The sequence below is a fragment of the Amia ocellicauda genome, chromosome 12, assembly GCF_036373705.1.
Source record: "Amia ocellicauda isolate fAmiCal2 chromosome 12, fAmiCal2.hap1, whole genome shotgun sequence".
NCBI lineage: Eukaryota > Metazoa > Chordata > Actinopteri > Amiiformes > Amiidae > Amia > Amia ocellicauda.
In genome coordinates this window covers 31950997-32018726 of record NC_089861.1, presented here as the reverse complement: position 1 = coordinate 32018726, position 67730 = coordinate 31950997, and the positions used below count along the sequence as shown (strand labels likewise).

The following is a 67730-nucleotide window of genomic DNA, read 5'->3' as shown; positions in this document are numbered from 1 at the left end:
AACAAAACAAACGTGATTAAAGCAAAACTGCTCACCAACATAAAAGTCAAATACATTGAAAATAACTGAAAATGCATTGGACAAAATAAAAAAACAATTAAAAAGGTAAAAATAAAAAACAAACGAAAAAGGTCCAATGCATTTAAAATTAAATCCAAAACGGACAATGTATTTGACAAAAAAATATAACAAAACTAAACCAAAAAAACCCTAAACAATTAGTGATTTAAAAACAACTAAATCTTTAAAAACAGTTAAGATTAATTTTAAAAATCATTTTAAAAACAATCATCCATAAAATGGTTAAAAGATCTTGGACTCGGGCTCCAGCAGGGGGAACTGACTGTCCCCGGAGGTGGGTCCCATCATGGTATCCTGAGCTCCCCCAGATCTTGTATGTGCCAGTTCTTATAGGCTTCCTCCTTGCCCCTCTGATGGACCTCCAGATTGACGTAGTCCCTCACAAGCACCATGCCCCTCCGCGCAATGACAATCGGGTCCAGCTCCTGCTTATTGAATAGACAGATGTTCCGTCCCTCCCACAGGGCCTGCTTCACTGCGCAGACGACACGCCACCAGCACCTCAGGGTAGAAGATGTTAGTCCCCTGGCAGGACCGTACAAGATCTGCTGGGCGGTCGCCCGCGCAGGAACGGCAAACCTGTGGAGGAATGGAGAAAACAGGAGCCAGACCCTGTAGGCGGAGGGGCACTCACTAAAGATGTGAGCCTCCGTCTCCTTCCCCAGGCAACCCTTATAGGGGCAGGTGTCATAAGGAGCTATGCCCCTTCTGTGCATGAACACTCGGGTGGGGAGACACCGACTCACAGCCATCCAGGAGACATCTTTCTGCGTATTCGTGAGGCAAACGTGCGTAGCGTTAGCCCAGATAAACCGGCAGGTTTCGGGAGGGAAATCTTTTATCCGGCTGGTCTCCTGGGTAGATCTCATCTGGCTACAGATGGTCTTATAATCCCAGGAGGCCAGCACGACTTTATGGAGGCCTACTTCGAGCGCAAAGGCTCGGAGCACCCTGTAGAACGGCGGGGGATCCCACGAGTGCGGCCTGGTGTTATCCATGGCGCAGAGGCCGAATGGTCTCAGGCTGCTGGCAAAATAAAAGCGGTTCATAAAACTCACCTTCTTGCCAGCAGCCTGGATGTTCTTGACCACATAGGCCAGCCCCTGCGCCTTTATCAGCCGCACAACGTCCAGGACCCCCCTGCCTCCATCCAGGGTACCCTTCACCATCTGCACTCTTTTCAGCCTCTCCATTTTGCTCCCCCAGACAAACCGAAATATAATTCGGGTCACTAGTTTTGCGATGACCTTGTCTGGGGGGAAGATCATTCCTACGTAGAGGAGTATCGGGAAGAGGATGGCCTTTACGACCAGCACCTTACCAGCCATCGTCAAGGTCCTTGTGCTCCAGCCGTGGATCTTCTTTTGGACCTTCGATATGGCCTCCTCCCAGCTCCGGGTGCCCGTGTTGGTCCCGTCGATCGTGATCCCCAGAACCTTGATAAACGGCTTCACAGGGAACACGGTCGGCGGGCCCCGGCCGACAGGCCATGCCCTGGAGAGGTAGACCTCGCTCTTGGCCTTGTTGACAGCGGCCCCCGTCGCCCTGCAGAAGCCGTCCAGCAGTTTCTCGACCCTGGCCACAGACGGAGCGTCCGTGCAAACCACGGCCACGTCGTCCATATATGCCAGGGCCTTCAGTTGCTCTCCGCCGGAACCCGGGAGATGGAAACCTGTCACCCGGACGTCCCGGCGGATCGCCTGCATGAACGGCTCCAAGCAGAGGACGTACAGCAGGGCCGACAGGGGACAACCCTGCCGGACCCCCGACCTGACCGGAAATGGTTCGGTCAGGTGGCGGTTCACAAGGACCCTGCTGCTTAGACCGCTGTAGATGATCTTGACCCACTTCCTCAGGCCAAGAGCGAGACCCATCCTCTCCATGACGAGCTGCAGGTATTCGTGGCCCACTCTGTCGAAGGCTTTCTCCTGGTCCAAGCTGATTAGGACCAGGGGAAGCCCTCTCTCGTTCAAGTAGGCCACGACATCCCTGAGCAGCATGGCGTTGTCGGCCGCCGATCTCCCCCGGGCACCACAGACCTGGTCGGGACCCACGACTTGAGGGAGTGGCCGCTGCAGCCGGAGCGTCAGTGCTTTGGCCAGTATCTTGTAGTAGGTGCACAGGAGGCTGACCGGCCGCCAGTTCCTCAGATCTTTTTGGTCTCCCTTCTTGTGAAGAAGGGAGAGGATACTCTTCTTCATAAAAGGAGTCAATCTGCCCTCTCTGTACATCGACCCCAAGACCTGGGCCAGATCTTCTTTAAGCACCTCCCAAAAGATCTTATAGAACTCAGCAGGGATCCCGTCGGGACCCGGTGTCCTTCCAGAGTTAAGACTCTTTATCACCTGGGAGAGTTCAGTGGTGGTGATCTCTGGATCCTCCTCCTCCTCCTCGTCCCCCTCATTGCGGGACTCCAACAGGGACAGAAAGTGATGGATCAGATTTTGATCCACCACCTTCTGATCGTACAACTCCCTGTAGAAATCCCGCACCACTGTCTCAACAGCCTCTCTGCCCTCCACCTCTTGCCCCGAGGAGTCGATCATGGAGGACATTGCAGGCCGCCTCTCCTTCGTTTTCTTGAAGAAGAAGCGGCTGCATTTCTCATCGTCCTCCATGATGCGGACCCTGGAAAGGACCTTGATCTTCTCTTGCTCCTCCCGATAGAGGGCGGAGAGACTCAGTTTGACCCGAGCCACCTCCTCAGCTAGGTCGAAGCCTCTGAGCTGTAAAAGACTCAGGCGCTGGAGGCGGGCGTTTAGATGGGAATATCTCGCCCGCCTCTCACGAGCTTTCCGTTTCCCCAGCTGAATGAAGTAGCCCTTGGTCCTTTTCTTCACCATCTCCCACCACTCTATGGGAGAATCAAAAAGGTACTTCAGGGTCCTCCACTCCTCGAGGCGTCTGCTAAAGGTCTTAATAACACGAGGGTCATCGAGCAGGGAGGTGTTGAGCTTCCAGACCCCAGGCCCCGACTCCCGTGTGCTCGGGATGAGCACCTCTGTCGTCAGGAGCCTGTGGTCTGAAAAGAAGACCGCCTCCGAAGACATGGCGGTCCTCTCCAGTGGCTTACTGAGGAGGACGAGATCTATCCTGGAGAAGGAGGAGCCAGAAGAACTCACCCAGGTGAACAAGGGGACCAGGTCCCGACCTGCGTCGCAGAGTTCAAAGTCCTCCACGAACGCAGCGAGGTCCCTGCTGGATCTATCATTGTGGGGCTTACTCCGGTCTACATCCCTCAGAGCACAGTTGAAATCACCTGAAATGATAACTGGTAAGGTGCCAGTTAAGGTGATCGGCACCTGGTAAGGTGCCGATCAGGAGCGGGCGTAGCTGAGGGAGAAAGAGGACTCTCTCTCTCTGGCTGGTGGGGGCATAGACATTGACATTGACCAGCCATTGAATGGCTCTCTGGCTGGCAGACTTGATCTCAAGAAACATTGCAGTTAAGATGCAGTGTTCTTCCTCTCCTATTGAGTGGTAAAAACAGAGGGACCACATACTTGTGACTCAAACACCAAGCAGGATTTTAGACTATTGTACTCCTGGTCAAACAAAAGTATATATTGCCGGCTCTCTTTTGGGCATGATGGTAATTTTCATACAGGCTGTGCAATATGTATTACCTCGGAAAGACACAGTAATGAAGGTTCGCGTGAACATTTTAAACTCCCTTCAAATTGAATCAATGGGCTATTGGGATATTGGGATATTCTAAACAGCTGCAGAAGTACCAATTAAATGTTAGAAATCTATCAATTAAATTTTGAACCTTTGTCAAGTGTGAAAAGACACTCATATGTCAGGAAAGAACATACAGAAGGAGAACAAAACAATAGCAATTTAGATAAGCTGGCTACAGAAGCTGTGTGTGTGTGAGTGTCTATGTGTAGACCACGTGTAACCACGCCAGCCCAGGACCCCCACACCCGGCTTCTTCACCTGTGGGATCATCTGAGACCACTCAGACAGCTGAAACTGTTTGCACAACTGAAGACTGTCAGAAAGCGTCTCAAGGAAGCTCATCTGCAGCTCGTCATCTTCACCAGGGTATTGACCAGACTGCAGCTCTGGTGGACATTCCTGCAGTCAGCTGAATGCTGAAAGATAGCCAATGTAATAGTTGAACACAGGATTGGTACAAGATCACAGTAGTGATCCATTAAATCAAACACATGATTTAATGCAAGATCTTGTGAACTATCTAACTTTCTCTAATGGATTATCTGCTGTGACAGGAGCCCGGAGAAGAAGTAAGCAGGGTTTAGTATGTGAGTATCTGGACTGGTGCAGGTAACTCAATTTATAATTCATACCAAATTGATTGAGAGATTGTCTGATTGTCTAACTGAACGAATGAGTAAAAGATTAGTGGAATTGGAGAAAGGGGAGGAGTATCATACATCATATCAAACTCTCTAGACTCATTCTTGCCAAATCCACCCACATTCTTTATACACAAACCCCGCCTGTTCTTTGTGTGTTAGGGATGTGTATATACAGCAGCTCAAAATGAAATAATGGTTAAATTCTGTCATTCATTAGATGAAATAAAAATAAATCAATATTAATAGATCACATACTATGGAGTTACAGCTTTATTGATTCGAAAAGGTGATCCATGTACTAGATATATAAAACCCTATGTAAGTTTCCCTTATTTTTTTCATAAACAAATACATATTAAGGCTACTAACATAAAAACATTAGGAATTGTTCATGAAGATGAAGTAGTATAATGGGAAAGGGTTATATTTTAAATAAAGTATGGCTAGTATGTGAACTTACTGGTGTGCACTATTGTTATAATACATTTTATTATTTGGACCTGTAATATTTTGCCACTAATCACTGCTAACATGTCTCAAATAATGCACATCTATCCTCTATATGGTGCACCACAAACATCACTACAAACGTAATTAACATGAGTGGCGTGTTATTAGTGAAATGAAATAATGTATATATGGAGGGGTTACACTGCTCCTCAAATCACAGCTTTTGTTTACAGGTAACTGATAATCTCATCATGGGAGATATGCATTTCTTTGGGAGAGCTCCACATCAACTTTGGTAGGAATATAACTTCTATGAAGAAGGACCTAAAGATCTTGACAATGCTCTTCACCTGGTTAAAACTCTTCTTAAAATCCATGCCCATGTGGATCTGGCTAAACACATTGGACATGCATTGGAGAGTTCTTCAGCCAGTAACAGTGTCTATCAGTATTCTTGGTGGCAGTGGCGTAGATTTCATTTCAGAATTGGGGTGTACGTTTCCCCTATGCCTATGGAGCCGGACATACATTATTGCGGGAGACAATATAACATTCTCTCAACATTGCCCCCCAAACCTACACCTATGCTTGGTGGGACTGGTTCTTCAGAGACTGTGTACTGTTCTCTGTAGGAGTCTGTCTGCTTCCAATTCTGCAATGATGTTTCTTGAAGGGACACATTGTTTTGGAGACAGAGTGGCATACTGAAACATATCAGCTAATAAAATCGAAACATTGAACACACAGAACATTTCAAAGTCTGGAGGGACGTGTTAAATCAATCCAATTAATTGTTTAATTAAACCAATTAAGGAGCCGAGAGCTGGGCTGGAACGAAACCCAGCAGACACTGCGGACCTCCAGGACTTGATTCTGACACCCCATGCATTGTTGATATCCTGGCGCAGGAACAGCAGCCCCTGCAACTCGCCTGGGGCCGCCTTGCCTCCCCCCACACCCTCTGCATGCCTGCCCACCCCCCTCAGGACAATGTAGAAGCGGCTGGACTTGAGCGAGTGCACCTTGTGGGGGAAGGTGATGACCATGAGGTCCCGCACCCCCTGCACGATCAGCACCGTCTGCGGCCGCCACACTGTGATGTAGGTGATCAGACCCTGCACTCACTGCTCCCTGATCTCCTTCTCCCTCTCCTCCTCGATAAGCACCCTGTGGATGCCCGTGGCGCGGTCCATGTCCTTGATGAAGATGTCCGGCGAGTTGGACATGTACAGCTCCACCTCCCCAAAGGTCATGTCCACTGTAATACGGATGTCCACATTGGTGAACTTGGGATGGGCGGCGAAGAAGACAGTGCGGCCGGCGGGCAGGTTGCGGATGTAGGGCTCGTGGAAGCAGTTGCTCTGGGAGGTGGGGTCGAAGCAATAGTCACTGTCCACGTTGAACTGCCGGTAGCACTGGCGCCCATTCACCGGCGTGCCGCTGAAGGAGTCCTTGCACTTGGCACACTGGTGAGGGAGAAAGGGAGGGGTTGACCAACACACTGAGATATTGATGAGACACTGTCTGACTGACTGACGACCTTAGTGACTGAGTGATAAACAGACACACACACTCATGCAAACTCATTCACACACAGTCTCACAAGTTGTTACCTGCTGTCTGTAGCATTCCTTCCTGTCAGAGGGGATGCAGTTGGCTGCCTCAGTGTTGGACTGCAGCCTGTGCCGTCCAGGTCAATGCAGGTGTCTCATGACCGTCACACTGACACCTGCAGGAGGGAGGGAGCCATTACAACATGGCCTAATTCAGCACCATAATGATAATGATGTTGAAAATAATATCAACAACACAAATCATACTACCAATATAAATGTAATTTGTACTGCTTGTACATAAAAAGAGAGAGAGAGAGAGAGAGGAAGAAACACACTGTTCTCCTCACCAATAATTCCCTTTATCCCCTGACAGTCGTTCACACAATTACTTTCGCTTTCATTATATTGACAACAATGTTAAATGCGCTGGAAATCACTATTGCAGTCCCCTGCCCCATGATGCAATTGACGCACATTATAGATGCCTCCTTAAAAGAACTGAAGAATAACTTTCTCTGTGTCTGTGTAAACAAGGTAATTGTCTCAGTGTCTCTGTGCTACGGTACTGTGCTAATTCCACCCTGATCCCCAGAAGAACAAAGCCTGAAAAGAAACAGTTTTCACCAGCAATTTGAGCTTGATATATACTACAAGACCCCTGTACAAACGGCAATGGAGGGTTGTAATATAGTTTGAGTAATTCTGCTTAAGAGCTGTAGCTCCGCCTTTGTGACATGAGTGCAGTGTGACTTTTCCTCAGTGTGGCCAGATGTAAGTAAATGAAAATACACATTCTTCTAGCTCCCATTTAGTGTTAGCTTGTATTATTGTAATGTTAGCAAGAGCATTGTGCATTGCTGACGAATTACCACACTCACACACACACACACACACACACACACACACACACACACACACACACACACCAATGCAGAGAGATATTTCCAATGTCTGTAGCTTGCTATTCATAGATTCATATTCATATTCATAGATTCATATTCATTACGTCGTCGTCTGGGTCATCTGTGTTCTAAATGACATAAGTCAAACACATTTCAGGAATGTAAGCTGGTTTCAATTCGATTTCCTAGAAAGTCCAACAGGGATTCCATAAAAACAAAAAAATAGGTCTCCCACTGCAACTCTGATCTAGGCATTCTTGGCTGTGCACTGGTAAACTTTGAGAAGTTGTTGTGGGAAAGCAGCTGTGTCTGACATGTGATTATGTATTGGGATTGTGTGACAGTCTAGGGCTTGTTGTCCTGTCCAAGTAGGAACTCCAGGTTGGTGATGGGGGAAAGCTGAGAGAGAAAGAGAGAAGAGTAGAGAGAGTGGAGATCTGCTCACCTCTGGCAGCGTCCGTTCAGCAGGAAGTAGCCACTCACACAGGTGTCGCACTTGTCACCCGTCCTGCTGTTCTGGCAGCGCACACACATCACGCTGTCCTCTGTCGGGCCCTGTGGCACTCACTGCCCAATCTGAGACACATAGGGGGGCAGTCAGTCAGTGAAATACAGGTTAAAGGCTTGGATATATATTTACTGTATTTATGTGTTGTTCCCATCACTCTGTTCCTGAGCGCTGGGCCTGTCTGTCAATGCTCTGGCAACACTGATGTCACTTAGTCCTGCAAATAAAGCTTTTTGATTTTGAACGGAATTCAGTCAGTCAGTGTGCCAGTGTGTGTGTTAGTATGTCAGTGTGTTCGCATCAGTGTGAGTTTCAGTGTGTGAGTATGTCAGTGTGAGTGCGTCAGTGTGTGAATGTGTCAGTGTGACCTTGTCTGGCTCCAGTGGGAAGCTGTGGGGGTCTCTCAGGGCTTTCTCATGTTCCTCCCTTGTCAGACAGATGGTGCTGTGTCCCCAGCAGAATTCCCTGCAGGGCCGGCATGCCACCCCACCCAACACTGAGCCAACAAACAGAGGCTTACACTTCTCACAGTGCTGCCCCTGAGAGAAAGAGAGAGAGAGAAATGTGGAACAATTTAAACTTACCAAAAAAATAAAATAATAATTGGCAATACAAAATGGAACAATGAGGAAAACATATTTTGAAAAACTTTATAAAGATATTAAACAAAAAGATCTAACAGATGAACAAACTGATTACAAATGCAAGCCTGGTTAACTGAGATGGGAAGTACTGCCCAAAGGGGGAGGGGCTATGCAAGTCAGCAAGGATACCTATCGAAAACATTTTTCTATCAAAGCTGCCTGTGTGTCTCATTCAAACAGTCCCCTTCCTGTTGCCTGTTCATATATAACATGATGCGCATACAGGAAATTCCTTTTTGACAGGAGACCGAGCTCCTGAGTGACCTTATAACCTTTGGGAAGTACTTTCTAAACTCTAAAGATGGTTTGCGAATGGTTTGCGAATGCAACCCTGTTTCTCTGAGAAAGGTGGAGGGGTTACAGTATACCTAATCAGTTGCAAGGGATGAGGGAAGCGAATTTATAAGGAAGCCTACCCCGAGGCCACGACTGCTAGGGTGAGCCTCACCTGAACTAACTTAGGATAGAAGGCTATGGGGGCCCCATGGGGCCACATCCAGGCTGCCCGGGAGCAAGGGTCTGTAGTCATGCTTTACTGGCACAATTGTGTGTTGTCATAAGTCAATGAAAGGCAGGCCAAGAAGACAAGTCTTGTGCTCTCTTCATTTCGCAGGAGCAGGGCTAGGAGGCAAGGCGGGGTGCTAAGAGATCAGTCACGCCTTCCACCACACATAGGAGCAATGGCCTGGCCGTTTGACAAACTCTAGAGTCAGGCTCAACAGAGCAGTCACAACATAGGAGCAGCTCACGTGGGTGCTCTACTGGAAGGCATAGTCCGAGGAAGGGAAAGCAGTTCAATATAGCTCCATCCGAGGTAAACCTGCTAGGATGCACTCGGGTGCAGACAGGGATATAATAGAAGGCCAGAAGCCTGCAATCAAGGTTACTGTGGCTCAACTGAAACCAACACTGGGTTCCCAGTAGAGGGGGTAGATCCCGTCAAATCTAACCTGTATAACCGAACAAAGGTGTGCGGCGAGGCCCAGCTCGCAGCTGCAAAAATGTCTGCCAAGGAGGCACCTGGAAAAAGGGCCCACGACGAGGATACGCCTCGAGTCGAGTGTCACCAGCTGCCCATGCACCGCGGCACCAGCCAACTCGTAGGCCATGTGTCCACAATTCAATGCGAGAGGCACTGGTTTGAAAGCGCCTGGCTTGTGTTTGTGCTACATAGGACACAAACAGTTGGTCCGAGTGGCGACCGTTTCTGTTGCAATTCATGTTGCACCTGAGGGCCCATACAGGGCATAGCAGTTGCAGCTGACTCAACTCCTCCTCAGAAGAAGGGAGGAGGATGAAAAGCCATCAACTCTATAGGCCTGTTTACTGTATCATTGAGTCATAGCATTCAGCTACCAATAAACTGGATCGTGTTCGCGTATCCCACAACTTGCTGTGCCGGCTGCTTGAGACTGCTCTGTCTGACATGAGACACATCTGATCAAAAAACGCAGACAGTGTTCGTGTAATGTAAATTTCCACAGATCTGCGCAGATCTGCACAACTCCACCAATGGGATAGGTTGGATCCTGCAGATCTGCACAGAACTATGCAAATCTGCACTACAAGAACACAACCACCTTTCTTCACAAACCCTGCAGAAATCAATGTAATTGGATGATTTATTTTTATATTTTAGTTATTTTAAAAAATAGAATTGCCAATCATTTAAGTAACAAATTAATTATTGGGCATCATAGATTTACATTAAATTTGTAAAAATAATGGATGTAATTATTTAATAAAGCATTGACAAGTGTCGTTCTAGAATTCTATATCTATGGTTTTGACAGTGCTGTTCACAGCTTCATTGTATAATTAAATTTGACATTCGCCTCCCCTAACAAGGGGGCAGTAGTAGTTTTCATTCAGCTTCACACGTCCCTCTTGATTTCTGCATAATCTTTGACTGACAGCCACAGCTCGCCTCCTGCAGCAGCTTCTCAGAGCATTGCTGCGCTGTGTGATTCTGCGCAGAGTTCTGTGGCTGGGTCTTAGTGGTGTCACGCAGAAACACTGCAGTAACGCGCATCTCTGAATCTCTGCGCAGAGCTGCGCTTCTCAAACGCGACCCTTGTTCTGGAATGAATGTGCCTCAGCCAGATATCAAAAATAAATTCCATGTGTATTGTGTGTTGACATAAACAAACAAACATGATCAATACACAATCAATGAAGACGAGATGAAGAAGAGTAGTGTGGCTGAAACTTCACAGCAAATTGACTCCAGTGAATCTGTCCCGAATAAAGGTGCGTCGTCGATGGTGTGGACATGATTTGGTTTCAAGACAACTGATACAGAACAGGAAATGTAATTCAATGTCAGTTGTGTCCTATTATTCTTGCTTTATGAACAGTATAAATTGGCAATTAAAAAATACCATCATACTGTCAAAAATGTGAAAAATACCGCGATATTGTATTTTGGACATATCGCCCAGCCCTACTGTGACCTCATAGAGAGAGATCTCATCGACTGAACAGTAGCAACTACTGGGTCAGACCGACCCCAGGCCGTCAAGTGATCCCACTCAGGGGCCAGGCCCAGAGCTGGAACAGGCCAGGATTGGGATGTCAGTGCAGGCCTCACACCTGGGACAGCAGGTCCGCCCAAAGGAGAAGCTTACATAGCTCTCTGCTGGGGAAGGACACCAGATCCATAAACCATAGTCTGCGGGGCCACCAGCAGGACTGTCGCTCGTTCTTGCCTGACCTTCCTCAGGACCACTGGGTGAAGAGGGAACGGCAGGAAGGCCCACTGGTGGGCCAGCGCATTAATCCCCAGCATTCCAGACTGGTCTCGGACGATAATTTAACAATTAAATTAGCAGAAATTATCAATAAAAGACTATATGAATAAAAGCTAAGTAGCTAATGAATAAAAAATAAGAGCTAGTAGCTGAGGTGCAGCCAGAAAGCTGGGGTGCGGATGGTAAAGCTGAGTTTAACTATTGTAATAATACAATAGTATGATTAATAATATATGAATGTGGAATATAAAATAAATATATATGTAACCTAACCCCATCGCTAGTTTTGTGCTATTTTAATATTAAAAAAGGCAACCAAGAAAGGCTCCTGCTTATAAGACTAAGGTACTCCAAGGGCAAAAACACCAAAGAGGAAGTTCCTGTGTGCATGACAAGTTCCCTTTCAAATCAAAAGACAGCCATTACCTAATGGGAAGAGTCTTCTGACCTGCCAATCATTGAAAGCATGTACCAAAGCTGCCCAATAGGGGCCATGCTGGGAGGAGGAAGACCCGCCCCTGGGATCTGTGAAAAGTCTCCTCATGACTGCAACTCCCTGCCATTTCTTCTTTCACCTGCCTGTGAATGTGCTTTACTGCTATTCGCTTGCGATTGCCTTAAAGCTTTGAGAAGTGTGCTCACCTGCTCTTCGGAGTGTGGTCTGAATTTTTGCTATCCTCTTTGGATTATATTCCTAATTTTTTCTGGTCTCTTTGGAGCTTGGACTCGGGTCTTTTCCTTATTATTTCTGTTCTCTTTGGAGACTCCAGTGGTGTAGGAGAGGACTGAGACAGAGACTACTCCACTGGAGCAGCCTCCTCGTGGCTGGTCGGCGACCACCCTGCTCTATCCTCCAGATTCTCTCAACATCTCTTGGTGCATTTTAAACTGCTTAATACGTCCAGAGCACTGAGGCGGACAGTATCAGAGCTGAGGAGTTTGGCGAACTCCATCTGCCACAAGAGCTGTCGATCTACTTAGACTACCGTTGTTCTGGGTGCCAGGGCAAGCTGCCCTCGGATGATGGACATGACTTATGCGTGCGCTTTCTGGGTGAGGAGCACACCCAGAACACACTGACAGGAGAAGCGGGCTGCGTACACTGCGCGGCATTTACGGAGGCCACTTGCAGTAAGAGGGCCAGTAACTCCTCATTGGCCAGCTGCCACAGCAGAAGCTCTGCCCGCCTCTCTTCTGTGGGCTCGGCTCTGCGCAGACCCCCAGCGAGTGTCTCTCCAAGGCGGCGGTGCTTGTCTTCCTCTCGAGCTTCACCAGCGACGGTGCAGTCTGTCTCCCCCTCTCCGCCTCGTTGCAGGCGCTCCCCCGGGAGGAGAGCGCGCTCCCCCAGATGAAGATCTGTGAGAGTGAGGCACTCCTGCTCCAGATCTGCTAGAAACACTGCTCTGCACACTCCTCCACGTCACAGGAGACAGGAAGCAGATGGAATCGCGACTCTGATTAAAACAGTGGGGGAGCTGTTGCACAGGCTGGACTCCCAGCAACAGATGCTGAACTCTATTGTGTTCTATTGTGTCTCCCTCAGCTGCCACCACCACTACCACCCCCACCGGAAGAAGTGCTGTCCCACATGGCGTTGTGCTTGGACATATCAGATCCTCCATCTTTCACAGAGGAGACCGAGGTGGCAAGTTCACTGTATGAGCACTTTCAAGGGCCGAGCATGGAGTTTAAAAACCTGATGAGACGTGCAGCTATGGCAGTAGACATTCCCAGGTGCCCCCAGGAAGAGGTTCCAAAAAATCGTCTTGTGAGGGAGAAGACCGCTAAGCCTGAGGAGATCCTTCCCCTCCTTGATGATGTGGACATTGTGCAAACCATGTGGAACCAGCTGGCATCTGCTCCTACGACTTCTAGGCAGGTGGATGCCATGTACGCAATGGCGGAGGTAGAAAAGAAGGGACTGGGACCTTTCCCACCAGTAGGGGACTCTGTGTCCAGGCTGTTTCAGGCGAATGCCATATTAGGCAAAGAATAACTTTGCCCTAATAAACAGTGCAGAACAACGGTCGCTATGCTGAAGAAAGCGTATTCTGCAGAGACTTCAGAGGTCTGGGCCAATAACGCATAGTCCATCTTAATCCTGTACTGAGAGAGCGTCAGTCTATGGCGGATGTGGAGGAGATAGAGGTAGTCAATGCCTATATGACTGACTTGCTGCAAGAAGGGGCGAAGGCCATGGGGAGATCTCTCGCAGCTATGGTTGCAGCCAGACGCCATCTATGGTTGACGCAGACGAAGCTCCAGGACAAGGAGAAGTCCGTCTTTCTCGAGGCTCCCATTACCCCGGGTCAGACGTTCTGAGAGATGGTGGACCTCTCTATTGTAGCGTTATGATGGGTTATTTTGATAAGAGCATTTTAGCTCTGAGCTGAAACACTGATCCAAAGAAGACCTCTTCCCCCAAAGTTATCAGATTTCCTTAAAGCGTGGGACTGGTTTACATCAAAGTGACAGTCTGGGAGGATGGCACCGAGAATAGGCCAAATAGTTTGGAATCCTGCTGTGAGATGTCTGGGGAAGGGGGCCTGTAGGTAATAAAAACTCTTTGAAATGGACGAGAGCCGAAATCCCGACACAGAGCTATGAACCCGGGCCAACCGGCATTTCCAAAAGATGGCATGGATTGACATCAGTCATAAATCAAGCCCCCCTCCAATAGGACACTGGGGGCTGAAACCAAAATCCAATCTCAAAAACTAAAGAACCAATCACCTATTGATCTGACAGGCGTATAAAGAACAACGCACAGTCTCTCTCTCTCTCTCTCTCACATGAACCAGAAACTCGCTGCCACAGCTCAACCTGTAGCTCTGTTGCCCGAATCGGAACCAGAAACCAACCAAGTCTTTGCCGGCAACAGAAGAGTTAAACTGGGAGAAGGCGATTGAGCCGTACGAAGAATTCTTTTAAAGGACTTTATTAAATAAAGAACTTTACAGACTGCGCATGCCCGCCTGTGCCCACCTCATCAGTAGAGTTTTACAGTTGGACAATTGACTAAGTCGACTGTATACGAAAGTGTCAGTCATTTAAATAGCTATTTGAGTCTTAAGAAACTCGACCCTTGGAACCAAACAGGGCCCTGCTTTCCTCAAAGAATTTGTCTTCAAATAAGTACGGTGAGAGACCCTGCTTGCCAAGAAGATTTTGTGCACAACCTTGGAGCCTTCAAACCAGTGGAAAATCTGTTTGGAAAAGACTCTACTTTCGCGAAACCCCAACTTCCAGGTGCATCGACTGAGTGGAAGTTCTTGGACAAAGCCGAACTGGACTGCCTTTGTTCCAAACCATATGGACCTCGTGCCATGTGCTGTTATCTGAGCCCGAAGCCAGAGAGGCCTCTCTGCGACGAAGTTCAGATAAGTTTAACAGTTTGGAGTTTGTGATTCATGACATTTGAGAAATCAATTAGAAATGTTAATCTGTGATTCATAACTCTAGAATGTGTAATATCATTTAATTTTCTTAAATATAAATGTGTGTTGCATTAAACTGTTTTGTTGATAATTTTAGAAATAAAATCTGTCAACGCTGAGAAATATCTTCTCATTCCTGTTTAACTGTTTAGTCTGAAATTGACACAAGTTAATAGACACCAGATTATAGATGGCCCTGCCTATCCTTAATCATTGAATAATAATCAGTTAAGGGAAATTGTGGTAACAAGTAATGATAGGATCTTTCTCGGCACCTAAACGTAAATGAGACTGATATATATATAACGAGAAATTACCTGACATAAATACTAACCTGCGTAGTTATTTAATGTCTGACTAACAATACTAATGAGAGATTCACCTTCGTCTTACTAACCGGTATTGTAGTCAATGTGTTTATAACCTTTTTTGTGTTACGATTTGTGTGTTATCATATGTGATCCCATGGTCTTTGATTTGGTCACGGAAGTGATTTGTCTTTGATTTGTTGATCTAGAGTTGAATTTTAATTAGTTTTTCCCGTTTGTATAATTAGTGTAGTGCTACATTTAGTCTTTGTTTTTGAATACATTTGACAATTTATATCTTTGGAATTGGTGTCTGCGTCCAATTATTACAGAAATTGAGTTCTACAAGATTCCAGGATTCGTGATAAGGTGATACTATAAATTCACTTCTTTAATTGAAATTTATAAGTGTACCTTACGCTACACTATCGAACGGTCGGCGAAGGCAAAGGAGAGAGCGTCCAAGTATGCTGACCTCCAACAGGCCAGACGGCAGCCACAGCAGCACCTATGGGGATCCCAGCAACCCAACAGGCCATGGCCGAAGCAGGGGAGGCCTCAACCCAGGCTACAACAGTCTAGTGGCTTGCAGCCTGAGCAGCGCCGCAGAAGCCAGCCGCAGGCGAGAGGGAGGAACAGACTCTCCGGATGGAAGCCTAAGAACATAAGAAAGTTTACAAATGAGAGGAGGCCATTTGACCCATCGTGCTCGCTTGGTGTCCATTAATAACTGAGTGATCCAAGGATCCTCTCCAGTCTATTTTTAAATGTTCCCAAACTTTCAGCTTCTACCACATTGCTGGGGAGTTTGTTCCAGATTGTGACTACTCTCTGTGTAAAGAAGTGTCTCCTGTTTTCCGTTTTGAATGTCTTGAAGCCCAATTTCCATTTGTGTCCCCAGGTGCGTGTGTCCCTGCTGATCTGGAAAAGCTCCTCTGGTTTGATGTGGTTGATGCCTTTCATGATTTTGAAGACTTGGATCAAGTCTCCACGTAGTCTCCTCTGTTCCAGGGTGAAAAGGTTCAGTTCCCTCAGTCTCTCCGAGTAGGATATTCCCTTCAGACCTGGAATAAGTAAGGTTGCTCTCCTCTGAATTGCCTCTATAGCAGCAATATCCTTCTTGAAGTGTAGTGCCCAGAACTGTACACAGTATTCCAGATGAGCTCTAACTTTCTCATGTGATACATCATCTAGTTCTATTCCTCCCATAGTGTAATTATAGTGGACATTACCTGCATGTAATACCTTGCACTTGTCCACATTGAATTTCATCTGCCAGGTGTCAGCCCACAACTGAATATTAAGTCCCTTTGAATAGCCTGTGCTGCCGAGATTGTATCTGCTGAGCCACCTATTTTGGTATCATCTGCAAATTTGACAAGTTTGCTAACTATCCCAGAGTCCAGATCATTAATATAGATTAGAAAAAGCAAAGGCCCTAGTACAGATCCCTGTGGAACTCCACTAACAACCTCACTCCAGTTATGCCTCGGTTCCACTGGCTTAGGTGTCCGTGGCGTGCCATACCGTGCCGGAGCTTTTTTTGCAAAACCAGGCAGTTGTGAAGTCCGTCCCTCTTATGGGAGGAGCAGCGACTGTGGGTTTGGTTTGTGTTTGTGTTAAAAACAAAGACAGAGAACAACACTACGAGCGAAACAGCCTGATGTGGAAAGGACTTTTGTGTCTATTTTATTCTTTCTGCTTTACATGATTGAAAACAGTGTAATAAATACACGTTTATGTTAAGAGATATTAGGAAGAGCTAAACGTGTATAGACAACATTATATTCAGACAAGCACGTCCCCATAAGAATACGTTTCCATGTGCAACAATAATACTAAATAGCAAATATGTATTGTTATTATTATCGTCATCATTTGTGCTAGTATATAAGTATTTTAAACGGCACAGCATGACTCCCTTAATTTATTACTCTTACTACAGATTTGTAACTGCAAACAATACTTTTTGCTGTATTATTTATAATGTACTTATCAGACGTCCTTAACCAGGGCAAGTTACAGTTGAAACAAAATACACACGTTTCACGATTATTCATCCAGCTAAAATATAGCAGGTTATAATTTAACTAAAATGTGCACGTCTCAGTCATTTATTAAACCAGTCCTTAATGTTTTAGAGGGAAACCCAGATCTGCAGTATTGATTAATCCATTAATTTAACTTGTAAATGGGCATGTTAACTTAATCGTGATCGCCTTCCTACTGATTGTTTCTGCGGATTGTCCCTACACGCCATTCACAAAACGACAGCCTGAAACACTGTCCAGTTATTCATAAAATATTAATAAAATCGTCTGCTACGATCCGATTATTATCCTTCAGTTTATTTTTAACAAGTCACGGCACTGCACCGGTTTTTAATACACTTGGATTTTAACTGTAATCAGTCATTGTTTCTGTACGTGGATTTCACTCCATGCTGCTAATAGTGATCACACATGGCACTTGAGATTATATCTTCCGACTTAATGTATCTAAACTCTTCCCTGTCTGTCTACAAGTCAAGCGCACACCTCCGCTCCTGAAAGCGAATCATGTCCTCAGTGGGCGGGACGGATGCTTACGGACACGTCTAGCACCAGATAGTTAACCGTCCACAAAACACGGATGCATCCGGACGCTTAGCCAGTGGAAACACCCGTTTAAGTGTCCAGTGGAAACGGGGCATTAGAAGCGACTCCTGTTATCGACACCCTTTGTTTCCTAGACACAACCAGTTCATAATCCATCTACTTACATTACCCAGAATGCCTACAGCTTCCAATTTGAGGATCAGTCTTTGGCGTGGACCCTATCAAAAGCTTTCTGAAAATCTAAGTATATCATATCATATGCTTTCATGTGATCTACAGCTGCAGTTGCATGTTCAAAAGACTTGATCTGCCTCGTCCAAACCCATGTTAACTATCTACAAGAATATGTTTTTCATTAAGATGCTCCTCTATTTTCTGTCTAATCATTTTACAGGTGATGCAGGTGAGATTGGCCTGTAATTTCCTGGCTCAGTTTTGTCCCCTTTCTTGTGGATTGGTATGACGTTTGCCGTCTTCCAGTCAGTTGGCACATCCTCTGTTCGAAGTGTCATTTGGAATATTTGAGTTAGCGGCCTATAAATCATTTCTGCCTCAACATGTTTCTGAAGAAAAGACCCATCCGCATGTTAATGGTGCAGCGTATCCTCCAGTCTGTCCGGCTGGGCGACTGGTTCATGCCAATAGACCTCAGGGATGCTTACTTCCACGTCCCCATCCTCACGGTGTACAAGAAATACCTACGCTTCGCCTTTCAGGGCCAGGCATATGAGTTCAGTGTGCTGCCGTTCGGCCTTTCACTGACTCCCTGCACATTCTCAAAGTGCATGGACGCAGCCTTGGCCCCCCTCAGGACAAAGGGGATAAGGATCCTGAACTACCTGGATGACTGGCTGGTGTGTGCAGACTCCAAGCTTCAGGAGGTCAGTGGAGGTCATACGTCATGTGTCTGCACTGGGTCTCGTAGATCACATAGAGAAAAGCTCCCTCGAACCGAATGCAACTGGACTCTCAAAAAATGCTAGCCTACCTGTCCAGAGACAGAATCGACAGTCGTTGGAGAAATGTCTGGCGTCATTCAGAAGGGCATCGACTCTCCAGCTGGTCAAATTTCAAAAACTAGAATATTCTTCCCTTGGGCCTGCTACACATGCACCCTTTGCAATGCTGGGTAAATGCCCACAAGCTACACCCAGCGAGACACAAACAACACCCACTGACAGTGACCTCAATGTGTTGGCAGGCACTGTCCTGGTGGAGAAATTGGAACAATCTGCCCCTCGGCTCCCCCCTCGGATGCCCACATAGACGGGAAGTCATCACTACAGACGCCTCCGGAATAGCCTGGGGCGCTGTCTGGAATGGGATGGGAGTCCAAGGAGTGTGGAGCCTACTCTGGCCAGCCGCACACATCAACGTACAGGAGCTGCAAGAGGTGCGACTGGCACTGCACCATTTTTCCCATGGTTTGACAGACAGACACGTCCTGGTTCGGATCGACAAAACGTCAGTGGTGTCCTACATCAACCACCAGGGAGGCCTACACTCCCCCAGACTACTTCGTGTGGCGTGCAGACTTCTCCTGTGGGCGCAAGACAATCTTGCTTGCCATGATAAAATTGACAATGCCTCACCAGGTGTCCATTTCCTGGCGATCCAGTTTCTGAAAGGTGCGAGACCTTTGAGACCACCAATAAAGGACTCAATTCCACCCTGGGACTTGGAATTAGTGCTGAAAGGACTGAGCGGTGCTCCCTTTGAGCCCATCTCCACAACGGAGCTCCACTTCCTCTTGCTCAAGGTGGCCTTCCTTGTAGCGATAATGTCAGCAAGGAGAATTACTGAAATTCACACCTTGTCTGTGGATAAAACCTGTCTGATCTTCTCGGGAAGCAATGACAGAGTCACTCTCAGGACAAACCCGGCCCTCCTGACCAAGGTCGTGTCGGCATTCCATATAAACCAAGCTATTGTCCTGGAGTCTTTCCATCCCCCTCCACATACATCGGATGAGTACCGCAGACTACACACACTTTGCTCTGTCCAGGCTTTGAGGTGCTATATGTGGAGGACTGTGCAGAGCCACAAATCCGACAAGCTGTTTGTCTGCTACGGTTCCACCACCAGAGGGAGGGCGGTTTCAAAACAGCGACTTGCACACTGGGTGGCAGACGCGATCCGGCTCACCTACGAGACCGCTAATGTTCCCATGCCTGAGCACATCTCAGTGCACTCAACCAGGGGACAAGCCACGTCGTGGGCTCTCTTTCACTGTGCCACACTTGAAGAACTGTGCAATGCTGTGACCTGGTCCAGTCAACAGACCTTCACAAGGTTCTACAGCCTCAATGTGACGGACCAGGTGCTCCCAAGCTTGGGCTCCCAGGTACTTCAAACTGCTAGCCCTCAGGCGCCGTGAGGCTCTGCTATCCTTGTCATTATGGGTTTAGGCTTAGTCAGGTGTCAGGACTCGCAACAGCTGTGGTATAGTCTTCCCATTAGGTAATGGCTGTCTTTCGATTTGAAAGGGAACGATAGGTTATTATCATAACCTTGATTCCTTGAAAAAGAAAGACAGCCATTACTCTTCAGGGGCCGCTCGAACAAACGACTTTCCCGATGAAGAAATGTCAGGGAGCTGCAGTCAGGAGGAGACTTTTCACAGCTGCTGGGGGCGGGTCTTCCTCCTGCCAGCAGGGCCCCTATTGGACAGCTTTGCTACATGCTTTCAATGATTGGCAGGTCAGAAGGCTCTTCCCATTAGGTAATGGCTGTCTTTCTTTTTCAGGGAACCGTGGTTATGATAATAATAATAATCGTTATATACAAACAGGAAACAGGAAGAGGACTGTTTGAGTGACTCACATGGGGTCCTATAGGCGGCTCTGATAGATTTTTTTTACGAAAGGTATCCATGGTTACTGGTGTAGGCCGTCCCCCTTTTGGAATACTTCCAACTTGAAAGATAACTGGGGAAAAAGTAAAATTAATAGAACAATCAATTAAAGATAGTCAAAACACAATTGATGTTCACATCACCCTACAAGAATTAACTAGGAATCCAGAAAAACACAGACAGCATCAGTACTGAGATGCTCAAATACAGTAGCCCTAAATTACAAGACACAATACTTAAATTGTTCATCGTGGTACTCAATATTTGTTACTTACCTGACATCTGGAACCAGGGGCCAATATCCCCAATTTAAAAGAGTGGAGACAAATTGGACCTCAATAACTACCTGGGGAAGGTGTTCTTCAGTATCATTAACGCCCGGATACTGACATTCCTCACCGAGTCCAATATCCTGAGTCAGATTGGCTTTCTTCCAAAACACTGCTTAACCAATCATATTTACACCCTACACCCTCATAGACAAATATATCCACCAGAAAAGTAAAGGAAAATTCTTTGCCTGTTTCCATTTGGCATGAGGGTCTACAGATATTTCCCAACAAGGAACATATTTTTTTTTAATAATAAATCCCATCAATTTTTTTAGAAAATGGAAAAGAGAGAAAAACAGGCAGTCCTCCTACTTGGAGGACACTCTGCACAGAGCATTGCCCGAGATACACACTGTGACAAACCTGCACAGAGCACAGCCTATTTATTTATTTATTTATTTATTTATTTATTTATTTTTATTATGTATTTTATCATTAAGATTGACTGACTGACTGTATGACCCTCTGTGACCCCTGGGCCTGTGTGTTACCATGGTGTTGTTGTGGCACTGCAGACAGACTTCCTGGTGCCCAATGCCAGCGCAGTTGACGTGCAGGTTGCAGCGGCACTCCGTTGAGCAGTTGACACCGACATAGCCGAATTGGCAGCGGCACACGCCTGGCTCCACGTGGGGAGGTTAATTCACTGTATCTGCACCAGGGAGGGGAGTAATAAACTTTTCTTATAAGTATTAGTCTGATTTTTTTAAATGTATTATTTTAATTATTTTCACTCTATTATGATCACTACATATTAAGTAGTTTTAAATATATATATATATATATATATATAGGATATTTATTTTGCTGTTTTGCTGTTCTTGTTATTAAGTTGTATGTTCTGTGTAAAACTGCTGTGGCAACACTGCTCCTGTTGTCATGCCAATACAGCAACCTTTGAATTTGAATAAGAGAGAGAGAGATAATCCAACCAATCCAGCTTTTTGGGAATGAGGTGTGGGGTCCCTTCACAAACCCCAACTATAAAATCTATGACAAAAACCTGATAGAAAAACTGCAATTTGAATTCTACAAGCACATCCTGCAGACCCACAGGAACACCCCATTTCCCATGCTGATCCCCATCCTAAAGAGAGCAGTGAAATTCCGGTGCCACCTAAAGCAGGTCGACCCCCAATCCTACCACCACAAAGCACTACAGAGCAACCAGCTCTCTCCTGAGTGGGACGCCCTGGGCCAGCTGGCTCTGAGGCTCACGGGCCCTGAGCTGCACAGACTCCGGAGACCCCTGGGGCCAGGTCACCACAACAATATGGGGGATATGCTGTCATCAAGGTGAGCATTACTTGTGCATCAGGTATCCCTGGCGGCAGGTGCAGGCGTATCCGAAGGGCGTGTCTTGGCAGTCCTGTGTAGCATTGCAGTCGTGGTGCCCATTGGCACACTCGTCCTCGGGAGGGCAACGTAGGAACGACCATGTCCCGTTCCACTGAGGACAGCCCCCCCTACTCACACCTGACACGAGGAGAGGTGGAGGGGTTAAAACAGACACATTGACAGACAGAGAGAAAGAGAGAAGGGATTAGAAGAAAGAGGGAAGTGGGAGAGGAAGAGAGTTGAGGAAAGGAGAGAGAGAAAGGGAAAGGAGAGAAGGAAAGACAAAAACAGCGAAAGAGACAGACACACACAGACTCAGAGAGGGAGAGAGAGAACGGAAGGGATCATTCTTAACATACAAAGACACAGAGCATTACACACAGACAACCCCCCCCATCCCCCAACTCTTCGTCCCACCCCAGCCTGACTCACCATCCAGACCCCCCTGCAGACACTGCCCTGCCCCGTTCTGGCCCCTGCTGGCACACCACCCACTCTGTGGCTGGGCAATGCACTGGGAGCACTGGGAGAACTGGGAGCACTGGGAGAACTGGGAGCACTGGGGAGAGCAGGGCTCGGAGCTGGACAGCAGCCGGCCGCATTGCCCCACCTCACAGCGCAGCGGCAGGAAGGAAGGGCTGAGACACTGAGAGAGAGACAGAGAGAGAGGGTTTAGGACACGGACATGCACTTTGACTGGCCGACTGAAGAAAACCAACAATTAGGACTCACTCACACTCATTACAACAATGCTGTGAAATATTTTAATTGTGCATAGGCAACAGTTTTTGAAATAAGATATTAATTATGTTATTGCAATCTGTATTGTTTACCATAATGTAATAAATGTGGCATTCGATGAGTGGAATTTCATGGAATTCGGATCCATTCCCTTTCATTCCAATTCAAATTCAAATCCTGTATCCTGAAGCTTTCTTCAATTCAAATTCAAATTCCATTTGGAATGGACCTCAACCATGCCATAAACTCTCACACACACAATCAGACACAGACACACACAGCAACACATACACTCACACAAAGACATACACAAACACATCCTCACTCACCTCCTGCAGTGCCAGGCTCCACGTGCAGTGCTGCCAGCCCCCGTCGGCACCACGGGAGTCTGGTAGCATTTTCTGGGCATAAAAAGTGAGAGGTCCTGTTATATAATTGTGCATGAGGTACTGAAGTAATTGAGGTTTTGCTACCAGTCCCATTGAAATATGAGTTGCTAGGAATTTTGAGTGGGGCGCTAAATTTCCATGACATTAACCATTAATCGTGTTCTGTTGGTTTCTGCAGCTATTAATTCAACTACATCTGGGGTAGACATAAAAATCAGAAAATAATCATATGGCTCAGGACCACTCCATACTCTTGTTGTCCGTGATTGTGACACACTGAAATCAGAACGGCTGTATCTCTCTGAGCCTGCCAGTGTCACTTCGCGCCACTCCCCATGACTGGCCTCCTCTGTCTGTATCAGTTTGCCTGTCTCCCCCTTCTTTCACTCCCTCCTAAGACTCCAATCCATCCATTGTATACAAAAGGTAATCATTCTGAATTACACATTTCTGTTGAGAAAAAGTCACCCAAGGTAGTGTAGCACGGGATCACGTCTTTTTGTCACACACTTTTCATCAAGAAATCAAAAGATCAAATCAAAATCAAATCAAATCAAACTGAATATGTAAATGAATATACAATTTGGTGATGAACTGATGCTGGTGATGAAATGTAGCCACTGATAAGTTTGCGAAAAAGTGCATGATGAAATGTCGTAGACCCGTGTTGCACACTCAGAGTTGGGGTGCTATTGTCACCTGGGCCAGGTCCAGTCCACTCCACTCCCCTCCCCCACACTCCTGTCCAGTGCCATACTACTATAGTACTGCCCTTTAGAAAACTATCCCGTCCACTCTAGTCCCCCTTCCCTTCCCCTCCCTTGTCCCCCGACCACCCCACTGACCTGCATGCTTGAAATGGCGTGTCCACATGTACTTGCCCGAGGCGATGCACTTGGGGCAGTCGGATGCCTCGAAGGCCGCATCAGGACACGAAGATCTCACGCTGGTTGATGCGGCAGTCGTGCTCCGAGCTGCAGCTGACTTTGCTGCTGATGCATGCCCCTTTGGGGCAGTTAGTGCACCACTTACACTGCAGGGCCGGCTGGGGAGAGAGAGGGGGTATGGATGACTTCAGGGTTCAGTCAGTCAGTCGGTGTGTCAGTTAATCAGTCAGAACTCAAAGAATTCTGGGAATTCAGCACCAAAACACTTCCACATCAGTGTACTGTTTAGTGTTCAGTTCAAGACACTGACCCTCACCTACCGCTGTCTCGACCACACTGCACCAAGCTACCTTCAGACACTTGTCTCTCCATACATCCCCTCCAGACCACTGCGCTCCTCCAGTGCCAGAAGACTAACTCTACCTCCTCTCCACTCTCCTTCCTCCAGAGGCCGCTCCTTATCATCCGTGGCGCCTAAATAGTGGAACGAGCTGCCCATCGAAGTCAAAACAGCAGAGTCCTTGACCTCATTCCGGCACTTACTTAAGATGCAACTTTTCCGACAGTACTTGTAATATTAGTCCTTTTATCCCTGCTAGATAGCACTTCACAGTTTTATTATCCTCATTGCTCCCTTTCCCGTAGTCCTTGACTGTGACCCTACATCTTGACAGCATTTAGCTTTCACCGTCCAGGATGTAGGACCTCACTTACTGTACTTGTGTAAATTGTAAATTGGAATTTGTAAAATGTATTTTGAATTACTATTTTTTAGTTAAATTGAATTTGTAATGATTGATGATTGTACTTAACTGTATTTTTGCAATTTGTTTTGCACTTATGTTGTAAGTCGCCCTGGATAAGGGTGTCTGCCAAGAAATAAAAATAATAATAATAACAATAGTGCACCCGAAAGGAGCAGTGAAAAGCACAAGAGATTGATTAGGCTCCTTCACTCGTTCCTTTAAGATGTTGACCACAGTACATTCACCCCATAAGGGAAGGCAACTGGGGAGCAAGTGTGTGATTTGGGATGCAGCCTCAGTGTTACCTGCTGGGGGAGGGTGAGTGGGTGCAGGGGTGCCTGTCCAGGCACTCAGTTCAGCTCTTCAAGCAGCGACAGTCCTCTGGGAGACGTGGAGACGGGAAACATTGAGAGTGACCAGGAGGACAGCCTATCCTGAGAGGGAGACACAAAGATATATAGATTGCATTACAGTACGGTAGAGTGTATTATAGAACAGTCCAGCCAAATACAGCTCCGGTATACTACCGTCCAGGCCAGCCCAGGTGCGCAGTTCTGGGGACGTACCTGTTGGCCGTATCGGCAGAGAGGCAGCTCCCCCGGCACCAGACACAGCTCCCACTAGTGTTGTTGCAGGTGGGGAAGTCACGCAGCAGGGCGCAGGGGTCAGAGGGCAGAGTCAGGGTCAGCATGCGGCCCAACGCCAATCCGTTAAACCCCCCCGTCAGGTACAGCCGCCCCCCCGAACTCACCATTGCCATGGAGACCGAAGTGTTGATAGGGTCCCCCACTGCAGGGCCTATGGGGCGGGGGATTATTATGCAGACACACTGACTAACTTGACACTACTGTGCATAGACTCAGTGTGGTGAGAGAGAGACAGAGACACACATATAGTGACTCTCAAAAGTATTCACCCCCCTTGGACTTTTCCACATTGCATTCTGTTAAAACATGAAATCAGAATGGATTTCATCAGGGATGGGCAGTATTTATGATACATATTTACAATACGAGGTATATAAAATACGTATTTCAAATACAAAATAAATTTTGTAATTTGTATTTCATAGGGTTGATGAAAATGGCATCATATTTTGTATCAAAATACTTTAGTGTTTTGTATTTTGTAGTTTAAAAATACTGTAAAATACTTTGTGAGATACTACAGGATGACATCATAAAAATGCTGCCTCTGATTGGTGCCTACTCAGTAATTTGTCCAGACTCTAGCAGAGCTGGAATCTTTGCACTACTTTGAGGATCAAAGGAGGGACTTGGCATCTTTGGAGCAGTATCACCAAATCAATCACCTTTTTGTGAGGTTTAACACAATCATCCCATCCTCAGCTCCAGTAGAGCTTTTATTTTCCTTTGCTGGACTGATCAACCGACCCCCATCGACAACGTCTAAATGCCACACTTTTTGAAAAGTTAGTTGTGCTTAAAGGCATCAGTAGCTAAAGAGACCTCTGCAAAGTAGGCCACAGGGCACACACACTCATTCAATACATTCCCTCTCTCACACACACCAACACACTCACTCAATCACACACTCCCTCTCTCACACACACTCACACATAAGTTTGACTGTTTTTGGAATACCTGGTCTGTAGTATTCTCTATTGTAGTATTCTCTATTGGAGTTGAAGTAAATGTTCTCACTACACAATGAATGTATGTGTTCTCTAAACCTATATTCTGAGGCTCTCAATAGATTCAGTGGTTGGAGTTGGGTTAATACTCCTTGACAAGTTCTGCTGCCAGTTTCTGATTAGGTTTCTGGCTACTTTTAAAATGAAAACATATTGATAATTTAATAATTGTTGACAAAGTCCTAAAATGTTTGTTTTCAACTTCCAAATAGGTGTCCAATGATTGATAAATAAATAATTGATTGCTAAATGATTGTACCCTAACTGAAGTAGTTGATTTTGCATACCACTGCATGAATGACTGCCCGACACATAATTTATTATTATATTTATGATTAACAATCAAATTATTAATTACTTAGAAACTAGGTGCTATGAATAAGGTGCCATCAGTTGTCTTCTTATTACTTGTTTGTCATTGAGTCAGTGTTGCTGTTGGCCCTTCATAACCAAACACCAAGTAACTAAATTAGGATACAATTCTGAGTCATTAGCAAACTGTTAGTTAAACATTAAATTGTTGGCTACTTTAAAACTAATCTTCATCTGGGCGATCATAGGGATATGTGAATATTTGATCTGTTAACTGGTTGCTGGTAACTGGTAACTAAGTAACTGGTCTACTTAATCAACTGAGTCAGTGTACTGGTGAAGGGATAGATCAAATATTTTTAAAATACAAAAATACAGTAGTTTATTTTGATACATGGTGTGGCTGCTGTATTTTGTAGTTTATTTTGATACATGGTGTGGCTGCTGTATTTTGTAGTTTATTTTGATATACTTCAAATTAAGGTATCTGGTATCTTATTTTAAAATACATTTTGATGTAGCTTTGCCCATCCCTGGATTTAATCAGGAGTTTTTGCCACTGATCAACATGGAAAGTCAACATGTCAAAGTGAAAAATATAATCTGCAAATTGTTCTAAATTAATTACAAACACAAAACAGACAATACTTGAATGCATAACTCCAAAACTGCAGCTCTTGTGGGGTGTTCCCAGTCTGCAGTAGTCAGTACCTATCAAAAGTGGTCCAAGGAAGGAAAAGTGGTGAACCACTGGGCATTCCACTCCCCATTATAGTCAATAGGCATTCCATTTGGTCATTCGTTTTAGTCTATCCCCTGTATTTTACAGAAACATCGCTTTCCAAAAAGCAAATTGCTATTAAGTACGGGTTTGTAATTTGTGATATTGTTTTATACTTCATTAACATTGCTGAATGATTTATTCATTATGATCGTGTTTACCGTTTCAGAGATGAGTGCTATTTTGAAAATGGATATATTGCGTTTTAATGTCAAATGTCGCATTTTGAAAGTTTTTATCATTGGTATTACAAGACATAACTCGTTTTAGATTATTAAACTATGTATACTACGTGAAAAGGGTACCCACTAGGAGATATATCCATAGCACTAACTTGAATTATGTGTGGAATTGGCTTTTCTAACATTTTGCCACAAAGCTCTTTAAATGTTTGCTTACTAATAGGGGTGTAATGATTTCACAATTTCCGATTTTATTTGTTATTTTTCTTCACACACTTGTCAACAAATTCATAACCTTGTTCGACAAAAGTCAAAACAAGTATTTTAACACTGCCAGTCAGGAAATCAACAATAACAGTGTATTAACAGTAAGGGCTTATGAAATGCACTTTAATTGACTTTTTGTAGTTCTAGACTTGCATGAACAGTTCTGGAGTTGTCATGATTGAATTCCAAAGGAAAGTTAGAAACTTGCTGAGCTGATCACAGGACAGGCAGTCGAGCGTTATATCAGGTGCAAATATGCTAAAACAATATTCACAATTACTTTTTTATTACAAAACCCAGATTTTCGGCTATATTGTATTCGGTATATCCATAAACTGCAGGATCCGCGGTTGAAGAATAAAGTGTTTATAACTTATTCAATGTGAGGAGTTCACAGCTGAAATGCTGTATAGGCATTTCATAAAAAATGTTAGTCATATAAGAAAGCATTAGACATTCACATAAGCAGAAATATTTACTGTGTGTTTTGTTTTTTCTGACACTTTAATTTTGGTTTGGCAAAGCCAAATAAATAAATAAATCACGACCACATCTTTACATTTGATGGTAGAAATCAAACGTTCGTTTTGATCGATCTTCGATTTTGATTAAAAAAATATACACCCCTAATCACTAATACCCATAGCTAGATTGCTAGTTAACTCACCTCACTGCTGCTGGACTGGATGACTGACTTCAAATCTTTCACTGACTGACTAACCGTAACATCAGAAACATTGTGATTGGCCTGTAGAGTGTTGTGGGTGGAATGCTTGACTTTTTGTCTGTCTGTCACTCACATTTTTTTTTCCTGACAGCCTACAAAATTTGTACTCCGTAACGAATGCGTAACTCAAAACATACTTAAGTATAAGTAAAATTACCAAATTTGAAAAATACTCAAAAAAGTACAAGTACACAAAAAAGCTGCCCAATTACAGGAACGAGAGTAGTTGTAATTCATTACTTTCCATCCCTGCGATTCACATCAACATTTTTCAACCTGAGGCGAGCGTTACGTCCTGGGTTGGAACTCACAATCCTAGTTTCTGCCTGAGCTCAGTTTTGTCTTGGGTTGAAACTGTGAAATCGCTTAAATTTAGACATGGGTTCAACTGTTTAGTGCAGGGTTGTCTGAACATTTTCTCAAAGTGCCAGATGTTAAAGTTTGAGTATGGCATACAAAACAAAGTAAATAATGACTCATGATTTTGAAGTACAATCACTTGAATATAATGTAAATAAAATAATTGATTTAGAAAACCTGCTCGTCGTTGGTCGTTGTTACTCGCAGAATGTCACATAGATTCGAGTTAGTCAAGCTGGTTCTCAGGCGACTTATGTTCAGAGTCATGAAAGAGAATGTACGCCGAGCCAATCAAACAGAGCATCCTCTTCAATGAGGGAACCTGGTCTGGTCCAGGCTGCGGTAGAACTGCACAATAGGTAGCTGCTGTTGGCGACTGAGAAGAGTGCCATTGCCCTGCATTTCTATCAGTTCCAATTGCTGATCTGCAGGAGCTTTGTTCACGTCGAAAGCAAAAGGACAAGAGTATATATGGATTACCTCTTCAATTCATAAGAAATCCTGAAACCACTGGTCAAACTCCCCTCTCAGTGATGCAATGACATTCACATATTTCACAGTGTTGCTGGCAATATCTTCATTGCCCAGAACCTCACACAGTGAGGCATTTCATTCCATCAACTGTTTTTCAAACAGACTCAATTTTACCATGAAAGCTTTGATGTCCACATGCATTTGTGAGACAACAGCATTTTTGCTTTGAAAACTGGTGTTGAGTGCATTCAGATGCCCCGTTATATCATGAACCCAAAGTCCACTAACCATTCTGGGTTGTAGAGTTCAGCCTGTGACTGTTGCTTTTCCCAGAGAAATTGGTTGATTTCTTTTCTCAGAACAAACACATGTTTCAGGACAGAGCCATGACTGAGCCAGCGAACATCACAACAGTAGATCACATTTCAGTATTCTGCCTGAATTTCAGAACAAAAGGCACAAAACTGCCTGTGGTTAAGTGCTTTACCGATTTTTACAACTGTGCCCAAGGCATGTTTCATTTTAATTACTTTTGCACACAATGCCTCCTGATGTACAATGCAATGAAGTTTGACAGTGTGTCTGGCAGCCTCTCTCACCTTCCTGCAATTCAGGGAGGCCGGTCCAATCTGCGCGCCTTCAGTAGTCATTCCACACAATTGTCAGCTTTTATTCATTTTATTATCCTGATTTTTCTCTGGGAACATTGTCTTAACAACTGCAGTGATGTATATCAGGACAAACTTACACTCTGAAAATGGTTATCTTTCCCCTTCCTGTTTTCTGTTTCTATACACAGGAACTTCCTCTTTTGCCCCTTCACCCTGAAACATCCAGACATGAGATAAGAGCCTTTTGTGTGTTTTTTGTCTTTAGCAGTACTGTAGTTGAGACCACCATATTCGAGTCCGAGTTAAGACACAGACCGGGACTGTCCAAGTCAGACAGGGGACAGACGGGGACTTCAAACAGCATATTAAGCAACATTTTCTGTTTTATGCACCTACATTATTTGTGCTTTGTATATGGACCAAGGAATGGAAATTACTCAAGAAAAAACAAATCAAGCAGTTCTTAAAAGTGGCAAATGGCTCCAAATTTGAACTTAAATGCTGACCTATGTTTGCATTAATAGTACAGTATATTTGATGAGGAAATAAGGTGCAAAACAGAATTTCAGTTTAATTATTTAATACAGAACATTACCCCATAGCATCAAGAAGGCAGTTCAAAAGGAAATGTACTCTGGATATTACAGCCAATACAGAGGAAACATAACATAGCATAACATAAATTAGCAAACAGAAATATGCTTTTTGGGTATTCTTCAGTATACAGTACTAAATAAAACATATCATGACCAAAATATTTTACTCATCAACAAGAAAATCATGTATTCTGCACCCATTTCCTTAAAATCCTAATTTTACACATATGAATCAGCACAAGTGGTCTACGTTACAATCAGTCACCAAGTTTGCCTTCTTTACACTTCAAAAACATCAGCTGTGAGAGTATTTTACAGCTCAGAGATGCACAATGAGGATGCATAATAATACCACCCCTGCTAAACACACGCTCAATAGAGGCAGTAGATGTAGGGACTGACAAAACCTTCATCGCCAAAGTGTACAGATTTGGGAACTTCTGAAGGATATCAGACCAAAACTTTAGTGCACCTTGTTCATCTTGTACAAGATCTTGGAGGACGTCAAGCTACTTCCTGCGTGTGCACGCTGACCCAGCCTCCACCACTGTTGTGCTTCCTGTGGCTTTGATAGCGAGCCAGCAACCTGGGATACTTCCTGGGTGGTGATGGTTGTTCTTTCTCAGGTGTGGGACTGTGGGAATTCACCTCTGTCAGGTCTTTTGTATCAGCAATCACAGTTCCTGGTACAAAATAGAATAAATAATAATTAGAATAAAATGTCTTACAGTAAGTGTTAAGTTAAACTGCTTTTTCAATAAAGTATTTTCTTTAACCTGAAAGAATAAATTCAGTACCTATAAGCTTTTTCTTTAGATAATCTCTCAGTTTCTTCAGTGAGATTGTGTCCATTTCCACAGAAACCCTATTGACCCAGTTCAATACAAATTGTGGATCTAGTATGGCAGCTACAAGATAAACCTTGTCAGAAAAAGGGTCCTTCTGATCACCAGCAGTACTCTGAGCATCAGTCATTTTTGCATTCCGAAAGGTCTACACAGATTTCCTCTTCGTTCATCCATTTTCCTTAGATGTGTGTTCAAGTCCAAAATTTTGGAAATGACTCAATGTTGGCTCTGAGTATTTGACACAATTCTGATAGCTCACTCCACTCTCAGGAAGTGAAGGGCACATTCTTGAAGTCTACATCACATACTTCAGATAAAGACCTCTGATCTTAGGGCAGTTACTGCAGAACTGCTTTTCAACGGGTAGTATCTGATTTAATCAATTTTGTTTTTGATTTTGTATTCATCTACTATCTCTTCAAAAGGCAGAAGCTATATTTTCCCCAGTGTGAGATCCTGTGAAACGTTTGCATTCTAGAATAAATTACCAATTCTGGGATTCTTTTCTCACACACAGTTGATCTGGAAAGAGGAACATACTTGGGGTCCATTACCTTCAGAAAGTGATTAAAGTGCCAAAATTTACAATGGGAAACTGCATCCAACCACCAAATCCTTTACCAGTGTTTCATTTATTGCTTGCTGCCGTAGACATTTTGCACTGTACACTTGTACAGCTGATGTTGAACTTCCTGAAATATTAAGAGAAATGCTAGCCTGAGTAGTATCCACACCACTTTTTCCTGCCTTGTATTCAGAGTATTAAACCTATTAAACTTTTGTCATCCTCATATTAATAATGAAAGTAAAAACATTACAAAATTAAAACAAAACTCCAAATAATTCACATATGTCTGAGGTCAGTGTATGCCAGGTATCAGACATAATGAGATCAATAATATTTTATAGCCTATGCTTTCCATTGGACAATAGGAGTTACACAAAAATGTACAAAGCAAATATTGAATATACCAGATTAAAATATATATTTGTCAAGTATAAAAATACCTGTCATAATTGCAAATTGAAGCCAATATATACACAATCAATGCAGTATTATGGTGTATGGTGTATTATGGTGCTCTGTTGAATTGTGTATAACATTATGTTTACATTGGCATGCATTCTAAACAAATTTAATATGAACATCCTACCTTTCTTTGTGATTTTCGTTCCATGTGCCTGTTGAAATTTGATGTTGTTCCAACAGTTTCTGTGATCACTGTTCTTCTCTTTCAAAAGCAGCATATAGCACTGTGTTTTTTGTTCCCAGTTTTTGAGCAAATACATTCTTTGTGGTCCTTGTACATGAATCGCAGACATAAGACATAACTTAAGCAAACCAACACACACACATACACAAACACACAAAAATATTGTTGTCTGGTCACTGAGTCTCCTATAGAGGGAAAGCATCCAAGGTGGTGGCAGTTGCTGGGGGGGAGTGGGGCGTCCTCTGCTGATGGTAGCCGCTCCCACATGATGTTCAGCATGCGCTGCTGAGTGGCCAAGGTCTCCATGACTTCCCTGCATCGTGCTCTTAAACTCCTCCTCTTCCTCTCTCCAGGAGGAAAGTGCCCCTTGTGGTCTAGGGTGAGGGGACTGGCCTGGTGAAACTCGCTGAGGAGTAGAGTGCTGAGATGAGCAGGAATTGGACCATCTGTTCCTCGTGAATCTCCTTCTGGGGGAGCATGGTCTCCACTCTGGAGAATGCCTGCGAGGAGGCGGAGAGGGGGAAGCAGACTTCACCCTCGTCGGTGAAGCCCTAGAAAAGGATGATTGCTTCCACTGCGACGGCTCATTGAGGCTCTTGATGATGGCGGGGAGTTCCTGGACCTCTTGCGGCGCATAGCCTCCGTGAAGCCTCAGCAATGCTCGCAGCCCCCATCTCCCATCAGTGCTTGTTGGGCTTGTTCAGCGCCCAGACATTGGACACAGAGGTCATGCCAAACGGTGCGAGGGGGGTTGCCTAAAACTAAAAAATGGACTGGCCCTTCTGGCATTTTCCTGAATCGCCCGATGGTCAGTCCGCCTATACCCAGACCAGCTGTATGTATCCTATGGAGCGCAGACACTGGATTGGAATGTGGACACCATTACCATGGCCTATGAGTCGACTGGAACCCCGGTGCCTTACACCCGGTGGCACACTCGACTCGAGGTGTAGCCACGTCGTGTCCCCTTGTTCATGGTGCCTCCTTGGCAGACATTTGTGCAGCTGCGAGTTGGGCTTTGCCTCACACCTTTGTTTGGTTGTACAGGCTGGATGTGACGGGACCTGCCCCCCCATTGGGAACCTCGTTTTGGCTTCAGTTGAGCCTCAGTAGCCTGTGAGGCACAGGCTCCTGGCCTCTTGTTTCCCTGCCTGCCCCTGTTGGAGCATCCTGGTGAATACCTTGGATGGAGCTATGCTGAACCACTTCCCTTCCTACCTGACTCTGCCTTCAAGTCAAGCACCCATGTGAGTTACTCCTCATTTTTGTGACTGCCCTGCAGGCTTCGCTCCCAGGGTCATGTGTCCTTCAGTTAAGTTGCCTCACAAGGCTACCTTGTATATAGTTTGTTCATTATTGCAATATTGCCTATATTGTGTGGCAGGAGTGCATGTGTTTACCATGTACCCTACCTTTGTACATAGTTCCTTGGACAGCAGGTCTGAGGCCCAGAAGATCGAGTCTTTTCGTCACACACTGTTCATCACCAGTGTCAGTTCATCACCATTTTGCATATTAATCGGCAATATGCTCATTCAGTTAAACATTACACAGCAAAAAACTTACATTGAGTGACCACAAACTACAAATATTCAACTGGTGTACTGCACATTATGTATTCATGCTGGTTCATATGTAGTATTCCTCCCGATATGTATTACTGCAGTATTAGGTCATGTAAACAGCTTCCTTCACAGTTACTGCAGAAAGTCTGCGCGACTTGAACGCACCCGTGTAAACAAGCCGACTGAGTGATTAATCGATAAAAAGGGGAACAATTAAAGTGTTGGAAAACATTAGAACTAAGGGTGGGTGAAATTAAATAGTTGAAAAGCAGACTACAACTGCTGTAACTGTAGGATTTGACGAAAGTCTGTTTTGGAATCGTTGGTCATTAAAGAATATTCATTAAAGCTCACTGGGTAACTGTCACTGTGTTAAGCGGAGGGTGCACAGTTGCTGCCCCGCTCTGGTAATTTTATTAGTCCTGTCCAATGGTTCTGTGGCCCTGCTGCTAGCTGTGCTAGTTGAACAGGAGGCCGCTGCTACTGTTGGGTGAAACAGTGGGCACAGAGCCTGTTTTGTTTTTATGTTAAGTTATGTACAGTAGTTCTGTGGCCCTGCTGCTAGTGGTGCTAGTGGAACAAGAGGTCGCTGATACTGTGTTGCGTGGAGGGCACTGTGCTGTTCTGTTCTGGTAGATGTGGGCTGCACTAGCAGAGCAGGAGGCTGCTGCTACTGTAATAAGTGGAGGGCCCCTGCGGCTTCTATCTAGAGTTGGTCAAGGCCCTAGCAGGTATGCTTTGGGGCAGGCTCTCTTAACAGCTTGTGCCTCCCTTGCAATGGGTTGGTTATACAGTAACCCCTCCCCCTTGGGCAGTGCTTCAAATTAGAAAGAGAATGATAGATTGCGGATGCAACCCCGGGTAACTGAGAAAGGAAGCACTGCCCACGGGTTGCAAGGTCTCCCAGCAAAAGAGGAAGTCCCTGTGTGCACATCACCTTATATACAAACAGGAAACAGGAAGGGGACTGTTTGAGTGACCGACACAGGGGCCTCTAGGCAGCTTTGATAGAAAGATGTTTCGATGACATTCCTAAAGCTAATAGCCCTCCCCCTTGGGAAGTGCTTCCTTTCTCAGATAACCAGGGTTACATCTGCAACCTATCATTTTCCATACTGTGCCATTAACCAAACTACTTGGAAGCTAGCTCTCGTAGTCCTTGCTGAACAGCAAAACTAGCCTAGAGCTGAATTACCTTTTTCTTTAAGTGTATAACAGCTATAATTTTTTTTTTTTTCTTAAACGATCGACCTGTAGATGTTTCCCAGAATGCCCTCTGTGAGGGAGAGGCCCCCATACAGTCAGAGCGCCCCTTCTGGCCCCTCCACCATTGAGTGTGCCAGTCTTTGCAGGAACCTGTGAGCCTGATTCTGAGGAGGGGGGAAGTAGGGAGAGAGACTGAGATACAGACACAGACAGACAGACAGACAGACAGACACAAAGACAATGAGACTGTCAGCGTTACCGTGGTGAGCTGTGTGTCCAGCAGCGTTTCCCAGATGACGGAGGAGGAGTCCACAGGGGAGGAGCAGTCGGAGCCGCCAAAGCCGGGAGTGCAGACACACATGCCCAGAGACTGCGATCAATAACCAATAATCAATACACATACACATGACCAGAGACTGCGATCAATAACCAATCTCTCCCACACTCCTGAACTCCCCTTCCTTCTCTCCCACACTCCTACCCAATATTATTTATTTATTTATTAGCAGACACCTTTGTTCATGGCGACTTACAAAATATAAGTGCGATACAAAGTGCAATAATACAGTGCAATTCAAGGCATAATACATTTTACAAATTCACAGTTTACACAAGTGTATAAGAGCTATACAGTAAACAGTATATAAGGTCTTACATCCTATATTGCAAAAGCTGATAAGTGCAGACAAGATGTTAAGTCAAAGTTAAGAACTAAGGGAAAGGGAACGTAGGGGACATTAAAATAAACAATACAAGTGCAAGTAATACACAGGCAAGAGTATGACAAAACGTTGTATGTATGCAATCTTACATGAGAATAAATATTCCCTCTCTCACCCACTCCCCCCCAGTTCCCTCTCTCCCTCCCTCTCCCTCTCTCTCACCATGTTGCACATTGCTCTTCCTTCTGTGGCTCCACAGTCTCGGGGACAGACAGTCCGGCCACAGTGTGCCCCCCAACGCCCCCCCCGGGCAATTCCACTTATCTCCTCCTCCCCCCCCACCTCTCCGCAGGCCCCACCTCCTACAGAGAACATGGCATTGAAGGCCTGGGGGCGGGCTCCTGCTGACACGTTTGCCTCAAAATACACTGACAGCACACCTGAGAGAGAGAGAGGGAGAGAGAGTGGAAAGGGAAAGCGAGGGAATATGGGGGGGATGCAGTATTGACTCTGAGGCAGAGAGACAGACAGACACAGAGAGACACAATGAAACACAATGACAGACACAAGCCGCACACACAAGAAGAGTCTTGGGTCACCTGACATGGCCTCCACTGTGATTGGGTGCTTACGGCTGGTCCCGCAGAACGCACCAATCAGGTTGTGGTCAGAGCGCACAATGCCATTATCAAAAAAATGGGGCAGGCCCTCGAACACATACACGTAGGAGCTCTGAGACAGAACAAGCAAACACACTACATGATATTCCACTCATCACAATCACAGCATACACAACAGACATACAGTGTACTGAACTGTTGTGGACTATACTGCATTGTAGTGTAGTACGGTGGCTCATTGAGGACATGAAATTAAACAAAACCTAGCCACACTGGTTATGTCATGATCAGAACATAAATTACGTCCTGTTAACCCGTGATCACGAGATAACGTTATCTCTTGCTACCAGAGAAAACGGAAGTGTTGTCATTTTCATGAGACAATGATGAGACTGAGCCAGTGCTGTGTCAACACATTTGGTTTTATTTTCAACAAGGCTAATGCAGACAGAAATTGTTTTATGCCTTTCAATAATTGAAGGACTACACATCAGTGTGCCCACTTTAGACGTCAACTTGCCAGACTTAGACTTTATCGACGCAAACATTGAAGTGATCCTGAAAACTGTAGCGAACTTCATTACAGCACAACTTCTTGGTTAATGTATAGGCTACGAACTGGATTGAAATTTGTGTAATTCATTAAACTTCTGTGAAGTTTGCTTATTCTCTCCATATCTCGCTTGTCTTTTCTAAGTGTATTCTGGTTTCCTTCCATTTCCACCCAGTCCAAGACATGCGGTTCAGGTTAACTGGTCACTCAGAGTTGTCCGTGATGCCAGTAGGGGTTGGAGCACTTTGTGGTCCAAGGTCCGCGACCAAGTTGTCTGGACCACCGCGCACTGGACTTTAGTATTTTTGACACAACTCCTAAAAACTATCCACACTACAATCATAATAATCATAAACATGTTCATGGGCTCAGTCTGTATAATGAACACGTTACAAGTGACATAACAGTGAACTCCTTATTACAGTGTTAAGCCTCACTTGCAGGAAGGCTCTGTGTTGTGGCGTAGTGGACTGAACACTCTTCTGTGGTGGGGGGGCGCTCAATGTAAGCAGAGTGGGGAGATTCACACATATATTTATTATTATTACTACAATAATAATGTTTTTACTGTTATTATTCCGTACAATACAGGGGTTGGAATAAGTCTGTTAACCATTGAGTATACAGTGCATCCGGAAAGTATTCAGCCTTATTCCAAAATTGATTAAATTCATTATTTTCCTCAAAATTCTACAAACAACGTGAAAGAAGTTTGTTTGAAATCTTTGCAAATGTATTAAAAATAAAAAACAAAAAAGCACATGTACATAAGTATTCACAGCCTTTGCCATGACACTCAAAATTGAGCTCAGGTGCATCCTGTTTCCATCCTTGAAATGTTTCTACAACTTGATTGGAGTCCACCTGTGGTAAATTCAGTTGATTGGACATGATTTGGAAAGGCACACACCTGTCTATATAAGGTCCCACAGTTAACAGTGCATGTCAGACCACAAACAAAGCCATGAAGTCCAAGGAATTGTCTGTAGATCTCCGAGACAGGATTGTATCAAGGCACAGATCTGGGGAAGGGTACAGAAAAAAATCTGCAGCATTGAAGGTCCCAATGAGCACAGTGGCCTCCATCATTTGTAAATGGAAGAAGTTTGGAACCACCTGGGCTCTTCCAAGAGCTGGCCGCCCGGCCAAACTGAGCGATTGGGGAAGAAGGGCCTTAGTCTGGGAGGTGACCAAGAACCTGATGGTCACTCTGACAGAGCTCCAGTGTGTCTCTGTGGAGGGAGGAGAACCTTCCAGAAGAACAACCATCTCTGCAGCACTCCACCAATCAGGCCTGTATGGTAGAGTGGCCAGACAGAAGCCACTCCTCAGTAAAAGGCACATGATAGCCCACCTGGAGTTTGCCAAAAGGCACCTGAAGGACTCTCAGACCATGAGAAACAAAATTCTCTGGTCTGATGAAACAAAGATTGAACTCTTTGGTCTGAATGGCAAGCGTCATGTCTGGAGGAAACCAGGCACCGCTCATTACCTGGCCAATACCATCCCTACAGTGAAGAAAGGTGGTGGCAGCATCATGCTGTGGGGATGTTTTTCAGCGGCAGGAACTGGGAGACTAGTCAAGATCGAGGGAAAGATGAATGCAGCAATGTACAGAGATATCCTTGATGAAAACCTGCTCCAGAGCGCTCTGGACCTCAGACTGGGGCGAAGGTTCATCTTCCAACAGGACAATGACCCTAAGCACACAGCCGAGATAACAAAGGAGTGGCTACAGGACAACTCTGTGAATGTCCTTGAGTGGCCCAGCCAGAGCCCAAACTTGAACCCGATTGAACATCTCTGGAGAGATCTGAAAATGGTTGTGCACCGACGCTCCCCATCCAACCTGATGGAGCTTGAGAGGTCCTGCAAAGAAGAATGGGAGAAACTGCCCAAAAATAGGTGTGCCAAGCTTGTAGCATCATACTCCAAAAGACTTGAAGCTGTAATTGGTGCTAAAGGTGCTTCAACTAAGCATTGAGCAAAGGCTGTGAATACTTATGTACATGTGCTTTTTTTTTTTGTTGCAAAGATTTCATACAAACTTCTTTCACGTTGTCATTATGGGGTATTGTCTGTAGAATTTTGAGGAAAATAATGAATTTAATCCATTTTGGAATAAGGCTGTAACATAACAAAATGTGGAAAAAGTGAATACTTTCCGGATGCACTGTAGTTATGCCTGCTTGAAATTATATATTTTAAACCTTCATCTGTGTACAATTGCTGAGGTCCGGACCACATTGACCAAGTTGTCTGAGTGGTCCCTTTTGATATGCATGAAATTGTTTGTATATGGTTTTATACAGCTTTAACTGTTACATATGTAGCAGTCTCAGTCCACTGTATGTTTTCACTTTGATAACTTTGATTAAATACACCTATATCACATTTGCATGTTTTAATTTGTGTTCTCCCGCTCCAGTCCCTGTGCAGTTTGATGTTTAATTGAATAGAGTATTTAAAGCCCCTGTGTCATCAGTTAAGGGGTGGCCACTCCTTTGATGTGTAGTCCTTCAATTATTGAAAGGCATAAAACAATTTCTGTCTGCATTAGCCTTGCTGAAAATAAAACTGAATGTGTTGACACAGCACTGCCCCAATCTCAGCATTGACTCATGAAAATGACAACACTTCCGTTTTCTCTGATAGCGAGAGATAATGTCATCTCATGATCACAACATAATACCCCATTATGTCGTGATCAGGAGTTAACGGGAAGTAATTTATGTCGTGATCATGACATAACCAGAGGGGCTAGGTTTTTTTTTCATGTCCTCAACGAGCCACCACAGTGTAGTGTAATGTCTTGTATTTCAATATACTGCACTGTAGTGTACTGTATTGAGTTGTCTTTCAGGAGAGGATTGTTTAACCTATTCCCTTAGGAATGAAATGACCCTAACACTAAAGATGCTCTCTTTAAAGATGGAGGATTGTGGCTGACGTTGATTAGGTGTCCCAGACTGCAGCATTTGTTTTGTGAAAAGGTATTAAATAAACAGGGACAATCAGGAAAATAACAACACTAAATTCACAGGGAGCAGACAGACTCATAATTTCCATGGAATCTGTAAGCTTGTGATGTGTCTGGGTCTCTAACTACATGTAATACTAAACGCAGCATAACTGACCATGCAGAGAGTCTGGGAGCAGCGTCAGGGCAATGGGAGGGCAGTGGGGCCTGGGGAGGCAGGGGTACAGCAGTAGTGAAGATGGCGGCATCACTTACTATTTTGACAGCCGGAAGTCCCGCCCTCCCTACATACTATAGACCGGATGGCCCACCCCACCTTCCGGTTACCCCCACCTTTGAACCGGAACTTCTCTCTCCTTCCCAGCACCCCACTGGGTTACTCTTTGACACTCCCTATGTACCTTTGAACTGGAACTCCTCTCTCCTTCCCAGCATCCCCTGAGTCAATCTTTGACCCTCCCTGTCAGCCATCTTGGATGATATCGGCCATTGTGGATGTCAGCCATCTTGGCTGATATCGGCCATTTGTAAGGTCATAGGTCATCTGGTAAGATGGTAGCCATTTTGTTAGGGTGACATCCATCATGGTGAGTGTCCAAGGGCACCTCACCCTGCTGGTGTTGGAGGTGTAATGTTTAATAGCATAAACTGTGTTTTTAAGGTTATATTGTTTTATGATACTGTGTTGGTAAATTAAAAAATAAGAAAATAAAAGTTTTATATATTTTAGGTTATGTTTTATGATACTGTTTAAGTAAATAAAAAGAGAATATATATATTAGGTTATATTGTTTTATGATACTGTTTTAGTAAATTAAAAAATAAGAAAAGTTTTAAATACATATATACTTCTAAGGTTATATTGTTTTATGATACTGTAAATAAGAAACGTTTTAAATACATATATATATATAATATTTAGTTTATATTGTTTTATGATAAATTAAAAAATACGAAAAATAAAGTTTTATATATATAAGGTTGTATTGTTTTATGATACTGTTTTAGTAAATAAAAAGAGTTTCGTTTTTGTAAATTAAAAAATAAGAAAAATCATATATTTAAGGTTATATAGAGAATGAGAAAATGAAAGTTTTAAATACATATATACATATTATTTTAGGTTATATTGTTTTATGATACTGTTTTAGTAAATAAAAAGAGAATACCAAAAGTTTGAAATATATATATACACTCACCTAAAGGATTATTAGGAACACCTGTTCAATTTCTCATGAATGCAATTATCTAACCAACCAATCACATGGCAGTTGCTTCAATGCATTTAGGGGTGTGGTCCTGGTCAAGACAATCTCCTGAACTCCAAACTGAATGTCTGAATGGGAAAGAAAGGTGATTTAAGCAATTTTGAGCGTGGCATGGTTGTTGGTGCCAGACGGGCTGGTCTGAGTATTTCACAATCTGCTCAGTTACTGGGATTTTCACGCTCAACCATTTCTAGGGTTTACAAAGAATGGTGTGAAAAGGGAAAAACATCCAGTATGCGGCAGTCCTGTGGGCGAAAATGCCTTGTTGATGCTAGAGGTCAGAGGAGAATGGGCCGACTGATTCAAGCTGATAGAAGAGCAACTTTGACTGAAATAACCACTCGTTACAACCGAGGTATGCAGCAAAGCATTTGTGAAGCCACAACACGTACAACCTTGAGGCGGATGGGCTACAACAGCAGAAGACCCCACCGGGTACCACTCATCTCCACTACAAATAGGAAGAAGAGGCTACAATTTGCACAAGCTCACCAAAATTGGACAGTTAGGACTGGAAAAATGTTGCCTGGTCTGATGAGTCTCGATTTCTTTTGAGACATTCAGATGGTAGAGTCAGAATTTGGCATAAACAGAATGAGAACATGGATCCATCATGCCTTGTTACCACTGTGCAGGCTGGTGGTGGTGGTGTAATGGTGTGGGGGATGTTTTCTTGGCACACTTTTGGCCCCTTTAAATGCCACGGCCTACCTGAGCATTGTTTCTGACCATGTCCATCCCTTTATGACCACCATGTACCCATCCTCTGATGGCTACTTCCAGCAGGATAATGCACCATGTCACAAAGGTCGAATCATTTCAAATTGGTTTCTGCACAAATCTCCATCAACTGCAAGATGCTATCCTATCAATATGGGTCAACATTTCTAAAGAATGCTTTCAGCACCTTGTTGAATCAATGCCACGTAGAATTAAGGCAGTTCTGAAGGCGAACGGGGGTCAAACACAGTATTAGTATGGTGTTCCTAATAATCCTTTAGGTGAGTGTATATATATATATCTATATCTATATATATATATATATATATATATATATATATATATATATATATATATATATATATATATAATGTTTTATTTATCAATAGACACTAAAGACATGTACACCACTTTTCTTAGAGAGACACAGTGAAGCACTATTTGTGAGTACTCATGTATAAAATAATATATAATATATGTATATATAATATCATTTGTTTGTGCTCAAATGTATAGAATTAATAAAACACACACACACACACACACAGAATGGTGACTTTTATTGTGACAAGCAAGCATTTTACAACATGGAACATAGTCAGAAGTAGAAAAAGATACTCCAAAAAATGTTGTACAGATACTTTGGAGAGAAAGAAACACTGACCTTTAAGGAGTAATGTCATTCCATAACATTTGCAGCATATTCCATATATATTATATTAAGTCTTTCACTGTTGGCTTCTTTTTCAAAGTTATACTTGATTTTGGCAACAAAGTACATCAGGTATCTATTGTAAATAAAGTGAGAAACACTTAAGTTTATATTCCTTTGAAAATACCTTATTTTTCAAACCTACAAATACATGGTGACAACTGCAAGCATGAAACACATACAAAACACAGAAATAGGGACCACATTGCAAGGATATAATAAGCACAAATGGTATTTTACTGCAAATTTTAAATTTTGTAAAATTATTTATACAACTTCTAGGAGTTACCTGCAAATTACATTGTGAAAATGCAATCAGTCTTCAGGAAACACATACAGCAGACAGTAATAAGCACAACGTCATATTTATATGACCCAAAACTGCATTCAGCAAAACCCTGAAACTCTGAAAAATCACTACAAACTCTATGTTTTGTAAAATGGCTTATTTCACAGACACAGAACCAAACAGGCTCACCCTCAACATAGTCCAACACTTACACAAAGTATGATGTAAACTTAAAGGTTTACCAGTAGTACAGGGGTATTATTAATCTATTCATGCAACTTTTAGACACTTGTGTAATACAGAGCTAACAACGGCATTGAGAGCGGGTAGCAGGGCTTAGACAATGCTGTGCGCTGGGGTTTAAAATGACTGTAGGCCAGGGCTTCAAAACCTTACCCCATTTTAACATGGTCAAATTAGCCTCCAACCCCTAAAATACTAAGACATGTTTTTTGTATCATATGTATCATGTTGTATTACTATGTACATTAATGTGGTTTATACTTTTGATTTAATTTGACATAATTTTATCATATTTTTAATTACAAATTCATATTTATATATCAAATACTGTATAATAATAGTAATAATAATGCAAAAACATATTAAGCAATCATATTTTTACTTAATTTAATAATAATAATAATAATAATAATAATAATAATAATAATAATTTAAAAACATATTAAACAAAACTCACCCTGACTTTGCCACAACCGCAGGATGGGGAACCTCTGCTGTAGACCCTCATCCACTCTGTCAACAGTTTGTAGGTGACTTGTAACACAAGGGCAGAAACATGAAAACTCAGTCTTGGTGGGGTGTTTCTGTCCAGTGGTCTGATCTGATACAACTTTCTACTACATTTCATACTCTATTAAAATAGAACAAATTAGTAGTTAATTAAAAAAGTGTTAAATCTGCTACTCTTATGAGTGTCTCTACAGCCCCTCATTGCTCCCTTGCATTACAGAGCATGACACGTGCTCTTCACATTGAAATTCACATTCATGTTGATGTAGGACTCGTCAACACAAAAATGTACAAAAATACATGAAATACGTAAACAATACAAACATTAAGAACAGAAACCACTTTCAATCTGACATTTCACAGTATAGAAATTAAATAAGTTTGAATTACCTCATGGCTTTCCTCAGGCTCGGAGCCAGGCCCGGTCTTGCCATCAGCGTCAGAAGCTGAGCGCTCTGTGTAAGATTCAGAGTATAGTTCAGCTGTGAGCGGCGGAGAGGGGAAAGGGAGATGCAGAGCAGGCAGAGTGTCTGTGAGACGGGTCTCTGTCCTGCTTGTCCTGCAGAGCCTCTCTTATCTGAAATGGCACTGGACACACCCAAAGCAGCAACGCCCCCAGACAGCAGGTCCATAAGAGAGGACACTGTCAAATTTAACATTCAATAAAAGTACACTGTTTTGACCATTAATTTTAGAAACCCACAATACTGTTTTTTCCATTAGTACGGTAGCCTAAATATACAACATATCTTAAAGTACAAGTCATCTGAAAGCTGTGTACGGTCTCAATGCATTTGATGCTGAGGATTATGTAACTGATTAACTGAAAATGGTCAAAACAGGGCGAGACCGGGCCTGGCTCCGAGCCTGAGGAAAGCCATGAGGTAATTCAAACTTATTTAATTTCTATACTGTGAAATGTCAGATTGAAAGTGGTTTCTGTTCTTAATGTTTGTATTGTTTACGTATTTCATGTATTTTTGTACATTTTTGTGTTGACGAGTTCTACATCAACATGAATGTGAATTTCAATGTGAAGAGCACGTGTCATGCTCTGTAATGCAAGGGAGCAATGAGGGGCTGTAGAGACACTCATAAGAGTAGCAGATTTAACACTTTTTTAATTAACTACTAATTTGTTCTATTTTAATAGAGTATGAAATGTAGTAGAAAGTTGTATCAGATCAGACCACTGGACAGAAACACCCCACCAAGACTGAGTTTTCATGTTTCTGCCCTTGTGTTACAAGTCACCTACAAACTGTTGACAGAGTGGATGAGGGTCTACAGCAGAGGTTCCCCATCCTGCGGTTGTGGCAAAGTCAGGGTGAGTTTTGTTTAATATGTTTTTAAATTATTATTATTATTATTATTATTATTATTATTATTATTATTAAATTAAGTAAAAATATGATTGCTTAATATGTTTTTGCATTATTATTACTATTATTATACAGTATTTGATATATATATATATATACACTCACCTAAAGGATTATTAGGAACACCATACTAATACTGTGTTTGACCCCCTTTCGCCTTCAGAACTGCCTTAATTCTACGTGGCATTGATTCAACAAGGTGCTGAAAGCATTCTTTAGAAATGTTGGCCCATATTGATAGGATAGCATCTTGCAGTTGATGGAGATTTGTGGGATGCACATCCAGGGCACGAAGCTCCCGTTCCACCACATCCCAAAGATGCTCTATTGGGTTGAGATCTGGTGACTGTGGGGGCCAGTTTAGTACAGTGAACTCATTGTCATGTTCAAGAAACCAATTTGAAATGATTCGACCTTTGTGACATGGTGCATTATCCTGCTGGAAGTAGCCATCAGAGGATGGGTACATGGTGGTCATAAAGGGATGGACATGGTCAGAAACAATACTCAGGTAGGCCGTGGCATTTAAACGATGCCCAATTGGCACTAAGGGGCCTAAAGTGTGCCAAGAAAACATCCCCCACACCATTACAGCCTGCACAGTGGTAACAAGGCATGATGGATCCATGTTCTCATTCTGTTTACGCCAAATTCTAACTCTACCATCTGAATGTCTCAACAGAAATCGAGACTCATCAGACCAGGCAACATTTTTCCAGTCTTCAACTGTCCAATTTTGGTGAGCTTGTGCAAATTGTAGCCTCTTTTTCCTATTTGTAGTGGAGATGAGTGGTACCCGGTGGGGTCTTCTGCTGTTGTAGCCCATCCGCCTCAAGGTTGTACGTGTTGTGGCTTCACAAATGCTTTGCTGCATACCTCGGTTGTAACGAGTGGTTATTTCAGTCAAAGTTGCTCTTCTATCAGCTTGAATCAGTCGGCCCATTCTCCTCTGACCTCTAGCATCAACAAGGCATTTTCGCCCACAGGACTGCCGCATACTGGATGTTTTTCCCTTTTCACACCATTCTTTGTAAACCCTAGAAATGGTTGAGCGTGAAAATCCCAGTAACTGAGCAGATTGTGAAATACTCAGACCGGCCTGTCTGGCACCAACAACCATGCCACGCTCAAAATTGCTTAAATCACCTTTCTTTCCCATTCAGACATTCAGTTTGGAGTTCAGGAGATTGTCTTGACCAGGACCACACCCCTAAATGCATTGAAGCAACTGCCATGTGATTGGTTGGTTAGATAATTGCATTAATGAGAAATTGAACAGGTGTTCCTAATAATCCTTTAGGTGAGTGTATATACATATATTATATATTATTTTATACATATGAGTACTCACAAACAGTGCTTCACTGTGTCTCTCTAAGAAAAGTGGTGTACATGTCTTTAGTGTCTATTGATAAATAAAACATTATATATATATATATATATATATATATATATATATATATATAATGAAATTAAATGCAATATATTCTTAAATATGATACATGTTAAGGCTACGTTTGAGCATTCACTAATGTAACAAATATAAAACAATATAACCTTAAATATATATAAAACGTTTATTTTTCTTATTTTTTTATTTACTAAAACAGTATAATCAAACATTATAATCTAAAATAAAATATATATGTGTATTTACAACTTTTATTTTTCTCAAATGTATACAATATAACCTAATATATATATACAACTTTTATTTTTCTTATTTTTTAATTTACTAAAACGAATCATTAAACATTATAACCTAAAATAAAATATATAAAAAATATTTTCTTATTCTCTTTTTATTTACTAAAACAGTATCATAAAACAATATAAATAAAATAAAATATATAAATATATTTCAAACTTTTCGTATTCTCTTTTTATTTACTAAAACAGTATCATAAAACAATATAACCTAAAATAATATGTATATATGTATTTAAAACTTTTATTTTCTCATTCTCTATATAACCTTAAATATATGATTTTTCTTATTTTTTAATTTACAAAAACGAACCTCTTTTTATTTACTAAAACAGTATCATAAAACAATACAACCTTATATATATAAAACTTTATTTTTCTTATTTTTTAATTTACTAAAACAGTATCATAAAACAATATAAACTAAATATTAGGGGGAGGTTAATATAGACACTTTGACTGGACACGACAGTACATTTACACTTCACAGAGAGAGAAATATGTACACACACACAAAGTACTCATGCAGTGTTGTGCATCATTATGTGCTGTGTTTCTGCTGTTGCTATGCACTGTTGTGTGTGGTGTTCTTGCTGCAGTGTACTGTGTTCCTACTGTTGTGTATTGTGCGCTCGCTGTTGGGTGCTGCTGCTTGTCGTTGTGTGCCGTGCTGTGCCCTCGCTGTTGTGCTGTGTCCCTGTGGGCTGCGGTGGCAATTGTTGTGCACTGTTGGCACTGTGGTGGCATCTCACCGGGGGTCACCATAGTAGCCTGGACTGCAGTGCTCACACTGTGTGCCCTTCGTCCAGTCTGACTCAGAGAGAGAGGGGGAGGGTGGGGGTTAATATGACTGACTGACACACTGACTGATATGATACTGATAAGACTGTATGTCTGTCTTACCTTGGCACTGGTCGCAGTCCCCAGGGCTCGACAGACAGGCACAAAGAAGCAGCAGCAGCAGCAGCAAGAGCGGGACCCCAGGGGGGGAAGATGGCAAGGGGGGAGGACGGGTGGGTGGCATTTCTCCAGGGAGGGCAGGGGGGGTTGTGTCTCTCTCCTGCTGGCTCACACTCACAGTACACTGAGAACCTGAGAGAGGGAGAGGGAGTGAAGGGGGATGGGGGTTGTGGAGGCAGAGGAAGGAGACATTACAGCATATTAACACTGACTGGACATTACAGGACAGTAACACTGAGTGACTGGACACTACAGTACAGTAACACTGACTGACTGACTGGACACAGTAACACTGACTGACTGGACACCACAGGACAGTAACACTGACTGACTGACTGGACACTACAGTACAGTAACACTGACTGACGACACTACAGGACAGTAACACTGACTGACTGACTGGACATTACAGTACAGTATCACTGACTGACTGGACACTACAGTACAATAACACTGACTGACTGGACACTACAGTATCACTGACTGACTGGACACTACAGGACAGTAACACTGACTGACTGGACACTGCAGTACAGTAACACTGACTGACTGACTGGACACTACAGTACAGTAACACTGACTGACTGGACACTGCAGTACAGTAACACTGACTGACTGACTGGACACTACAGTACAGTAACACTGACTGACTGGACACTACAGTACAGTAACACTGACTGACGACACTACAGGACAGTAACACTGACTGACTGATTGGACACTACAGTACAGTATCTCTGACTGACTGGACACTACAGTACAGTAACACTGACTGACTGGACACTACAGTACAGTAACACTGACTGACTGACTGACTGGACACTACAGTACAGTAACACTGACTGACTGGACACTGCAGTACAGTAACACTGACTGACTGACTGGACACTACAGTACAGTAACACTGACTGACTGGACACTACAGTACAGTAACACTAACTGACTGGACACTACAGTACAGTAACACTGACTGACTGACTGACTGGACACTACAGTACAGTAACACTGACTGACTGACTGGACACTACAGTACAGTAACACTGACTGACTGACTGGACACTACAGTACAGTAACACTGACTGACTGGACACTACAGTACAGTAACACTGACTGACTGACTGGACACTACAGTACAGTAACACTGACTGACTGACTGACTGGACACTACAGTACAGTAACACTGACTGACTGACTGGACACTACAGTACAGTAACACTGACTGACTGGACACTACAGTACAGTAACACTGACTGACTGACTGACTGGACACTACAGTACAGTAACACTGACTGACTGACTGGACACTACAGTACAGTAACACTAACTGACTGGACACATCAGTACAGTAACACTGACTGACTGACTGACTGGACACTACAGTACAGTAACACTGACTGACTGGACACTACAGTACAGTAACACTGACTGACTGACTGGACACTACAGTATCACTGACTGACTGGACACTACAGTACAGTAACACTAACTGACTGACTGGACACTACAGTACAGTAACACTGACTGACTGACTGGACACTACAGTACAGTAACACTGACTGTCTGACTGACCATAACAGAACATCTACTGTTCCTACTACGACTTAATATACTCACATTGATACTAATATGACACTACTACTGAGTCAAATAATAAGCACAACAATACTAATCATCATCACATGATTCTCCATTCATCCTATTCCGAAACATTTTAACATCCCAAATATAGACTCACCGGACTGACTAGCTCGTCTGGTTCCGCAGCCCACGACCACCTCCCTCCTGTTTCCAGGCTACTGCGAGCCCGGAGTTTCCCAAGAAAATGCAGGAAAGGGGCAAATCGGATATACCAAAAATTACTGTAAATAATAATGATAATAACACGTATAACGGGTCGTTATCCTGCCCCCGGCGTGTGGAAGCGTTAGGTAAACGACACGATATGGTTGTGTAGTTGTTGTGTTTGTTGTTGTTTGGGGTGCTGGGCCGGTTGCTAACAAAGCGACCCCTCTCTGATCCACAACAGCGCCGCCCCGCGCAGCCGCAGCGCCACGGCGCGGGCACATCGCGACACAGCACGGAAGACGCGTTACACTCCAGTGTGTTTTGTAAAAGGATTAGAGTAGCACAAATGTGTTGATATTGTGTGCATAATCATTTACTGAACACCAAATCACACAGTCAGGCAAATTCTTCTTAATCTTACTGTTATTATAATTCCACTCCTACATTACAAACACAGACACACATACTAACACAGACACTGATTAACACACATACAAACCCTAACACAGACACAGATAATCACACATACACACACTGACTGACACAGACACACACACACACACAAACTCAGACACTAATAAACACACATACACACACTGACTGGCTAACACATATACAAACCTGACTAACACAGACACACACATACACACACACACACTAACACAGACACTGATATACACACGTACAGTACACACTGACTGATTAAAACATACACACTCACAGGCCAGTAGTAGTGGCAGAGGTATAAGCGGCTCCGCACATTTTTTGTCCTCTACAAAACACCCCTAACTAAAGCAGTTAATGTGCTACACACACGAAACTTAGTATAGTGCTGTGCTTGTGCTTTTTTACAGACATGACCGTTAGTTCATTTATGATAAATCAAATACACAAACCATTGACAACAATGATGGAAAGTGGGCATATCGTTTGTGGACAGCACAATACAGTAAGGTATATTACAGTACAATGCAATACAGTGTATTACACTCTTTAAATGAAAGTTAGGGTTCTTTACCTCATATCAAATAACCATTTGCAAAAAAGATTCTATATGGAACTTTAATAAGAAATACACTTTTTTGTTGATAAGTTTTCAGAGTAGGTGCAGTATATACAGCTCTGGAACCACTGCGCATTTTTCTTATATCAGCATCTCTACATGTATGGCAGCCATTCCATTCCATTCATATTTTTAGTTGGAATTTTGGAGAAATTTTGTCAGTAGTTTATAGAATAAAACATAAATGTAAATTTTACCCAAAACACAATAGTAAAACCAGAGAAAGTTTGATAATTTTGCAGTGGTCTCTTAATTGTTTCCAGTGCTGTATATGTGTTACAGCAAGGCAAAAACAATTTACTAATAATTGTAAGATTATTGTAATAGGTCTATGTAACTAGTACTAAACTAGTAATACTCCCTGTTCTAGCAGAGAGAGAGAGAGAGAGAGAGAGAGAGAGAGAGAGAGAGAGAGAGAGAGAGAGAGAGAGAGACTTGCCTTTGAGATTGGTGCAGTCGATAGGCAGACCACAATGTTTTACTCCCAACATGTGGACTGGTCAGCAGCGAGAGTCTACCCCTTTGGGTCCCAGGGATTTGTGCAAGCTTTCCATTTCAAATTCCAGTGGGGAAAAGTCAGTTGTAAAATGAATTGGACTGGGAGTTTTCAAGAAGGTATTAAGAAGGTGAATAGCTAAAGTATGAAAATCTTATATTAGCCATATATCTAGCTGGAGTCCAAGTCTACACTAAAGGGAGTGCAGTGAACTATAGCACAAAACAATTACAGTTGTCACCTGTAATCCTGTGTCCATCGCACTTCCAAGTTCACCTCCAGATGTTGTTCTTACAGCAGTTCACTCTGGTTCCTTCTAATCATCTGATTATTACATTCTCATTCTCAGCCCATCAAGCAATTAACGCAACTGTTCCTCATTTAACCAGCTCACTATTTATAGCCCTTTGTTTCCAAAAACCATCGCAAAGTATTGTTTTGCCTCTCTTGCAACCTGAATTCCTGTGTGTTGACTCAAGCCTGATCTCCAATCTTTGTTTTTGGATTGTCTATCAAGTTCGGTTGATCGACTGACCTACTGCTCTTATACCTGACTATGCTTTTCGCCTTGTCCTTCCTGCACTGTTAATTGGATTTCCACTCCTTCATGGGGATACACTTTGGTCCTCTGGATTCTGCCACTGGATCCTTGCCTCTGTTTCCCCTTCTGGGGATTGGGACCTGACAACAGTGTTGTGTTGTATTGTACTGTGCTGTATTGTGGTATTGCATTGTACTACATTGTACTGTGTAGTAATGTATTCTGTTTTATTGCATTGCATTACAATGTATTGTATTGTACCATGTTGTATTGTATTGAACTGTTTTGCTACACATTCCATTTCATTGAATTATATTTATTTGTGACAGAATTTATGTGAAAATAATATAAGGTTATATGCCTGATATATTGAACTTCTGCTGAGTTAAAGACAGGAAACCGATAATACTAAATTTCTCTCATTGCTCCTTACACACTCAGTCTTGGTCAGTAGCAGGCAGCCAGGTGTGTCCTCTCCCACTCTTCTCCCTCTACTCCTTCTTCTCTGCTTCTGTCTGGGCTCAGCTGCAGATTTTGTAAAGGTCTCAATCAATCTCATCCAGACACCTCCATACCACAAGCTCAGCACCCAGGAATATCCTAGGCAACTACAGCTCTCAAGCTAGCTGGTTTTGCTGAGTTTGTGAAATACCTCAGGAAACGGGCCTCTTCCTGCTGAGGCTCAGGGTCATACACTGAACACAAACAAAGCAATTACCAGCTGTATATGGGCCTATAGCAGAAATGCTGACACAGAGAATTGCTTGGAGACATATTATGTTGTATTACATTATATTGTATTGTGTATCTGAATACTGGGGACTTCCTGCCATCTGAGTCAGAGAGAAAAAGAAAGAGAGAAATGAAACACAGAGATTAGCAGAAGGATAGGAGACAGAAATAAGATTCTAATAAGAGTGAAACAGAAAGAGGGAGGCTGGGATAAAGAGGGCATATGAGAGAGAGAGAGAAAGTGAGTTAGATTGAGCGAGGTGGAGAGAGAGAGAGAAAGGTCAAATCAAGAATGAGAGAGAGATAGAGGGTGAGATGGAGGAGAGGGAGAGGATATGGTTTTCTATGCATCTGAGCTGTGCAAATCTGTTTAAAGCCACAGTGTGTTATGGTCAGCTGCAACAAAACAAGAATTCCATCTATCCATCCATTTTCGAAATCACTTATCCTGGCGAGGGTCGCAGGGAAGCCGGAGCCGATCCCAGCCGGCATAGTCCGCAAGGCAGGAATACACCCAGGACGGGATGCCAGTCCATCGCTGGGCAACACACACACACACAGACACACACAGGGCAATTTAGAGAGACCAATCAACCTAAACCGCATGTCTTTGGACAGTGGGAAGAAACAAAACAAGAATTGACAATCCAAAATGGAACAATTTTGAAAGCTTATTTTGAAAACCTTTATAAAGGTATTCAACAAAATGATCTAACAGATGAAGAAATTGAAACTAGGGAAAAACTGAAATTATTTTTGAACAATCAATTCAAGATAACCAAAACACAACTGATACTCCAACCACCTTACAGGAATTTACAGGAAGAAGCTCCAGGCACTTAAACCTAGAATACCCTGCGGCCCTCACAGCTAGTGATGTTACACTCGAAGCAGGTTTCAAGAAGCAGTATCGACCCTTATGTAGCACAATGTATTGATACATTGGTTCCGAGCCCCACGACACCTTGCCATAAACCACGTGATCACTGCAAACAAAGCTGCGTTACGTCAAACAAGCGGCTGACTGTGTCGAATTGGTTTGGAATACGTGTTGGTGTATTAAACTCCCATAATGCATTGAAGAGGTCTGAACCAGCTCAAATCTGACAGTTATAGAGAGGAGACAGATTTGCAGATGCTATAGATTTTTTGAGAGAGAGACAGAGATAGATTTAGTGAAAGGTAAAGATACATAGATTTGGCAATAGCTAGATAGATAAATATTGAGGAGTCAGCCCCAGCAGTGTAGAAACTATTTTTTAAAATAAAAATCTTTAAATTACACCAATTGTCCAGTTGCATAATCATGTCCCTCCAACACAATCACTGTTCTTGTTTATACACGCACATACGTCTCTCTCCACAAAATATAGTCTTCTGTTATAACCATCACTTTTGCACAAGCTAATCTACAAACAAAATGTAGGATATACTCTATATCAGCATCAATTGGATCAGAACACAGCCACATCCCTAGATATATGAATAGGAAATACATGTAACTGCTGACTATATCTAGGCTATGTGAAATGTAGACTACACTTACAGTTAATTGCATTTAATTGACGTTGCTACTTAATTAACATACGGTATTCATCATGTAAATATGACTGCCTTCTATACAGTTAAAATACACCTACCATTAAAATTATAGATTGATCATTTCTTTGTCATTGGGCAAACGTACAAAATCAGCAGGGGATCAAATACTTTTTTCCCTCACTGTAAATTCAACATCAAGTCTTGAATCTAAACTATTACATAATGTTACTTATAACTTGGTGACAAAGCAAGATTTATGACTGCATACTTATGGTCATGTACACATCGACACATTATTTTCACATAACCTTTATTGAACTACAGATCACAGATGATGATGGGTTAATTTGTATATTGCCTCACTGATGTCTCGAGGACTGCTGCCTTTCGAATAACTTGATACAGTCGCAATGACCAGCAGATGTCACTATGTAGAGCATGTATCGAGTGCTTTGAAGCAGTGAACCTTTTCAGTACAATAGCTTCAAATGGTTCAATGCTTCGGAAAGCTTCATTCCCCCGTCACTACTCACAGCATCATTACTCAGACGCTCAAACAGCAGTGCTAAATTACAAAAGGCAATGCTTAAATTGATCAACATGGAACTTACACCGATCAGCCATAACATGACCACCTGCCTAATATTGTGTAGGTCCCCCTTTTGCCACCAAAACAGCCCTGACCCATCGTGGCATTGACTCCACTAGACCTCTGAAGATGTGCTGTGGTATCTGGCACCAAGATGTTAGCAGCAGATCCTTTAAGTCCTGTAAGTTGTGAGGTGGGGCCTCCATGGATCGGACTTGTTTGGCCAGCACATCCCACAGATGCTTGATTGGATTGAGATCTAGGGAATTTGGAGGGCAAGTCAACACCTTGAACTCGTGATTCATCAGACCAGGCCACCTTCTTCCATTGCTCCGTGGTCCAGTTCTGATGCTCACGTGCCCATTGTAGGAGCTTTCGGCAGTGGACAGGGGTCAGCATGGGCACCCTGACTGGTCTGCGGCTACGCAGCCCCATACGCAACAAACTGCGATGCACTGTGTGTTCTGACACCTTTCTATCAGAACCAGCATTAACTTTTTCAGCAATTTGAGCTACAGTAGCGCATCTGTTGGATCGGACCACACGGGCAAGCCTTCGCTCCCCACATGCATCAATGAGCCTTGGCCGCCCATGACCCTGTTGCCGGTTGTTTCCTTGGCCCACTTTTGATAGGTACTGACCACTGCAAACCGGGAACACCCCACAAGAGCTGCAGTTTTGGAGATGCTCTGACCCAGTCGTCTAGCCATCACAATTTGGCCCTTGTCAAGTCGCTCAGATCCTTACGCTTGCCCATTTTTCCTGCTTCGAACATATCAACTTTGAGGACAAAATGTTCACTTGCTGCCTAATATATCCCACACATTGACAGGTGCCATAATAACGAGATTATCAGTGTTATTTACTTCACCTGTCAGTGGTCATAATGTTATGGCTGATCGGTGTATATCCCCAATTTAAGTGGATACACATTTTACCCCAACAACTACCTGTGTCAGTAGTAACCTGTGGAAGGTGTTCTGGTGTATTCTCAACTCCTGGATACTTACCTTCCTTTGCCGAGTACAGTGGTCAGAGTCAGAGTCAGATTTGCTTTCATAAGAACATAAGAACATAAGAAAGTTTACAAACGAGGGGAGGCCATTCGACCTATCGTGCTTGTTTGGTGTCCATTAATATCTAAGTGATCCAAGGATCCTATCCAGTCGATTTTTAAATGTTCCCAAACTTTCAGCTTCTACCACATCGCTGGGGAGTTTGTTCCAGATTGTGACTACTCTCTGTGTGAAGAAGTGTCTTCTGTTTTCCGTTTTGAATGACTTGAAGTCCAATTTCCATTTGTGTCCCCGGGTGCTGGAATAAGTCTGGTTGCTCTGCTCTGAACTGCCTCTAGAGCAGCGATATCTTTCTTGAAGTGTGGTGCCCAGAACTGCACACAGTATTCCAGATGAGGTCTAACTAGCGCATTGTACAGTCATTACTTCCCTTGTTTAAAATTCTACACTTTTGACAATATACCCTAACATTCTGTTTGAATTTTTTATTGCTTCCCCACATTGTTTGGATGGAGAAAGTGAGGAGTCCACATAGACTCCTAGGTCTTTCTCATGCATTACTGCATCTAAATCTGTACCTCCCATAGTGTAATTATAGTGGACATTTTTGTTACCTGTATGTATTACCTTGCTCTTGTCCACATTGAATTTCATCTGCCAGGTGTTGGCCCACATCTGAAGATTATCCAAGTCCCTCTGAATAGACTGTGCTGCCAAGATTGTATCTGCTGAGCCACCTATTTTAGTATCATCTGCAAATTTGACAAGTTTGCTAACTATCCCAGAGTCCAGATCATTAATATAGATTAGAAAAAGCAAAGGCCCTAGTACTGATCCCTGTGGAACTCCACTAACAGCCTCACTCCAGTTAGAAGCAACTGGAATAAAGCTACAGGAATAAATGCTCAGAAATGCTACAAGAGAATGCAAGGCTTCGCAGGAAACAAAGGGAGACATAGGGGTAGATGAAGCAAGGAAATAAAGAACAGATTTGCTAATGGATTGGGGAACAAGGGGCAATAATTCAATAATGAGGTGAAGAGGAATGAAAAGACAGGGGAAAGATAACAACACTGGGGAAAACTGAGACCTCTGGTGGTATAGGGGGTAAAGTCTATGACGCTATAAAATCAATGTACACTGACAACAAATGTGCAGTAAAAATTGACAATAAAAGAACAGATTTACTTCAATCTAGGCAACACTAACTTAGAACACACCCCAAACTACACTTACCTGGGCCTGATTATCAGTGCGTCAGGGGTCTTGAACCTGGCAGTAAATGCACTCAAGGAAAAAGTTAGAAGAGCTTTCTATGTGACAAAAAGAAGATTCAATAAAATTAATATTTCAGTGAAATTATGGCTCAAACTAATTGACAGTGTCATGCAGCCCATTGCACTGTATGGTAGTGAGGTATGGGGTCCACCCAGTCAACAAGACTACACTAAGTGGGACATACACCCCATCGAAACCCTGCACATTGAACTCACCAAATCATGCATAATTAGAATTAGGCTGTTATCAATATCAAGAAAAGAGCACTCAAATTTTGGATGCACCTCGGCACTGAAAGGAGTCTCCTGAGTCAGGATTGAACCCCACTAATACTGCCAACACGGAACAGCTTCAGGTCAGTATTGCTTACCTGTCCCCAATCAGAGTCAACCAAACCAGGGATGTACTACGTCCCTATCGCCTATCGTTTGCAATCCGGAAGTTGGACTGCACTTTGCTAGCACCCCCCTGGACTGCACTTCTCCAGCACCCCCGGACTGAACTGGCCCTTCGTTTGTTTCAACCACTGCTCCCTCGCAAGGCCGTGAACCAAACTCCTGTCTGGAACACTGGGACAACATAACTATATCGAAAACATAAACTGCATTGCTATTGGGCCCTACATAGAGAATACAAAGATATGAAGCAGAGACTGACCAAATTCAGCTCAGTGACCACAGCCTGACCTGGACACAGGCAGACCTGGCTGTCCAGAGAGCACAGTCTGGGAATGGAAATATGGTGATTGTTTGTTACTTCTGTGTTTGATTAAAAAAAAATCATGTTTACATATATTAAGATGATTTTATTATAATTTATATTGTAATTTTTGTTTGTCCTAATATATATATTTTATAAATCATAAAATAAAAAACCCATGAATATATATGTAATGTTTAATTGCTTTGGCAACACTGATTTTTTTGTCATGCAAATTAAAATTAAAATTGAAAAAATTGAGAGAGAGAGGTGGAGAGATGGAGAGGATGTGGTTTTCTATGCACCTGAGCTGTGCAAATCTGCTACAAGCCGCAGTGTGTTAAGGTCAGCTGCCACAGTGCACTGCAGTACTCAACAGCATGACAACAGCAATGATAACAGCGTAAACAATGGCACTGGGCACACACTGAATTATTATATGAACCTCTGAGTAGGTACAGCAGCATTTTAATTGTGACAGAGCATTGATCCCCACTCTAGACATGGACTGCAGATGGATGGTGGGGTGGGACAGAGAGACAGAGCAACGGAAGGAGACGAGGAAAGAGACAGGAGAGAGACAGAGACAGGGAGTCAGAAAATGAGAGTTGAGGTTCCAGAAACACTTTATTGAACCAATAAGAAGCATGGAATCAAAAGCCGTAAAATCAACTCACAGAATTTTAACACACAAAAAATGAAGAAAGACAAGTCTCCCAGTGTGAAGAGGCTGTTGGGGCAGATCACTGCATCAACACCCCACTGGCTGTGGAAGGACCAGGTCCTCAGTCATTGTATGAAACCTAAAGTCTATCAATATTCTGGCCTTTCAACAGCAGCACTGCATCCTGGTCCATACTGATGTTCAGGTCGACATTTCTTGATTTGTAAATGGCTATTGTGGCCTGACTCAGCACATCCCTTGAAGAGCTCTATACTGTCCTACTGACCATAGATACAAGCAGAGTCATTGAAAGGCATATGAAGACCATTAAACACAATCTCACAACTCTCAGGAGGGGCTTCGGTTGGGTTCAGTAAAAACACAGAGGAGCACCTGTCTGACAGACCAGAAGGAGGTGACAGCTGCGATGGTGTGAAGCACTCAGCACTGCCGATGCCAGCTCTCTGAGTCTGTGGTGGCTGATACTTACTGCGCCATACTGGCCCCGCAGGAGCTGCAGGAGCTGCAGGAGCTGCAGGAGCCACAGCAGCAGTAGTGAGGAGCAGCACAGTGAAGGATGTGAAGTGTAGCACAGTGAAGCAGGAAGAGAATCTGAAACCAGGCCAGGATCTACAGTGCAACAGAGAGGTAATTTCAGAATTAAAGTGGGAGCACGGTGAATGAAGATGCAAGGAACCAGCTATTTAAAGAAAAATACTATACAAAAACTAAACAAATTAATCTTGAAGTAAAGTCTTCCAAAAGGGTGTGCTGTATTCTGTTGAAGGAACAAGGACACAAGTTACAGTGCATATGCTCAAAAGTCGGATAAATAAGTCATTATTCACTTACCTGCAGTTTCCAGGTCCAGCTCTGACTCCAGCGTAGATAGATACCTGTGGGAATAGACAAGCAGAATGGTGAGAAATATAATGGCTTTTTGTGAAGCCACAGACACTTCTTGTGCTATAGTGTCACATGAAGTGCCAGAAGATGGGTTTATTATGATTTGTGTGGTTCTGCTTATTGGGTTCGTTAAACCCCTTTTGGAGTGTTCACACTATTTTGATTGTTTTATTGCATTTTTCTTATTCATGTGTGTTTGTTATGTGCCTCTCAAAAAAGAAAACCTGACCCTCTTGCAATCCAAGAGATCTCTCCTAAATGGCGTAGATCAACAAAATCACTATTATGAGGTCTGTCTTGCTAAGGCCAGAATGTCATCAATGACCCTGTCATCACAAGATTTAAACTAAAAACTAAAAACTAAAAAAACAACTTTACGCAATAAACTGTGTAAGCTGCTGTAGAAATCAGTATGCACATATCTAAGCAGACTTATACAATTATAAAACACAAATAACCAGTTAAAAAAATAGCATAGAAATGCAACGTGAATTGCTTTGAATGGCTCCGTCTGTCTATTACAGAAAATGTGCTTTTCAACACAAGCCTATGCAAGAGGGCTGTTTGTTTAGTAACCTGACAGTGTCTTTATTCCGTGTGCCTGTGTGCAGCACTGTCTCAAGGGTGAGGGACATCTTTCAGTGCTGTATAGATACTGAATTGTAGTGCCAACAGCAGTCTAATAAACAGCAGCCAGACTGTCGCCAGTCAATAAAAAAGGCAAACAAAATGCTAGGTTATATTGTCAAAAGTGTAGAATTTAAAACAAGGGAAGTAATGTTAAGACTGTACAATGCACTAATTAGAGCTCATCTGTATACTGTGTACAGTTCTGGGCACCACACGTCAAGAAATATATCTCTGCTCTAGAGGCTGTTCAGAGCAGAGCAACCAGACTTATTCCAGGTCTGAAGGGAATGTCCTACTGAGAGACTGAGGGAACTGAACCTTTTCACCCTGGAACAGAGGAGACCGTGGGGACTTGATTCAAGTCTTCAAAATCATGAAAGGCATTGACCTCATTAAGAAGAGCTTTTCCAGATCTGCAGGGACACAAATGGTAATTGGGCTTAAAGGCATTCAAGACAAAAAACATGAGACACTTTTCCACACATAGAGTCATCACAATCTGGAACAAACTCCACAGCGTTGTGGTTGAAGCTGAAAATTTGGGAACATTCAAAAATAGGCTGAATAGGATCCGTGGATCACTTAATTATTAATGGAAAGCAAACGAGCACGATGGGTCAAATGGCCTCCTCTCATTTGTAATCTTTCTTATGTTCAATGAAAAAAAGAGAGTGATGGACACAGAAACGGAGAAAGACAGAAAAAAGAAAGAGGGAGAGACAGAGAGACACCAGGAGAGGGAGACAGAGAGAGGGATAGAGAGGGAGAGTAGTTACTTGACGGGCAAGCACATATGGTAACACTTTACAATAATGGGCATTAATCTCTTATGAATTCTGACAGTACAATACAGGAAAAACACATGAATACATTACATTCTGAACTCAGATTCATTTGTAATTTGTAATTCAAGTATGTGAATTCATAATGATTTAAAGGCTTGAATTCATATGAAATTCCTTTTTAATACATTCATATTGATATGTATAAATCATGTACTCGCTCGTCAGGGGGATGTGAAAAACATGAATTAATTTGTGAAGAAATGTTTTATACATATGATCAAATTCATTTATTAAAAAGGAATTCCATATTAATTAAAGCCTTTAAATCATTATGAATTCACATACTTGAATTACAAATTAATTTCATCTGAGTTCACAAAAATTACATAATGTATTAATGTGTTTTTCCTGTATTGTACTGTTGGAATTCATGAGGAATTAATGTGCATTATTGTAAAGTGTTACCCAAATGTTTATAACCCAGTTTATATATATATCATCAGCCTATATCGATCCATTACTGGATTAAGTTTTCCTTTTGCTTAAAGATATAGGCTGATGATTATATATATGTATGTGTATGTTTGAGAGTGTGTATGCATGTGTGTGTGCATGTCTGAGAGTGTGTGAGTATTTATTTTTTTAAGTTAAGATAAGCCAGTCTTTCTATTATTGGGGCAATATGAACTTCCTCATCCCAGTTTCGTGGAATGAGCACACTCTGTCATTGATTTTTGCAAAGACCAAAACACCAGCTTCCTTTTCCAAACTGAAGACCTCCCTGCCTCCCAGGCTCAGTTCCTGTCCACAGAGAGAAGTGACTCTGTTACAGTCAGACACAGTGCTGTGATAATTACAGCACAGTCTGCATCTGAATAAATGGACAAAAATAAAACACACACACACACACATTCATGCATATATTTGTAAATGCTTGCTCTATATATAGACATGCACACATCTCTTGCATATTGTCTCTATATATAAACACACAGATGGTATCTGGTAAATGGGGCCAAATTGTGATAAAATTACCTTTCCAGTCAGTCTCAGTATTACAGGCTATCAGTATCTCAGTCTGTCAGTGTGTCAATTAGTCAGTCTGCTTCAATCAGTTAATCTCAGACCATCAGTGTGTCGGTCAGTCAGTCTCAGTCAGTCAGTGTGTCAGTCAGTTGGTCTCAGTTAGTCAGTTTCAGTCTCAGTCCATCAGTGTGTCAGTCAGTCAGTCAGTCAGTGTGTCAGTCAATTGGTCTCAGTCAGTCAGTTTCAGTCAGTCAGTGTGTCAGTCAGTCAGTGTGTAAGTCAGTCAGTGTGTGAGTCAGTTAGTCAGTGTGTCAGTCAGTCAGTGCATCATTGAATCTCTCTCTCTCTCTGTTACTCTCGTTATATGTCAGATGTATATCATCATTCAGTCACACTTCCCCTTTCACTTCCATAGAGACTATGTCTAATATGTTTTGCACACATTCTTACTGGGCACTACAGTACAGTAACACTGACTGACTGACTGGACACTGCAGTACAGTAACACTGACTGACTGACTGGACACTACAGTACAGTAACACTGACTGACTGTAAACTACAGTACAGTAACACTGACTGACTGACTGGACACTACAGTACAGCAACACTGACTGACTGACTGGACACTACAGTACAGTAACACTGACTGACTGGACACTACAGGACAGTAACACTGACTGACTGACTGGACACTACAGTACAGTAACACTGAATGAGAGAGAGACTATAGTATAGCATAGCATAGAATATTATAGCATAATATATTGTAATATAGTATAGCATAGAATAAAATTGTGTATTTAAATATGGTATAATTTTGAATAGCATAGTATAGTACAGAGAGAAATAGAGAGTGAATTAGGGAAGTGACAAACTTTGATGTTTCTGCTTTTGAGCTGAAATCGAAACTCAGCAGTGGCACCTGTTCACTGAGCAAGGGAGACTGGACTGTTACAAACACTTAGTTGAATAAGAGACAGAGAGAAAGTACCATGTTCTATACATTACAAAACCAGGATTTGATCCCAAACACTGCTGCCATGCCAGAAGGGTCTCTTGAGTTACCTCATGACAACACAACAGCTCTAAAATCATTGTACAGTGCACTGAACCTGTGAAAACATTAAAAGGTCTACAAGTGAATCAAAAGAAATACATTTTACTGTTACTTGATGTATGTATGTATGTTTTTTTTAATCATATTATTGTAATTGTCTATCCATCAGTAGGTCAGTGTGTCAGTCAATCAGGCAGTCAGTGGGCATATTTTACTTTTATTATTTTCTTTCTATTGTTTCTATTATTTAATTGTTTCTGTTGTTATGTTGTCAATTTCCTTGAGTTTGCGATGTAATTAATTAATTATTAAGTACTACTTTCTTTATGTAGTGGGATACTTGTATGGTGGGCTTCGATGGGGAAGGTGCTATTTCCTAGGGCTGTTTCAATCAGTACAATCAGTATAAACTGGTGTGATAATTGGTGCTTGTAAACAGATCGTGAACATCACGAACCACTGGCAACTGCAGCAGCCATACATGAATTCCTGCATATGTTCATTGTATTTGTAAATCTATTCCGTATGTTAAGTCTATTGTGTAGGATTGGATGTCAGGAATTTATAGTCACATTTGGTAGGTCAAAACTGCAGCCTAGTGTTTCTTGAGCTCTTTGCTCCACTTCACATGTTTGATCACCTGTTTGATTTTCTGTAATAAACTTGTAAAATTTTAATTGCTGTGTGCTGAGAATTTCTGAACCACTTACAGGTTTATCAGTGTGTCAGTCAGTTAGTGTATCAGTGTTTCAGTCAGTGTATCAGTGTATAAGTCAGACAGTGTATCAGTCAGGCACAGCTCTAACAGGTGGTGGAGGTTCATGGGGGCCTGTCTCCCCCAGAAATGTCCTTGCACCCCCAAAGCTAATACTTTCCATTAATCTTTTTTCCCATCAATAAATGCTTATAGTGTCCTGCTCAGTCAGCCAGCTTTTCTGAGTATTTAAAAAATAAGCTGTCATATAAAATTGCACTTTATATAACATTTTCAGCATACTACTAGCTTTTACTTTGCTAGTACTCGTGTTGTTTATTATGATTTCCCCAATGATTTCCCCCTGAGCTCTTAACTATGACTTACCATCTTTTCTGCACTGATTAGCTATTGCAATCTAGGATATAGGACTAGTATTTTGCATTAACTGTATATTTTACCTATGCACTTTTTAAAATTGTATTATGTTTTGATCTGTACTGTATTATTGCACTTTTGTAATGCTCTAATATTTTGTCTTACTGTGACAATGTATTTGTCTTACAGTTTTTTGTATTTGCTTTGGTACTATTTTCACAAGTGGAAATTTTTCAAAATATATTAATAAACGTCAAACTGATCACACTTGTACCACAGCTAGTCATTCTTTCAAAACCTGATCTCATGCTTTCATTACAGTTATACATATTTTCTTTCCACAAAATAATAGTTTCAAAACACAAGATTATTGTAACATGTAATGAGAACATTTATTGTTATCACCAACACACAACAGTATGATCTTCTTTCAATTTAATACTTTTAACAATCAGTTAATTCAACAGAAAACAATGCAAGATACACAATTTCAAATCACCCATGGTTCTGAATTAATGTTACTGTACTGTAATACGGTGCACACAGTCATCACAATAGATATTACACTTACATTATCCAACCAAACTTACAAAAGCCATAATAAAACATTTATACAACAAGTAAAATATGATCAAAGAACACATCAAAAGTCACTTATGCAGGAAAAATATTTAATTTTACAGTATTTTTACAACAATATTGTGGTTGCATTGTGAAACAAAATAAATGTAAACAATTTACTGTAAATGGAGATAATCTAAAATTAATTAACATTAAGCCTGTCTTCAACATTTAGCCATACATTTTCATCAACATCACAGTGAATATCCTCATTGTTCATGCACCGTGGGAAAAACCTTCTGGCATGAGAAATCCAGGCTTCACATTGCTCTGCAGTTATGTCATTGCAAGCCTCATCCATGGCTTGAAGGAGGGCGACATGCTTATGGGGATGGCGATCATACACCTTCCACCTCCAAGTAGAGAAGAATTCCTCGATCCAGGGCTACTTACAACATAAATGCAAAACAAAGTGCAAAAATACAGTTCAATAAAGGCATCAATCATTACAAATTCAATTTACATAAAACATAGCAATTCAAAGTATAATACAGTTGACAGTTAGTCAGTTAATAGTTGACAGTTAGTCTGTAGTACATTACTGTGAGTATCACATATGTAAAAACTGAACATAAAGTACACCACATAGCGCTGTACCTGAACATATGCTGCACCCAGTTGTTTCACCCAGGCATTGTCTCTCTCAAAAGGCACCAGGTTAATTTGTTTCATAGAAACCTGGTGCTTCTTCAAAAGGCGGGCAATAGTTGGAAGGCTGATTGATGCCACATTGGCAAAGGTGTCATTGCTCTCCTCAATAACCCACTTTATTTCAGACAGCCTTATGTCATTCCTTGCCCTGATCATTTCCACCACAGTCAGTATACTTGTGTGACCACAACTGTGAAAATTGCATTAAACCAATTAAAAAAAACAGAAAGTTGCACTGTATAAGAGTGTCTGCTAATAAATAAATAAATACATATTAATTATTATTATTATTTTTAAATTTCCATGTCAGAGGTTGTACATGTACAGGCAAAAAAAGTGTGTAACAACTTCATCCATCATCCTCAACATTAAGTTGAAAACAAAAATATTTGAGAATTCTAACTGGTCAGTATAAAGCTGACAATAACATTTTTGACAGAAGGCATGATGCCATAAGAGTTTGTGCATTAACATTTGTATGACATGGGCCTTTTTTGCCCATATATTTTATTTGACCAATAACGCAGGAAAAGATTCAAGCCTACATCTTTGTATTTGAAGCTTACACTTTGTATTTGTAGGTTTGTGTACAAAACATTGCAAATCCATCAATGCAGCCACAAACGTCCTTGATTCATGTTTTTGAAAATTAAACTGCACTTAATGGATATTTATTAGATTTTCCTGATTTTTAACACCTTTAGAAACACGATAATCATCTATGTAGTTATTCTAATAATATTTGTTATTTGTATTTGTTATTATATTTGTTAACATCACAAAATCATGCATGTACCATGCAACAACAGAATAATTAGAGTAGTAGACACGTGATTATGTATCACATTATTATTGTTATTGTTATTTAATTTAGCTGAAGTCTTTACCCAAGGAGATTTACAAGATCACAATAACACAAAAATACCATATTCTATACATTAAAACACACTGTGTGTAAGAAACAATGGTGCTGCTCCACTGTGCCGAATCAAGGATGCAATGCCAGCATCCTGGCAGACCCTACGCACTGCTGCCATGCCAAAAGGGTTTTTGCATTGTAGCTTCTTGAATCACCTCATGACAACACAACCTAAAATCAGGCTTAAAATCACTGTACAGTGCACTGAACCTGTAAAATCGTAAAAGGTCTACAAGTATAATCAAAAGGGATATATTTTACTGTTACTTGATGTATGTATGTATGTATGTATGCATGTAGGTATGTATGTATGTATTTATCTTAGATTTGTAGCAGAAATGTTATGGCCCTACTATGTCTGATTGGCTCCCCCAGTTACGAAAAGCTGGACCCAGGACTGGTTTCAGTCAGTTTATTAGTGTGTGCCCCGTCTCTCCTTCCCTTCCTCCTTCTTTGGAGTATTATTTTGTTGTCTGTTCTGTCCTTTTCTCGATACCAGCAATACCACAGACAGAGGTGTGAAAAAAACAGGTAATGATTGCGCAAAGAACGAGAGAGAGAGATAAAAGCAGAGAGATATTTTGATAAACATCTTGATGTGCGGTTAGATGGGGGTGAAGTGGTGACATCCGGGGGGGGGGGGGGGGTTGGTTGGAGATAGAGAGAGAGGGGGCAGAGAGAGAATTACCCTAGCAAAATTAATCATTTTATCAATTAACTTTTTAATTAACCAATTAAAACCGAGCCTTTTTTTTGGTGTGTAATTCCGCTAAGCAGCCAAGGAAGGTGGGAATTGAAAGAGAAAGAATAAAGAGATGGAAAGACAGAAATAAAGAGAGAGATTGAAAGAAAGATCTCAATCATGAAAGAGAGAGATGACTCAGAGAGAGAGACTGACAGACTGATACAAAAAAACAGTATAATTTTCATGCTGAAACATTTGACGTCCACATGCACAAATCCCCAGCAAGCTGTAACATAAAACAGTTTGAAGTGAAGCAATGTCCCAGCATTGTGTTTTTTATGATGATAAATAAATAATGTACAACTTTTAACACTTTTAACACCTCTATTTATTGCGAGAGAGGAACTCCTACTGAGGTACACCCCTTCATTTTCTCTCCCCGGACAGACTCAGTGGGACCCCAAGACACCATAACACGAACAGTTAAGTATGAACAAATAATTTATTAATAGAGTTCAGTACCAAAGACAGGCTGAGAAGGCCCATGTATATATATATATATATATATAATAGGACATGTGTTCTGTATCAACTAGGCCTATATGTGCAATAACATTTGTGCAAGTATAACAAAAGAACACCACTGTCATCATTGTGCGTACTTTTTTAAATAAAATTGAAAAAAATGCCAGATACTATGCCTTAAAAAACAAACCAATTT

The 67730-nt window shown here is 42.5% G+C and overlaps 2 long non-coding RNA genes across 3 annotated transcripts; both read right to left on the bottom strand.

Moving 5' to 3' along the window:
• Window positions 1–30788: 30788 nt before the first annotated feature.
• On the bottom strand, window positions 30789–36636 carry LOC136764941 (uncharacterized). Its single transcript, XR_010821279.1, has 3 exons — window positions 36530–36636; window positions 35905–36015; window positions 30789–31495 (listed from the first exon to the last, which is right to left on the bottom strand). It is a non-coding gene; the product is annotated as an uncharacterized LOC136764941 (long non-coding RNA).
• Window positions 36637–43011: 6375 nt separating this feature from the next.
• LOC136764940 (uncharacterized) lies at window positions 43012–50269 on the bottom strand. 2 transcript variants are annotated; one of them, XR_010821278.1, is made up of 5 exons: window positions 49987–50269; window positions 48195–48383; window positions 44593–44657; window positions 44150–44226; window positions 43012–43236 (listed from the first exon to the last, which is right to left on the bottom strand). It is a non-coding gene; the product is annotated as an uncharacterized LOC136764940 (long non-coding RNA). The 2 variants fall into 2 exon arrangements; XR_010821277.1 differs by lacking the exons at window positions 48195–48383; window positions 49987–50269 and having other exon boundaries at window positions 44593–45038.
• Window positions 50270–67730: the final 17461 nt, after the last annotated feature.